The 54088-nt window shown below is 39.1% G+C and overlaps 3 protein-coding genes across 6 annotated transcripts; 2 read left to right on the top strand and 1 right to left on the bottom strand.

Annotated features, from left to right (window-relative positions):
- The first annotated feature begins 16802 nt into the window (after nt 1-16802).
- On the top strand, nt 16803-18239 carry LOC116266041 (protein ELF4-LIKE 2-like). The gene has a single exon (XM_031647109.1). It carries the CDS (start codon nt 16845-16847, stop codon nt 17385-17387), a length of 543 nt encoding a protein of 180 aa, XP_031502969.1. The 5' UTR covers nt 16803-16844; the 3' UTR covers nt 17388-18239.
- A 6708-nt stretch (nt 18240-24947) lies between these two features.
- On the top strand, nt 24948-37213 carry LOC116265753 (uncharacterized). 3 transcript variants are annotated; one of them, XM_031646618.2, is made up of 11 exons: nt 24954-25454; nt 25749-26069; nt 26165-26273; nt 26360-26453; nt 28159-28243; nt 28335-28418; nt 35639-35735; nt 35842-35929; nt 36087-36192; nt 36261-36353; nt 36776-37213. In XM_031646618.2, the coding sequence occupies exons 1-11, from the start codon at nt 25311-25313 to the stop codon at nt 37121-37123; spliced, it is 1569 nt and encodes a 522-aa protein (XP_031502478.1). In that variant the 5' UTR covers nt 24954-25310; the 3' UTR covers nt 37124-37213. The 3 variants fall into 3 exon arrangements, with proteins under 3 accessions (XP_031502479.1, XP_031502478.1, XP_031502477.1); XM_031646617.2 differs by having other exon boundaries at nt 28156-28243; XM_031646619.2 differs by lacking the exon at nt 36261-36353 and having other exon boundaries at nt 24948-25454; nt 28156-28243; nt 36087-36260; nt 36776-36944.
- Nucleotides 37214-38002: 789 nt separating this feature from the next.
- On the bottom strand, nt 38003-53210 carry LOC116265907 (DNA polymerase II subunit B3-1). 2 transcript variants are annotated; one of them, XM_031646902.2, is made up of 4 exons: nt 52631-53205; nt 39774-39858; nt 38885-38926; nt 38003-38798 (listed from the first exon to the last, which is right to left on the bottom strand). In XM_031646902.2, the coding sequence occupies exons 1-4, from the start codon at nt 52931-52933 to the stop codon at nt 38734-38736; spliced, it is 495 nt and encodes a 164-aa protein (XP_031502762.1). In that variant the 5' UTR covers nt 52934-53205; the 3' UTR covers nt 38003-38733. The 2 variants fall into 2 exon arrangements, with proteins under 2 accessions (XP_031502762.1, XP_049936829.1); XM_050080872.1 differs by having other exon boundaries at nt 38003-38926; nt 52631-53210.
- Between the last annotated feature and the right edge of the window lie 878 nt (nt 53211-54088).

The following is a 54088-nucleotide window of genomic DNA, read 5'->3' as shown; positions in this document are numbered from 1 at the left end:
CCACCCGATCCTTCCCGCCACACGATATGATCCTCTCTCCCGCTTGGTCTTCCCTTTTAAGAGGAGAAACAGGAGAGCTCGCTCTGTCTTCCATGAGCTTCGTTCCCCCGCTTCCCTCTTCAAGACCTCATCTCTAGCTTGTCTCTGCATGTTCGTGTTTTCATAGTTTTTTTTTTTCTCTTTTTGTGCAGCAGAGAGATAGCAGAGAGATGTATGTGAATTTGACAATAATGCTATCGCTAGAGGGCCTATTGCTAAAAATGAAGCTCCTGCTCGAATTATTCCAATTGTTGTGTTAAACCCATGTCTGGGAAGATGGAAAGGTAAAGCAAGAGTCACATCAAAGGGTGATCTTTGGCCACACAACAATCCCACATGAAGTGGCAAACTTTTCTCGTTTGATTTGCTAGACTCTGATGGTGGGGACATTCGTGTTACTTGCTTCAATTTGGTGGTGGATCAGTTTTATGATAGGATCAATGTAGGTAAGGTGTACTTGATATCTAAGGAAAGTATAAAACCTACTCAAAAGAGCTTCAATTACTTATGGTAGGCTCAAGGACCGGGGCAAAGGAGGAACGGGGAAACAACTCACCCGCGAAGAGAGCATAGGGCGAGCTTGGGGTCAAGCTCGGTGTAAGGAGGGTGGACTGTTACGAACCATCCATGAACCCTGCCAAGACCCGCGAACAGATTAGGCAAGCGTGGTCGAGTGGGCCGAGGTGTTGGACAAGGCCAGAGAACAAGGTCACAACAGAAGCAGTAACCGAGGCGAGCCAGGCCGTGGTACAGCGGCCGAGCATGAGAGGCTAAGGCCGAAGGAGGCCGTGGCCGAGCGTGCGACTAAGGAACATCGCAAGCCAAAGAGAGAAGGCATGGACAAAGCTGACAGCGCCATGGTAGGTTTGGCCAAGCAAGGCCAAACCAGGGCAAAAGAAGTCGCCGCAGGACGAGCGGCCAGCCACGGACGACGGTTGAGGGAGTGCAGCACGCCAAGGCCGAGTCAAGGTGAGGAAGCTACGGTAAATTGCGCAGCTAACTATGGGCACCAGCCAATGAAGCTCCCCAGAACCTTGGCAGGCAGCACCGAAGGATAGTCGGCCAAGTGAGGTTGACCAATACAGGCCCTCAAAGTCAGAGGAGCTTGGTTTCGATAGCTGGAAGAAAGAAGGAAATCTCCCAAGGTTCACAAGGATGCGAGTGTCAACAACTGAATGTGAACCAAGGATAGGTTATCAAGGTATCGGGCGAACTTCAAAGGAGGGCAAGGGTGAAACAACCATAGCCTAGTGTAGACAGCGAGAGACTGGACTTCAGCATGAATCTGGCAAAGGCAAAACCAAACCCTAGTAGAGTCCAACCAAGTACAGCGTAGTCTCTTAGGATATGACTTAGGCTAGTTAGGACTTAGTGTATTTCCTAAATGCCAAGCTCGGGCGGTACCCAAACGAGTCATCACCTCGAGCTCACAAGGCCAAGAGCTTTTAGGTCTTTTGAGTCTACCCATCTCGAGTCAGTCTTGTAATCCGTCTCATTTCCCTTGAGCCATTATTGTATAACCGTCCCGGTTTAGGTTTATTGAACTGAGATGTGTGGGCTATATAAGCCCGTTTTGAGGTGTATTTTGGTTTTCATGTTTCGTGATTATGGAAATTAAGAGAGAGATTGTGTGTAGTCCATCCTGCGTGGGGGGTATCTTCTTCGACTCGTCCTAAACCACCAATGGCTGGATTTCTTGCTACTCATCCTCATTCAGCGGTGGCCGATATTTCTTTCAACTCGTCCTCAAATGGCAAGGTTGTCGGAACTCTTTTTCCCCGCCGTAGAGGTGGTGTATTCCTAACTCTTCAGCCCGTGGTTTTGGCCGAAGTAAAGAGAGGACCTCGTGACAGTGGTTGTGACTGAAAAACCACCATTGGTGATGATTTCTATGTGCAAATCCCCGACGAAAAGTTATCTCCTCTCAGTGCAATTGTCCTCGAACACGGAGGTCTTCTAGAGGCTGGAGGAGGTCACAGGTAGGCTTGGAGAAGAGTGGGCCGTGTTTCTACCCAGCTAGTACCTAAGCATTGACGACTCTAGTGGTGAAAGCAAGGTTGGTTTCGTGAATCTCCTACACGGTTCCTTCTCTTTCGCTGAATCCAAACTAGGCCGACGCCGCCCTTGTAGGCTAACTCTCTCCCCGGGCACATCCGGAAGGTGGGTAGTCGGAAAGGTAGGCCAAACCCCAGTCTTGTTAAGCTTGTAAAGCTCGACCCTAGTAGGCTGCACTCCCCCTATAAGATCCAGGGAGTGTGTGGATGGAGAGGTCGTGCTGAGCAAAAGCTTGGCCGTTTCCTTGCTAAGCAATACCATGAGGTGCTGGTGGTCACTGCCAGTAGACGACTAGTGGTGACAGTCACTATCTCTTGGTGGCATGAGGTAGAGACCCAGTGAGGCACCTGCAAGAAAAAAAATCATTTCTGCGGATGGTGTGCTAGGAGAAGGTCGAGGCAATTCCCCGGTACATCGCCCAGACGAGATTTGTGTGTAGGGCCAAGCCATTCCCAAGCCCAACCAAGGACAACGGCATTTCGCAAGATGTCGGAATCTTCCAATCAAGTGGCCAGAATTTCAGTCGTTCCACCAAAACTGGCGAGGCTTCGTGTTCCTTCAGCCAAAGGACGCAGTTACCCTTGCCATCAAGACCTCCTTAACCCGACGCCTAAGTCGAGAGAGGCAAATCATTTCCGGGTGAGGAGGCAACCAAATCCATCTTGGGAACAGAGAGCATTAACTCCGTGTGAGTCCCAAAGGCACACGGACCTCTAGCCTGCAACCTCCCCTCTCCGATCCTCCACGTGGCGGCATCTTAGGGCCCACGCCCTTCAAGCTCCTGAAGTGTAATCAAGGGGAGTTAATCCCTTTTCTCCTTGTCCTCCACGCGCAAGGCAGGAAGAACATTAACTTATCTCGCATCCCCACTCCCCTTTCTCGATCTCCCACCTCTTCTCTTCGTATACCTCGCCCATCATTAAGTCATCCCCTCGTAACCCCGCACCTCATCAAAGCTCCCTCGTAAACCCTCTAATCCTAATCATTCCTACCTCGTTTCCCCACAAGCCTCATTACTCCCCTTATAACCCCACATCCTCATCATTACTTCTCGTAACCCAGCTCATCCATCATTACCATCCTCAAACCCCCCTCAGCCTGAGTCCCAAGGTGCCATAACTCCCAAACGAGTAAATCCACTACCTTTCCTCCTCTTCCCGATGCATTATCCTCTCTTCCACCCACTCTGAGTCCCTCAACCCTGCTCGAGCTCATTTCTTCTCTTCCAAGTTCGGTTAGCCTTCTTTGGAGTCCAGTGGCTAGGATCTCCTCCATGGCCATCCGTGATTCCTCAGCTCCACTCCACTGGTGCCAACGATCGCTACCGGTTGTTGCTCATGCCGATCAACCATTGTCGCGCAAGAGCTGCTCATCGCCCGTCGGCATCGTGTCACCCCTTGGCCAGGCTGGCCATGCTCCATCCACCGAGGTGGCCGACATTCAGAGGTCAATAGCCTTGGTTCTTGTAGTACATTTGAGTAAAAACAATATCTCTTACAGTTGTATTAGCCACCCCTCTTAGTTCTTTGTAGTAGGTTTAAACTGTGGGTTCAAGGAAAACCTCACATGTACCCTTGTCATAGGGCAGTGTCAAGCCGGGGTTTCTGTCTGGTGGGTTGTATGAATTTTTATACTAGTTAGTCTTAGTCTGGTCTTAGGCTCGCTCGAGGGTCTTCGGTTAAAGATTCTACACTAGTGTCAGGTTTTTGTCGACGTCGGAGTAGGATTCTGGACAGTTGATGGGGAGAGGATTATATCCCTAATACTATGTGATGTGTCATAGTTAATCATGTTTTTAGGAATTTCTGGTGTCTATTATATGATCATACTGTAAAAAGAAAAATTTGTAAATCTCGATCGATGTGTACCATGCTCCATGAGATATGATAATATGTATGATCTCTATGGTTGTAGAAGATAGGATCTGTGAGGAATCTCTACGTTCCATTCTGTTGAATAGCAAAGTATGTAGAAAAATCTTTTATGTAAAAAGAATGAATGATTGGAGGAGGGAAAACGGTTACTGCTCATTTATGATGTTGCACATTCATGCTTAACAGTGAATGTAGGTCCTTTTTTATGAAAATATTGCCTCGTAAATGTGACAATGTAGTCCATCTTATGTCGAAGGAATCTAAGCATGTCAATGTATTTTTTTGGAGTCTACAACATGATCAAAGTATTAATAGATTTTATGAAAATATGGAAAGATGCAATCAGATAGATTAGGTTACAGAATTGGTTATAAGATTATGAAGGAAGAGTACCTAGAGTCCTGAAATTCATAGATGAGGAATCATGAGAATCCTGTGTAAATAGGAGCAGGAAGAAAGACAAACGAAGATCCGTAGAAAGGCATCATGGTAATAGAACCCAAGTATATTGCCCTGGTAAGATGAATGTCATACATAGCCTCTTACAATTAAAAGTGTATACTTAGCAAATAGTTTGCAATCACACAATTGGTGGTTCATTTTCTTGTACACAACCAAACCCACACATCCAAGGATTCAAAAAGAATGATAATATCGATATGTTGGGAAGATAGTTGAAGAAAAGAGGCAAGACTTATGACAATTTAATCCTATTGAAACCAATAAGACTGAAATTAAGGGTTTTGATGCTATTTTCAGTATGAGGATGTGCTGACCTAGGTATAATACTTATAACTCATGCACATTGTGTCGTGGTTAGTATGTATGCATGTATGTATATGTATATATACATATATACCTATGAGTGTATAATAATAATAAGAACAGCTATTTCACAAACTGGTCGTGTGTAATTTGTAAACCAGCAACATAATAGTATCACAATGAGTATAACTATGATTACGTTCTTAGATATAGAATTAGTTATTAACAAAATAATGGACAGTACGTCAACTCTGTTATATATATATACACACACACACACACATATGTGTAAGTGCTAAACACTTAACGGTGAGTGTACAAGTATGTTCACTACAAATAATTGCACAATAAGAAATCAATAAAGAACATTCAACATTGTGTAAATATCTTCCCAAAGATCTTACTTAATAGATGACTTCTTTAACGTTTGATCCTAGTGCCCGTGTGAAAATAGGAGTAGTCAAACAAGGATGGTCTTGGGCGATGCGCCCAAGGTATTTGTCTATGATGGTTAATGTCATGACCAAAGTTTTTTACAACAATTTTTTTTTTATAATAACAGAAGTAAACATTAAGCCTTACTCTAAGCAAACTTGAGTATTGACCAAAACGTAACAAATCAAACACCAACAAAGCATCCAACACTGTTTTAAAAGACACCCATTTTGATCTCACACAAAGATACCTAGACTCAAACAACTAAAATATCTACAAAGCCCAGGCTCGATGTAGCGTCTAGATCGCCAATGCTGGTCCATCATAAAGAGTGAGGATGTCAATCCTATGATCTCTCAAGAACTACCTGTAGAAATAAATAGAATGGTCAGATTCCTCTAAGTATGGTAACATCTACCCATGAGTGGAACATGATCCGACGAAATAAGTACATAATTATGTCAAACAAATCCATATAAGGACTTTATGGTCAACATCCATAAGTCATGAATCCATAATGCACATTAATGTCATATCGAATTATCATGAGCGATGTATTGTTTACATGATTTCCATATGTTGCGAAGTTACAGCAGTGGTCCATTACCCTTGTGTCGCCCAATACCCTATGGGTCATCCAGTACAAACAGAGGAGTGTGCGACCACAGTAAACTCATGCGCACCACTACCTCCCGAGACGGAACCAACCACTGGACAAAAGCTCATACTCGCAACCATTATGGTTGTACACCCCTCTGTCTACACTGAACTGCCCACAAGGTATTGAGCGGCACAAGGGCTGGAGATTTTGTTATGCTTTCGTTGGAGGGTGTTTCATGGTCCCTCAACCCAGATGCCTAGAGGGGCCGGTTTACCACCCGGGTGATACTGATGGTGTGACCCTACTGCTGCAGCGGCAACCTGTGATATCTCAAGAGGCTTCGCTACAAGTAACCCTCGATCCGTATGGATCGCCTGGTGAAGACATGTTTTGATCAACCTATGTATTGTGTCCATAGGATTTCAGTTATGGCTCATCATGGTTATCGACCATCGTTGTAGCTTTGCAACACATGGAGATCATGTATACCTCATTTATAATAAATATGGCATAATTCTAAGGTGCATTATGAATCAAATGACTTGTGGATGTTGGCCATAAGTGCTCATATGAATTTGTTTGACATACCTATATGTTTATTTTGTTTGACTATGTTCCACTCATGGCTGAATGTTGCCATATTCAGATGAATCTGACCCTTCTTCCTATATTTATAGTAGTCCTTGAGAGATCGTGGGCTAAAGGATTGACATCCTTAGGTTTTGTGATGGACCGGCATTGGCGATCTAGATACTGCATCAAGTCTGGGCTTTGTAGATATTTTTGTTGTTTGATCCTAAGTGTCTCATTTTAGGATCTAAAGGACGTCTCTTAAAACAGTGCCTTGATGTTTTATTTGTATTTGATTTCATTGTGTTTTGGTCATTACTCAAGTTTGCTTTAGCATGGTAAGACTCAATGTTCACTTCAGGTATTATTAAAAGAAAAAAAAATGGTGTCAAAAACTTGGGTCATGACATGCTTAAAATCTTATTATATATATATATATATATATATATATATATATATATATATATATATATATATATATCCCTATAACCAGATTTTTTAAAAGCACGCTGTGCCCATACTTGTAAAACACCTGTATTCGTACTCATGTGATATAGGGTGCAACCCATCAATCTTTACAAAGGCAGTTGACACTTCTGCAACGTGAAGTCAATCAAGCTTCCTTGTCTCATCAGATGCTAGAGGGGAGAGAAAGAGAGAGAGAAGAGAGATCATGAATCAACAAAACCTCAAGTGTCAAGGAGTTATACAAAGATGTGGAAAAGTTTTACATAGAGAAAACATTAGTTTCCAGGTTCACAACTTCCTGTCAACTATAAGAATAGAAACTAGCAGATTATTGCCAAACTCTTTGAAGAGAGAGAGAGAATGCAAAAAGGATAGAAACTATTCCAAACAATAGACTTAATCACTAAATAGCAGCAAGGTACACCAAAAGGCAAAACAATTCAGTTTTGCTGGACTTTACCAAACAAGATAGCAAATATTGATCTTATGAGTTATGACTATTATGCTACTTAGGAAGTGCATGGAGATCATGTATACCTCATTTATAATAAATAAGGCATAATTCTGAGGTGCATTATGAATCAAATGACTTATGGATGTCGGCCATAAGTGCTCATATAGATTTGTTTGACATACCAATATGCTTATTTTGTTGGGCTATGTTCTACTCATGGCTGAATGTTGCCATATTCAGATGAATCTGACCCTTCTTCCTATCTTTATAGTAGTCCTTGAGAGATCATGGGCTAAAGGATTGACATCCTCAGGTTTTGTGATGGATCGGCATTGGCGATCTAGATACTGCATCAAGTCTACGCTTCGTAGATATTTTCGCTGTTTGAGCCTAAGTGTCTCATTTTAGGATCTAAAGGACGTCTTTTAAAATAGTGCTTTGATGTTTTATTTGTATTTGATTTTGTTGTGTTTTGGTCATTACTCAAGTTTGCTTTAGCATGGTAAGACTCAATGTTCACTTCAGATATCATTAAAAGAAAAAAAATGGTGTCAAAAACTTGGGTCATGACATGCTTAAACCCTAAACCCTAAACCCTAATCCTAAACCCTAAATCCTAACCCTAACCCTTAACCTTAAACCCTAAACCCTAAACCCTTAACCCTAACCCTAAACCCTAAACCCTAATCCTAAACCCTAAATCCTAACCCTAACCCTTAACCTTAAACCCTAAACCCTTAACCCTAACCCTAAACCCTAACCCTAAACCCTAAACCCTAAACCCTAACCCTAAACCCTAGTAGTAGTTGTTGTGTTGAGATTGGTTTCTTGTGTGTGTGAGAGAGAGAGAGAGAGAGAGAGAAAGAGATCAAAGAGATGCATGTAGTTTGCACCTTTTCATCGAAAGGTCTTCCATTTGGTAACCATTGTTTCTGATTGAAGGCACAAAGACCAATCTTGCCTTTTTTATGACGCTACTTTATGTTCATCAAACGATGCCCTCTCATATTCAGATTCACAGAGCAACCTTGTTTTGTTCTAAAAAATTTGTGATCTATTTCACTTAACAAACTTACCTTCTCATTAGTGATTTTTGCTAATGCAGCTTCGAGCAACCTTGTTAATCTGTCGACTTCCTCATTGCCTACTGCTTCACTGTTTTCATAATTTTTTTTTCCAACTCAATCTTAACCTTCAATCATCTGTCCCTAAGCTACAAATTCTCGATGATGACAAGCTCCAACAATTCCCTTACATAACTCACATCTTCCTATGCTGGTTTCAAAAATTCCATGTGTCTATGTTTCTCCTCTTTTGTTTCTCTTGCTTCTTCCTCTACTTTCCCTATAGAAGTCCTTAATTCACTGTTCACCTCTTCCTTGATCACAATCTCCTCTTTTGATGTCTTAATGCAATTAATAAACGTGGTTTCCTTCTCATTCCAAATGGAAGCAGCATCCTCTACATTTGAGTTAGCTATTTCAGTAGTCTCTTTTAATCGTTCAGTTTCCTTGCTTGCTTAAAGAACGTCTTCTGTGCTGCTAAACCTTTAAACCTTAAGTACCCTATGCCCCTAAAACCATACACCCTAATCCCTTAACTATAAAACCTCATAACCTAAGCCCCAAATCGTAAGTCCAGTAATGCAAAACTCATTAACATGGCTCTTTGACCCTAAATCCTAAATGATAAACTCTAAATTGGTAACCTAAACCTTTAAACCCTAACTACCCTAGACCCCTAAAATCTCGTACATTATGCCATGAAAGCAAAACCTTAAACTATAATCCCTTAGCCCAACTCCTAAAGCCCAATACCCTAGACATAAAACTCTTGACAGGAAAATCTAAACCCAAAACTTATTGCCCTATACCCTGTGCCACAAGATTTCGTTCTATCTTAAGTATCATTATTGCATTAATTGGTCATTTGTTGTTTTAAGGATGAGTTACATAACTCAAATAATCACCAACAAAAGTCATCATTCATGTACGAATGTCAATTTCTTAAAAAGAGGGGATGAAATGTCAATTTTGTTGGAGGCATTTCTCTCACCCATGGGGAGGGGTGTGTGTGTGTGTGTGAGAGAGAGAGTGAGAGAGAGAGAGAGACACTTGTGTAGGAGAAAGGAAAGTGCTCCTAATCACATCTTAAATCTACAAATTTAGCAAGGAATAGAATTTCTAATATGTGGTGGATCTAAAATGCAAAATTTTTAACCTCTAGATCTCACATGAAATTTAACCCAGCAATGAAGATATAAAGTTAAATGCCCCCTAAAAGCCAACTTTTTCAAAACCTTAGACTACACATTGAAAGCTTTAAGCCCTAACCTTGATGCTATACTCTAAATAATCAATTTAATTGATTGACAAATCTTAGGCTCTAACCTTGTGCGTACCTAAACCATAATCCCAAAACTATAAATTCTTAAACATCCACAACAAAATGCACAGGAAGAAAGAGGCTCCATCTAGCCACTTTCAATTGAGCATTTTGGGGAAATATTTGTCCCCTCGTGAGTGTGCCAAGGCGCCGCCGCGTGGTCGGCGTTTATCCCCCACTGCGTGATTGGCCGTGACAGAAAAACAACAGCCTGAAGTCATCGTCTCTCACACTCTTGGCGTCTGTCCCTCCGTTCATTTCATCTTCCCCCGCCGCGTGGTCGGCGTTTATCCCCCGCCGCTTGATTGGCCGTGACAGAAAAACAACTGCCTGAAGTCATTACCTTTCACACTCTCTGGCCTCTGTCCTCCGTTCATTTCATCTCTTTCTTTCTGTGCTCAACATCCACCGGCCACTGGAACTGCTGACGGCCACGTGCAGCGCTGGTGACAGGTGAAACCTCCTTCTCTCCCTCTCTCATCTCTCTTTCCTCTTGTTAGCTCTGTCAATCTTGATCTATTGTTTCTTTTGTTCTTCTCGCTGACTCACCCAAGATATCCCGTTCTCTCGTTTTCTCCTCGTTGACCACTTGCAGCCGAATGTATCAGCAGCCACCCACATCTCTCACCGCCTGAACGCACCGGCGCATCTCTGAGGTTACCCAGTCTCGCTTTTTCTATGTCTCCTTCTCTATCGATGTGACTCATCGACGGCAGCTGCAACCCAAACCCTTTCTTCGAGCCATCCCCATCGCCATCTTTTGAAGCCCTCATTCAATCCCTATTATTTTTCCCTAATTGAGCACCGTCCCAAACCGAAGGGACCTAAGTAAAAAGAAAACAACGAAATGGTAGTTATTGAGTAGTGGTATACTGCTATGATGCTTTCCCGGAACACGTGAAGCGTCTCCCCACCATAATTTGTTTTGCAGTCCATTGATCGAACATGGAGCACAAAAAAGTTAGCAGAACATGCTTTTCATTTCCCTTCTCTTTGTTGTAATGTATACAGCAGTTGGAATGTTTTTTTGAATGATATTATTGCCTCCATCAAGAGCATCATGTCTCTATTTTAGCTATTGATTCATTTTCTGCACAATCATCTATATACATCTTTTCAGTTTCTTGTTTTATGCTATACACAGCTCTGATATCGTTTGTTATTTTGTTGTTAACTTTGTTAAGAAGCACATTCAAACATGTGATGCTCTTGTTAAAATTGAAGACAGATGAAGGTGATTTGTTATGTTGTTGTGCAAACACACTGCAAAGTACAAAGTTAGTCATCTGTTGTTATTCAGCAGCGGCACTTTGTTGATGAAACATTAGTTGCGATGATTTGCATTCTTTATCTATCTTCAGTTAGTAGTAATTATTAAATCATTTTAGGATCAGCCCTTATTAGTCTACCATTGCACTTCCTAAGTAGCATTGTTTGGAACAGTTTCTATCTTTTTTGCATTCTCTCTCTCTCTCTCTTTAAAAATTTTGGCAATAATCTGCTAGTTTCTATTCTTATAGTTGACAGGAAGTAGTGAACCTGGAAACTAATGTTTTCTCTATGTAAACTTTTTCACATCTTTGTCTAACTCCTTGACACTTGAGGTTTTGGTGATTCATGATCTCTCTTCTCTCTCTCTTTCTCTCCCCTCTAGCATCTGATGCAACAAGGAAGCTTGATTGACTTCACGTTGCAGAAGTGTCAATTGCCTTTGTAAAGATTGATGGGTTGCGCGCTATATCACATGAGTATGAATACAGGTGTTTTTACAAGTATGGGCACAAAGTGCTTTTAAAAAATTTGGTTATAGGGACACAACCGTGTGTGTGTGTGTGTGTGTGTGTATATATATATATATATATATATATATATATATATATATATAAGATTTTAAGCATGTCATGACCCAAGTTTTTGACACCATTTTTTTTTCTTTTAATAATACCTGAAGTGAACATTGAGTCTTACCATGCTAAAGCAAACTTGAGTAATGACCAAAACACAACGAAATCAAATACAAATAAAACATCAAGGCACTGTTTTAAGAGACGTCCTTTAGATCCTAAAATGAGACACTTAGGCTCAAACAATGAAAATATCTACAAAGCCCAAACTTGATGCAGTATCTAGGTCGCCAATGCCGGTCCATCACAAAACCTGAGGATGTCAATCCTTTAGCCCACGATCTCTCAATGACTACTATAAAGATAGGAAGAAGGGTCAAACAAAATAAACATATAGATATGTCAAACAAATCCATATGAGCACTTATGGCCGACATCCACAAGTCATTTGATTCATAATGCACCTTAGAATTATGCCTTATTTATTATAAATGAGGTATACATGATCTCCATGTGTTGCAAAGCTACAACGATGGTCGATAACCATGACGAGCCATCAACTGAAATCCTATGGACACAATACATAGGTTGATCAAAACATGTCTTCACCAGGCGATCCATACGGGTCGAGGGTTACTTGCAGCAAAGCCTCTTGAGATATCCCAGGTCACCGCTGCAGCAGTAGGGTCACACCATCAGTATCACCCGGGTGGTAAACTGGCCCCTCTAGGCATCTGAGTTGAGGGACCATGAAACACCTTCCGACGAAAGCATAACAAAATCTCCAGCCCTTGTGCCGCTCAATACCTTGTGGGCAGTTCAGTGTAGACAGAGGGGTGTACAACCATAATGGTTGTGAGTATGAGCTTTTGTCCAATGGTTGGTTCCGTCTCGGGAGGTAGTGGTGCGCATGAGTTTACTGTGGTCGCACACTCCTCCGTTTGTACTGGATGACCCATAGGGTATTGGGCGGCACAAGAGCCCGAGGTCTTTCACAGGTAGCTTGTTTTTTGTTTTTGGGTCTGTTTTATTTTGTATGTTTTTGCTAGAAAAGGGTTTCTTGAAGCCGTTCTTTTTCGTAGATCTTATATGTGATATGCATGGGTGCTGCTGTAGTTGGACTCATAGGTTACCCATAGGATGTTGTATAATGTTGGCAGATTGTAAAGGATGCAGTGTGATGGATGCACTCAAAATGCTTCGTAGTACAGCCTATGAAAGCTGAAAAATGGCCACCAACAGCCAAATTTATTTTTGCTGGGGAAATGTTTCAATCAACAAACAAAGGAAATTTCTGCTTGAAGTTTTTTCCTAGTCTAGGAAAAACCCTGGATTTGGAATTGGTGTAACCTTTTCCCACCGTACAAAGTTCCTGGATTGTTTTCCTCTATTTTTTTCCCTCAAAAATCTTTAGGGCCATCGAATATTACCTTAGAGAATTCAAGAAGTTGCAAGAGCATGTTGCTTCAATTCAAAAGAAAAGATTGAGTGTCAATGCTACAAATTTTTGTCTGTTTCTTAAGGTGTTGATAAGAAAGGAAAAACATGTCAAATATCATAGAGACGTCCTAAATTCCTAATGCTTGTGGAAAAGCAGAACTAGATAGAATGGTTGGTAGACTTTTTGTTTCCAGCTGCATTCATTTCAATGCAGCTAGAAATCCCTATTGGAAGAAGTTGCAGCAAATTGCCATTGAATGTGCCTCCAAGTTTATAGAGATTGCCCACGTCAATTTTTAAAGATGAGAAGGATGACGTTGAACAAAGTTTGGCTAGTAAAAATTGTAAATGGAACACAACTGGTGTACCAATTTGTTTATGATGGGTTGATAAACATTCAAAGGCACCCATTAATTAATTTTATTGCCATTGCATTTGATGAGCCAATATTTTTTAGGGTGATTGATGCTTCTAAAGAATATACAGATGTTGAATATTTGAACACTTATTTGTATGTGACATCAAAGAAGTTGGTCCTGATAAAGTAGTGCAACTCATTACAGATAATGTTTTTCTTTGCAAAAGTGGTGGAATTAATTTGAGAAGTGATTTTCCTCATGTCTTCTGAACTCCATGTGTTGGATATGTTTACACAAGTTAAGTAGGAAATCGTCAAGGCCATAAACTATTTTCAAGTGTTGCAGTTCTGGCAATGAATGCAAAAAATGTCAAAAATTTCATTGTGAATAGCCAAATCGTTGAAAGTTGTTGGGACATGATTTGCTTCTACTGTTGACAATTGACATGATTTGCTTTTTTATTGAGCTAGAAGGAGCTGTTGGACTTGTCCTTCCAAATCAAGGTTGTAAGATATCTTAAAACAGAATATCATGCGTGGAGAAACCATGCAATTCCTTATTGCTGGAAGAGACATTACTCATGGATATTCAAGGTTCTATTACAAGAAAATTTGATTTTCTAGATGCAGAGGTAGCAAGAGAAGATGGAAACATATGCCCTTGTGATTAGTGAGTGACTTATGAAGCAGAAGTGTTTGCACTCCAAAAACGTACATCCGAATACCATCATCAAAACAGTACCATTATTGATTGAATAGCACTGCAAAGCTCCCCCAACAATCATTTCAGCTCCATCCCAATATCGCAATTATGTTCCCTGTAACATTGTTATCCAGAATTTGCCAATCTTTTGTCAAAATTGAATGGAGCTATCGTCTCCCAACTTCCACTCAACTATTGATTCAATTCAAGACTGACCCATTCTTGGGCCTTCCCGTCCCCATGGTTCCTTCCCAAGCTTCCTTATTGTCAATAGACTTTGAGAATAGGGCGTTTGAAGCTTTGATAAGTATGCTCCAGGAAGAATCCTGGGCCAAAACTAGATGGAATGGCCCTGGAGAGGGAGAGAGGTTGAAGGGAGAAAGAGAAGGGAATAGGTAAGAGGAAGAACAAGAATAAGAAGAGGGAGAAAGGGAGAGAAATAAGGGAGAGGACGACACATGAGAGGGGGAGAAAGGAGAAAGAGAGAGAAAGATAGAGGAGAAAGCAATTAGGGCTGAATAAGGTAAAACGGATTTTACCTCCATTCTTAACTTTTTTTTTAATCAGCAAGTTAGATAGTATTATTCATAGATTATGATAGAGGATTTCAATTTTTACAAAGCTAGATTAGGGATTGGAGGGTTTATGATTATTGTTGTTCTTTTTAATTTTAAAAGGCTTGAATGCTTAAAAAATTGGGGGTTAACTTGCTAGTTTTATGTGGATTAACTAGAAAAGAGAAATTGCTTGAATAGTGATTATGGAGTCTTGATTTCAGCATCTTTTCGTGGTATGGCTTTGTCATGTACATGAAGGGCTATGGGAGATTAAATCAGCCCTTTGGGAGTCTCAATTGGGACTGGTTTGCTTAACTGGGAACTAGGTTAACTTATGATGAAAAATCTGAATTTTAGCATGTTTAGAATGAAACATTTTCTTTTGTTCTTCAGTAGGGCTATTGATGTGTGTGTTTTACTTTGGAGATCCATAATTAGAATTGATTTTTCTTTTTATTTGCAGCAGATGAGATTTAATAGAATAATAATAGATTAAAATCCAGTTGAGCATGATGATGGAGTGAATAGGGCCATTCTAATTAAGATTTAGACTCTTGAAAATTGATGGACTTAGAATATTTGCAATGGACTAGAGGAGCTGAAAAAGAAATAGAACTGATGTATAATTTTTTGAACTTGGGATAGCTCTACATGTAAAACTTGTGTCTAAACTTACATTCCTCCACATGTATAGGCGTTTCAACATATGCAGATGCACGCAAAGACGTGCCCAGAAATTCAGCTGAATAGGAAGTTTATGTATTTTTGTGGTGAGGAGATTTTAGTGAAGTCTATTTATTGCATATTCTTGAATTATTAAAGTTACTAGAATACGGAATATGGTATTTGAAGTTATGAATAAATTTGGTTCAGTTAGTCTTGTTATAATTTCGAAGTCTTATATATGCATTATTAAAAGGATGTGATCTCAGAGGTTATAATAATTATGTGTGCTTGTTACACTTGCTTCTAATGTGTGATATTAATTAGGTTTTCAATAAGAGAATATTTCTGTTGCTTACAAGTTGTCATTGTCATGTGGAATGGGAGTTTACTGCTGAAAATACATAGTGTTAATTGAGTTATAGTACATGCCTAAATGAGCAGTTAGTATAACAATGAAGAAGTTGAGAGTTATTTATAATATCCTTCATCACGTTCCACATGGATGTTGTGGTGGTGACTAATCAGCGTATTATGCCTCTTGACACTCTCTCAGAGTCTTGAAATTAGAGGTGAGTGAAGTCTAAACCTCTTAACACTTTGTGGATGCATAGACCCGGCTTACTCTCACATCAGGCTTGGACCTTGGTCTGGCAGATCCCAACCCACTCCCTAGCAGCATTGGTTCTAGTCCGAAAAGACTAGGAACCAAGACAATCAACCACTTTAACAAATCCCTTTATAAGCCATTACATATCTCGCACAATTTTCAATACAAGATTAAACTTCTCAAAATGGGGCATTAACCCCTCTTAAGGCTCAAGTGTTTGTGTGTGTGTAACTCCAGGTCCGAGTGTTGAACCGTGCTTTGATACTACGGTAACCTAACCCATTCTCACTCCGGGTTGGAGCCCTTGGTTAAATGGATCCTGACATGCCTCCCAAGAGCTTTGGTTCCAACCCCAATAGGTTAGGAACTAGAACAACTAACCACTTTAATAACCCCTTTTATATGCCCTTAAAGATCTATCGCAATCTTCAATACAAGGCTAAACTTATCAAAGTGGAGCATTACATTGGAAGCTTAGAATGCTTCTGGCTACTTTCTTGGAGTATACGTGGTCATTAGCCACTGGTTTATCCAATGGGGTGAATCTCTCAAGGGTGAAAATTTCAATACAGTAAACAAGTTCTTTAGATGGTAGAACACGCTAAATGGAAGAAAAATCCAAGATAACTAGGCTTCAGTGGAAAAGGAATAGAAATTAAGTTACCAAGTCCTTTATGTGTTCCTCCTTTTATATGGAATGAGATGGTGCCAGAGTTGACCTAGAATAGATCAGCCATCTGATTTCCACTACCATAAGTTGTTAGATTATATATTTGTATTTTCATTTTGATTATGTTTTGCATGGCATGTAAAGGAACAAGTAAGTTGTTTCTATTAGAGAATGAACTAACTGTAATGCCTGTTTTGCTTAAATGAATGGAAATGACCATTACATTTTGGATTTTCTGTTCTTGTTACTGTTATAATTTGAATTTTGTTGCACTCATCGTTAGATGTTGAAATCTATAATGTCAATAACAGGTTTCTCCTCATTCCTTGGAGCAGGGGGTGACATTTTGTTTCATGACAAAAGGAGATAGAAGGAAAGCTGGAGTGGTGGAATCGGAGGCGTCCTCTACAATGGATACCACCTCCCCGCACTACGATGATGACGATGAAGAGGGAGAGGAAGAGAAAGGAGGGAAGCCCCGAGGCAATAATGAGAGAGGGGGAGGAGTAGTAGCGGTAGCATCAAGGGCAGAAGGGGCTTCAGCAGCAGAGGAGGAAGGGGGGGAGGAAGAAGCAAGACAAAGACAAGGGGAGATGGAAAGAGGGGGTGAGAAAATCTGGGAAGCTTTCAGGCAGAGATTCCTCCAGGTTCAGAGTGTGCTGGATCAGAACAGAGTGCTAATCTCTCAAGTAAATGAGAATCATCAGTCTAGGCTTCCTGACAACCTCTCCAAGAATGTTTCCCTCATTCGAGAGATCAACAGTAACATCTCCAAGGTTGTCAGTCTCTACGCTGATCTATCGAACAATTTCTCAAAGATGTATCAAGCACAACTCCAAAAGAACCCAAAGCCAAGCAGCAGCAGCAGCAATAACAACTGCCATAACCAACCTTGACATGATCAACCTTCAAAGACATCATGTGGTCTCCTGCTCAATTCTCCTACCTTTCCCCTCTCTTTGCAGTTGGATTTCTTTCCCTAGGGTTCTTGCCGATGCTTGGTTCTCTCTTTTATTTCAGTATTTCCTGTAATTTTATAGATGACAGTGATGCCGATGTTGGATTGCTGGATGCATGCGCGGATGCTGTTCCTCTTTCTTTCCTACTCTGGTGCCGTTCATTGGCTACATGGATGGGGTTTTTCTAGAGGTAGGTATTGAGTTCATTCTTTTACAGATCAGCTGAAGTTTCCAATTCTGTCCGCCATGTTGTGCTTTCATAATAGGATCCTGGTTAATGTCTTGCTCTAATTGAATCAGATAATGCATAAATAGGATGAACTTTTCATACTCTAGAAAGCCTGGTTATTTGCCATTCATGGCCATTTTTGCTCGGTGCTATTTGCAACTTCTGAAAGTACAGTAAAGTATATTTTCCAATTTCAAACATTTATCTATGGAGTACCAGAACTTCAGGTTTTGCTATTCTTCATTGTCCAGGCTGGTAACTGACAAGCTGTTATGACCTAGTGACAGATACTGTTGTTGAATATCAAATGATCAGCCAATCGAGAAGTACAAAGTTGTTGCTTGGTATAGTTTAACATTGTAAATTTAGCTACTTAGAAGCTTGTTTGTTAGACGGTTTGTAGTATTCAATAATTATGTGACCTTGTAAGAAATATGACAAGAAACTGATTTTTGATGAGCTTGTTGGATGCCAGGCATCTAAAATACAACCGAGTATGTGAAGGTATAACTACATATAATGGTGTATACTTGAATGGAATTCAAATTTTAATTGCTTCACGTTAGCAGGGCTATGTTAGATTATTGCCTAATGGGATTGAATGATGTTTTCTTGGCTTTCAGAAAATAGCAAGAACTCTTTCCTTCATTTTTCTGAAATGTATGTTTGGTTAGTTGCAATAGTTCATTAAATTTGAGTGCCCCAAAACTTTCGCACCATCTACTACAATGAGATTATAGATCTCGTTTCTTTTAATTGTGGATAAGTTCTTCCGGTGGAATGAACTTCCTGACTCCATACTAGGACGGACTTGACCAGTCCATGGCCCAACTTGGTCATAGCCTAAGTTGAACAGAGAAGCATTCATTTTGCTTACCATGAAATGTAATAAGGAGAAATAGGCTTGGTATTCGTAAGTGGTATTCGTAAATCTGCTAATATGAACAAAGCTTTGCTTGCCAAGTTAGGGTGGAAATTGGAAGATGGTGATGAAGGTCTATGGGCTCGAGTTTTGCGATCCAAGCATTTGAAACAATGTTCCTTTCTTCAAGCTCGTATACCGCATAATGCTTCTCACACGTGGCGGAGTATAATCTCAACCAAATCTCTTGTTCATCAATGTTGTGCTCGAATTGTAGGTGATGGATCAACAACCTTGTTTTGGAAAGATAAATGGCTTCGGGATAAGTCCTTACTTGAGCGCTGTAATGTTAATTTGTTTGAGGAGGAACATACTAAACATGTTAAGGACTATGTTTGTAACAACAATTAGAATGAGCAGTTGTTAGCGCTTTTGCCGATTGATATTAGGGAACAACTTTCATTTGTGCAACTGCAACAGGATGAGCAAGATAGGAATTTTTGGCAAGCTTCAATTGATGGCAACTTTTCTGTTTCTTCTGCTTATAAATTGCTTACTGTTGGTGTTCACACACATGGCATCTGGTCTAAACTGTGGAAACTAGATATTCTCCCTCGGGTTAAGTTTTTTATTTGGTTATTATTTCATAATCGTCTTCTTACTAGATCTGCTTGTGTACATCGAAATATTTTGACTACTGCAGTTTGTCCTCGGTGTGGTGCTCTTGAGGAAAATACTTTGCATGTCCTCCGAGATTGTAGTTCTTCTCAAGTTATATGGGTTGGTTATCTTCATGGGGTTAAATTGTTGGAGTTTAATACAGCTACTTTGGAGGTTTGGCTGAGGAATAATATTTCTAGGCATCGCTTTTTTGTTAACAATATGATTCCTTGGTCTATTTTCTTTTGCTTCGCTTGTTGGCATATTTGGTAGTGGCGAAATCGAGTTGTATTTGAAGAAGGTTTTTCTTGGCCTGATCATGTTTTATTTTGCATAGTTGCTTCTATTGGGGAGTTTAGAAACCATATGGCCCAACTTCGATTATCCCAACGAAAAGTTCAAACCTTCATTGCATGGATGTCACCTCCCTTGGGGTTTGTTAAGTTAAATGTTGATGCGGCTGCTAGAACAAATCCAGGAGACTTAGCGGCCGGTGGTTTATTTCGCAATGATAATGGTGAATGGTTATTTGGCTTCATTGTCGTGCGGGTTATGGTCATATAACTAAGGCAGAACTTATTGCTATTCTTCATGGTTTGAAATTGGCTTGAGAACGTGGCTTTCGTCAAGTTATTATTAAATCAAATTCCTTATTAGCTGTGAACAAGGTTCTAAAAGACCTGCAGCCTTGTGATCTTTTATTCCAGATAGTGAAACAGTGTCAAGAATTATTGAGACGTAATTGGGAGTGTGTTTTATGTCATACATACAGAGAAGCTAATATGTGTGCGGATTTTCTTGCCTCATTGGCTTTTCAAGGATCTTTTGGAGTGTCCATTCTTTCCAATCCATCTGATCATTTACATCGATTGATTGAGGAGGATCTGATTGGTGTAGCTCGACCTTGTGCTATAGTTAGTTAATGCGGTTCTAAACCGCTCCTATGTACAAAAAAAAAGAAAAAAAAAAAAGAACCAGTCACTTTAGTTTCAAAATGAGGTGAGTGTTAGGGCAAGGTTGACACCTCAATAATGCACTATTGGTTATCTTTCACCGAGGGACATCTAATTGCACTCAATCTATTTTGATATAACCTTCCCTAGATTTGAAATTATTAAACCTTCCTTTATGGTCTTGAATTAAATCATTTTTCAACTCCAGAGTAAAATGATGATTTCAATTGTTGACCTTGTACTTCAGATCTCTAATTTGATGAACCTGTGATTTTACAGTCACTTTATTTTCAAAATGAGGTGAGTGTTAGGGCAAGGTTGACACCTCAATAATGCACTATTGGTTATCTTTCACCAAGGGACATCTAATTGCACTCAATCTATTTTGATATAAGCTTCCCTATATTTGAAATTATTAAACCTTTCTTTTTGGTCTTGAATTAAATCATTTTTCAACTCCAGAGTAAAATGATGATTTCAATTGTTGACCTTGTACTTCAGATCTCTAATTTGATGAACTGTGATTTTAGTATGGATGTTTCGTTACATCAATAACAATATGCTACATTAGACTTAATGATCTAAAATTTGAAATAATAAAAATACCCCTTGAGGGTCTGACTCTTTTTCCAGATTTTAGTATAAAAAAAGTACCATGGTGAACTAAATTTTTTCTACCAAGTGTCTAATTTTCTTACATGAGGTAGCGTTTGAAATGGTGAAATTCCACTCCAATTCAAATTGAAAAAGAAAATCCTTCCACAACAACCGCGGAACTAGAATGCCGCTTTCCCTACTGAATTTCGCATCAAAATGCCAGAATCAAAGTCCCAAGCCCAAAGTTGCAGCTTTAATTTTTTTTTTTTTTCTGTAGTGATGGGGGGAGCCTGTGGTCAAACGTCTGCTTCTTCCTATCTAATTCCCCCTATACGGGCACACCCCAAAGTCTCTGAAGCCCCACGAGCACTCTTCAGCTTCATCGTCTACCTGCCCTGCTTCCGAGTCCCTTCTGTTGTAGCAATGAAGGCAAAATCAAGTGGTTTCAAGAGAACACAAGCTTCTCGCCTGGCAAATCTCTAGCTAGCGATGCCATCGGATGAAAACTGGAGCCGGTTTGCTTGGGAAGTTGTAGACATCCCTAGGTACATCCTACTCCACTTTTATGCCTACCTCCTCATAGGTTCCCAGAACTCACTACAGCAGACTGGTGCGTCAACGACATTACTTCACTGGCACGAACGAAGGAGCGCTAGTATGAACCCCGATCAATGGCATGGATCGCAACTGACACATATGACAATATGTTGGACCTTGGGTTTGGGTCCGCCCGTGATAGGTAGGGTCCAAACCATGTGCCAAGTGCGGTAATGCACGCAAGAATGGCAGTTGCCGTTTTCTCCATTATCGGAAACGTGAATATTGATGAGGAAAATGGAAGAGCGTGCGGTGATGATGGCAACCAATGTCTATGAAAACATATCCATGTTAAGAGCAAAAGGGAAGAGGTTGGTTGATTGCTGGTAGATTGCGATTAGGATTGTGGATATTGGCGTTCTCCAGACTTTGACTGCGTCGTCCTTGTCAAGGCTTGGAAGTTGGTCTTCATCCGCTGCATTTCTGAGGTAACCAAACTGATCTATGGTTAGACAGAGATAGTATCTTGTAATAATCCATTATTGGTATCAGAGCCATGTTACAGATCAACTCATGATCTCGTGGGAAATTTTATTTCTGAAATTGATAATCTGCTAGCATGTTGTTAGTATGATGTGTGTTTTCTTTGGTGAAGATGACTAGGTAAAATTTTGTGAATCTTAAATGTCATGTATGAAATGGTGACATTATGTACAAATTTTTAATTGCCTTGATTGGATCAAGATGAGGTCTTGCATTATAGAAATTAATGACCAACATGATTTCCAAAAATCATGTAGACCTGGTAGCAAGATCCGAGGGCTCAAATCATCTTAGTGGGATTAAGAGGAACATCTTTTGAGAACTAGAGTCAATTATGTGGATAGAATTGGACTTTTAGTGATCTACACGACAATGAAAGTTTCTTTCAATGCTTGCATACACTTGTTGAACATGAGTTGATCTGTCTTGAGTCTCAATAAATATACATCATATAAAAATAATGTATCTACTGCGATTGCTCTTATGGACTCTTGACTATGCTCATTAGTGTTGTTACTTTAGTATGTAGCCTAAGGCCATGAGAGATTCGGCTTAATGGAACGTATGTAGGAAAGCAATTGATTCAAAATTTGTTGATATACGTAGGAGAGGAAGATCAATTTATCACTACACCAGTGCTCGTATTTACTTCATGCAAAGTTGAAACACCAAAAGGAGAGGCTTGATTGAATAGTAAATATAAAGCACAGTATGAGGTCTCAGTCTTAACACATTTAGCATCATAAAGTGCTGAGGGAGGAAATTTTTATCTAGGGCACTGTGTTACTCTAATCGATGCACAGTTGGACAAGTTTACTATACTCACGGGGAATGTTGGACTTTGGGTCTGGGTCTGCCCGTGATAGGCAGGTTCCAAACCATGTGCCAAGTGCGGTAATGCATGCAAGAATGGCAGTTGCCGTTTTCTCCGTTATTGGAAACGTGCATATTGATGAGGAAAATGGAAGAGCGTGCGGTGACGATGGCAGGCAATCAATGTCTATGAAAATATATCCATGTTAAGAGCAAAAGGGAAGAGGTTGGTTGATTGCTGGTAGACTGTGATTAGGGTTGTATATATTGGCGTTCTCCAGACTGTGAGTGCGTCGTCCCTGTCAAGGTTTGGAAGTTGGTCTTCATCCGCTGCTATGTGGTAATTCAAACTGATCTATGGTTAGACTGAAACACCCCTTTGGCGCCGCGCCATCTCTCTTCTCCGTTCGCACGGGCCACGGCTTCAATTGGCAGTTCGAGCTCCTCCCTCTCCTGCTCGCTGGACGGAAGATTTCTCAGCCAGTATTCTCGCGAGTTGGTTGATTGCTGGTAGACTGTGATTAGGGTTGTATATATTGGCGTTCTCCAGACTGTGAGTGCGTCGTCCCTGTCAAGGTTTGGAAGTTGGTCTTCATCCGCTGCTATGTGGTAATTCAAACTGATCTATGGTTAGACTGAAACACCCCTTTGGCGCCGCGCCATCTCTCTTCTCCGTTCGCACGGGCCACGGCTTCAATTGGCAGTTCGAGCTCCTCCCTCTCCTGCTCGCTGGACGGAAGATTTCTCAGCCAGTATTCTCGCGAGTTGGTTAGCCGGCGCCGGTGTCTGTAGCAGAGATCATTAGGCATCAGGCATCGGCAAGGGGGGGGGGGGGGGGGCTTCTAAAAAAAATCCTGCCTCCACCCCTGAACATCGATTCTTTGGATCAAATGTGTCACTCTTCTGCTGCTACATTTACACTTACTTTCATAATAAGACAATATTTAGTTATTATGCTTTCATTAGAATCTATATCCATAAGTAAAATGAGTTGCTCGGCTCACAAGGAGACTCATCTTTGATTGAAGACATCTTGGAGTTTCCTTACACAGTATTTTATCAGATTGTCCATTAATAAGTTTGTCTGTTTTTAATTTTCTTATTTTTATCAGATTGACCATTAATAAGTTTCCTTGTTTTCAATTATCCCTTTCATCTCATTTTAAATCACGTGCACCGATAGCTTCTTTGTTTCAACTTTCAAGTATTTCTTCTAGTTGGCTTTTTTGGTGCAAACAAAAAATCACCAGAGATCTGGAGGAAATGCTTGCCATGGAAATGCAGTCTTAAACTTCCATTTTGAACCTCGTTCCTAACAAGCTTGCTGCTTAAAAAACGATTTTCATTCATTCTGCATGCAAATGAATATATCACAATTTATCTTCATTTGTTGTACAAAAAGAGTGCTACACAATACTTGCTAATTTGCATTTTAAAGTGCTCAGCGTGACACATGGGACATGTAACTGGCACTTCTCTCACGTTGCAACATATATATCGCTAGGTTGTTTTTGAGTGGTCTAAAGTCTAAACCACCATGTGTCCATGTGTCTTAGTAGGAACTTGTCTTACTTATTCTGGATTTTCAATCTCAATTGTTGTTTTTATAGATATGAACAATCAATAGCCAGATTTTTGAAAAAGGACTTGACCGCTAAAAATTTAGAAGAAAAAAGCAGCAAAAATGTAAAATTGTTGAACCTTAGACCGGCAGACACCACATGCCACACACGTCACCTCCAGTAGTTCGAAAGAGTCTGAATGTGCCTTATAATAGAAAATTTTCACAATGCACAATTTTTTTGTCTATCATGAGTTCGCTTCTCTTTTGGGCATGACCTTTTAAAGATAAAAGATAGGGAAAGAATACATAAATGGGATAAAAAAAATAGGTAACCGGTTTTCAAAACTATTTTTTTATTAACAGTAAAATAGTATTTTTAAACATAATTTGGCATTTTCCATTGAATATTTTATAAGCTTAATTCACTATTTAATAATTTGTTAATCTAAGACTAAGGTGCTTTCCATGTTATGGCTTTTACATGAGAAGATATGTTCCCATCTTCTACCAGAGATGTATTTTGATAAATTTATAGGATAAAATTTGTCCCATTTTCACTTTATCGAAAGTCCGCCATTTAATTATCAAGGGCGATTTTTTGTCCATAGTACGTGGTCATGTTTAGGCGCAAGCTGACGGTTATTTATGTATATGTCGAAAGTCGAACCGGTTATTTTGAAATTTAACTTGGTTCTTTCTCAATCGATGGCCGGGTCGGCGAGCGGACCCGACCGCGGGCGGAAAAGTCTCTGCCTTCCAAGAACTGAAAAATGAAAATCAACTCTCTCCTTCTCTCTCGTTTCTATTTTCCGGTTTTGGTCGTAATGGCATGTCCTGCCGGACCCATTGGTTTCGGGTGGCTAGACTGGTGCTTGTCCACCTTCTGACGGGGTCGGCGTATGGATGCGGCGCTAGTAAATGCCGTCTGAAAGTGATACCTCTTTCCGATGAATGATTTTCAGATCGATTGCGTCCGCGGTGGTGAATCAGACATCCAATTCGCGATCAAAAAGGAGGGTTCTGAAACGGATAGAATTTCACCTTCTGCGAAGGATCTCTCCTGAGGAAGTGGGAAAAGAAGGCGGTTTTGTTCGTTGGTTGGATGAACAGGATGTCTTCGAGCAACGCACAATCTTCAGGGCTGAAGACCTATTTCAAGACTCCGGAAGGGCGTTACAAGCTTCATTACGAGAAGACGCATCCAGCAGGGTTACTTCATTACACCCATGGAAAAGCGGTTGCGCAGGTCAGACGCACGATCAATCCGTCTCTCGCATGCCTTTTTCCTTTAAAGTTCTGGCTCCTCTTCTCGTGTCTCATTCTCTGCATATCTTTGAACATCGTCGATTCCTCTGACCCTGACCGCGCAATATACTGTACTCACATCACCCAACTCAATTGTAGATGTTACTCCCCTTCTTGGCGGCCTCTTCTCTTCTTCTTATTCTTCTTCTTTCGCTTTCCCTACTTGTTCTATTTCTCCCGGTTTCACATCTGCTTATGGATGAATTTTTCCTGTATGTCTGTTTCTACAACTCAGGTGACCATTGCTCATCTCAGGGATAAGCCTGCGGCTCCGCAGCCTGCAACATCCTCCAGCCTGACATCCAGCAGCGGCGTCAGGTTGGCAGCCAGGCTTTTAGGTGGTGGAAACGGAAGCCGCGGCTTGGGTTTCGTAGGCGGTAACGGAGCCAGTAAAACTGCTGCTGGGAATAGCAGGATCGGATCTTTGGTAGCTCATGGCGTCCCTGGGACGTCACCTACCGCTCCTGTCTGTTCAAATTACGATGGCAAAGGCACATACCTCATATTCAATGTTGGGGACACTCTTTTTATCAGCGATTACAATTCGCACGACAAGGTGAGTAACGTTTTTCCAGCTACTTCAAATCCGAATATTCAATCCAACAATGCAAGCACCACGGTGCAATATTGATACAATATGGTTCGTTGTAGGATCCTATTAAAGCCATTCATTTCGGCAATTCTAATCCAATATGCCATGCTTTTGACCCCGAAGCAAAGGACGGCCATGATCTCTTGGTTGGCCTGAACTCTGGAGATGGTAAGGCTTGTATGGTCTCTGTCTATGGGAATTTCAGATTGCATGTGCACTTCTTTTATCTAAAGTACTTTTTTGGTTTTCCCTAGTTTATTCAGTTTCTCTGAGGCAACAACTGCAAGACCCTGGCAAGAAGCTTGTTGGCGCACAACATTACAATAAAGATGGTACACTAAATAACAGGTCAGATTTTGTTTATATTTCTCCTTTTCAATCGTTGTCCTTTTGGGACTTCTCTTCTGGATACTTTGTTCCATGCAAGTTTCCGACGGTGTCCTGCTCATCCTTGCTTTTGAAACTACTCAAATGTAAACAGGTGGTATTGCATCAGAAACAGATCGATTTGAATCATATTAGTAAGTTATTCGAGACTAGTTTCCATTCATGTGTCTGTGCCTTACCTAAACCTGAATTCTTGAAACACAAACTGCAACTTAGTTTCACTTCTTATAGCAAGCTTGAAGCAAAAGGATTCTTGATATTCTAGTAAGTGAATGATTATCAAACAAAAGCTCACTGGAAGTGATTCATGAAACTAATTTGGACTACTGACAACCATCATATTTGAGATCCTCTGAACTATCTGCACAGCAGAATGGAGTCTCAAAATGTTTTCCCAGATACTTATTCCAGATAGTAGTCATGCATGAAGGAACCTTAGGCCTTCAGGACATTGGTTGCTCATGGGTATGAGTTTCACGAACTATATATATATCTACTTATATATGGATTGTGTGTGTGTATATACATGAAAGTGTATTATATCTTCCACTTTGAGTGCCCTTTGTTTTATGTGGGGGTGTGGCTGTGAGTCTCATAGATTGTTCAAAAAGGTAGGCACACAAATGGAAGAGTGTATGTGAGTGTCTGTTTATATGTATATATGTATGTATTTATATTTATATTTAGAAAGAGAGAGAGAGAGAGAGAATTTGATCCCAAAGACGGATTGCATATTGGTGTGTAGCATTTCCTTAATCTTGCTATGAAATTGATCTTTCTTTAACTCTTCCTCTCTTTTTTTCTTATGAATTTTGGATGGGTTTTGATCTAGATTAATTTATGACCAGCCCTTTATGCCTCATCCACAAAGCTAGTCTAGACCGGGGTGCACTAAGGCAAAGATTAAGAAATAGTGAGCAAGAAGGTTTACCTCGAATGGGCTCTTTATACCATAACACAGCCTTCAATTTGGTTGACTTGAACTGGTCGATGCTGCACAAACAGTGGTTTCTTTAAGCTGTCTAAAGTCTAAAATCTCTCCAAGCTTCGCTGGTACCTGGGAGAGGGCTCCCCTATGCTGCAGCATTTCTCCCTCAGCAAATATTCAAAGAAGACAGTGAGAAGCGACTCTCTTTATACATGCTTGCAAGGGGGAGTATTGATAGCCTTAAGTCACCTCAAGCCTGCATGGGGCTGGGTTTGCCAACTGACCAAGAACAAATTGGATAGCAACAAACCAGATGCACCATTATGCGTATACCCCAAGCCAAGCATGCATGAAAAGCATCAGGAGCACCTTTTGGCCCATTTGGGTTATTTTCAATTTTATTTTTCATTTAGTTTGATGTTCCTTTTCTCTTCCGACCTTGCCCATGCTGCAGCTTTTACTGGACAATTTTTGGTCGTCCTGGCCTTGACCCATCATTGGGCGGTGAGCTTAGATCAAATTTCAAATCTGATTGAAGATTTGAACCTGTTTTGCCTTCTTAGCCCTATTTAACTATGTTTAGGTCCAGTTTTGTCCAAATAAAACCTGTGTTAACCTTGACTATGCTTGTTTGCTTAATTGCTATATAATTAGGCCAAAAATATTAATTTGTTCATGCATAACTCCAAAGCAACATTACCATAATTTTGGGATTATTTTCTGTTCTTCCCACAGCAGATGCACTAGTATTACGTGGGTGCCTGAGGGAGACGGTCTCTTTGTTGTTGCTCATGCTGATGGAAACCTGTATGTGTACGACAAGGTAAACTTCCTGTGCAATCATCAGCTATTTTTACCTTGTTGCTTGATATATTGAAAACCAATATTTGGTCTTGTTTATCTATTTGCTTTAGAACAAAGACAACACAGGAGATTCTTCCTTCCCTGTTATTAAGGACCAAACACAGTTTTCTGTTGCACATGCAAAATCCAATAAGGTAAGTTTAAGAAGTTGTACTGGGTTCCCTTTAGTTTTCCTCATTGATGCTTCTGACTTATGAGGCCTCACCGTTAAATGTGTGTTAGCTGTCTTCTGTAGATACTAATATCATTTACCTTTTTTTTCTGATTAAATGTCATTTCTCTAGTTGGTGACTTGGTATGCATTTTAGATACTTTTCATTTGCCAATATCTACTGTTTTCATCACCTTAGCAGACATAAAAGTGCAAAATCAGTAATAGGCCTCATCAGTCATCACTATGAAAATCAAACTAGGTCTATGACTAAATATTGCAATTATAATTTAAACAGTGGATCTAAAAGGGTTTAGTGAGCTCAAACCAAGCTTATGTGGTATTCAAGCTCTAGTGGGTTAGTATATCAAAGCCTGGTTCAGTGTTTGGCTTCTATTGGCTTTTAAGTTCTCAACAAACTTGAACTTGATACCAAGCCTGGCATTGCCACAGCCCTATTTGTAGTTGTGTTTTCTAGTTGAAATATTTGTTTTTTTTTATATGCACATTACAGCTTTCTATTATATAGCTATTTTTTTTATCGCATGCAACTCTGAAAGACAAGATATTGTTGATCTTTTGTACATTATACTTACTTATCTTTTGATTTTGCTGAATCAAATTTTTAGAATCTTTGGTTACCAATCAGACCCAACCTACCAAATTGAGTCTCACCTTTATAGCATCCCTTGAAAACGATGACAATCTGATTCATGGGTTATTAGAAAGCACCCTGGTAGGGGATACTCAATGACAGAATGCAATCAAAGCTATGTAATGGATTGCACAACCTCCTGTTATTTTTGCTTCATGAAACCCAGAGATTAAGGATAATCAAGATTATGACAAAGAAAATTAATGGATCATCAGGAAAATCAGATAACAAAATAAATGGTCGCCCATAAGCTGGTTCCCAATGTAAAATGTCCAAAAGAATTAATTCACTTGCAAACTTGGATCTTACAATGCTTTCCTATCCATAGCTATTTAGGAATTTCATAAAGGAGAAGTTATACTAAAATCAGATTTATGAAAAATTTCCAAAAAGGTAAACAATAAATTAAGAAAAAAGAAGTTTACCCTTTTCCTCTTCTTCTTCTTCTCCTCATCTTCTCCCTCTCCTCCCCCTGATTCCACTTGAAATGAAGTGCAGTTGCTGACTCCCATTTTTTGCCCAAGAACTTATCACCTTTTTAAAATTTTCAAATAGCATCACTTCTTTGTCCTCTCCCAATACACAGTTTGAGAAGAACTAGGTGTTACAGTTCCACCCTCTCAAAAAAGAAAATCTTAAAATTTTACTAACTGATTCAAGAAAAGATGAAGTGTTTATTAACTCAGTGGTAGAGTGCGACCCTGATAATTGTGTCATTGTGCCTGGATCAATCCTATTGATGCGTGTCCTTTTAGGTTGTTTGTAATTGAAGCATGTAAGGCAAGTAGCTATCTGCATGTGGGAGTCAGGTCCATTAAGTGACATAGTCCTCAATAAGGCTTCCTTGCAAGTGGCAACTGATGTATGATCAAACAAATAAAGACAAGCTTGTCTATATATTGTAAATTCTACGTATCATCAGATAAAGTGAATTTTTAAGCAAATTTTAGATTGATGGTCACAACTTAGCACTAAGACAGATACTAATTGATGGTTTACATAACTTAGCACTAAAACATATACAAACATTAGTGTCAAGATGGACATAGTCTCTCTAGAGAATTGGTATATAAGAGATCAACATGCTATTGATGTATGTGATGAAAATAATCTTTGGAACAGGGAGGTTAATGGAGTGGGTATTTTATCCATAGTCACCAAAAACTTTCTCATGTTTTAAACGACGAGGTTTTTCTTGTGTGCAATACGGCGGGCTTGAAAAAACGAAAAAGCAAAAGCAAATATACGGTAAATTTTTTAAAATTAAAAGGATCTAAAAATTAGAAAAAAATAAAAAGTGAGAAACTAATAACACAAACATAAAAAAAAAAGGTAGATTTGCAACAAATAAAAATTAGAAAATGGAAACAAGCAGTTTTCCATTTAAAAACATGAAAAAATGAAAAAAGGAAGAATGCAAAAAAAGGTGAAAAAACAGTTCTTTTTCACAGTTTTCTCGGTTTGGCTTTCTTTTTTTTAGTTTAAATGGCTGACTTATTTATCGTGTCACATTTTTTCAAAAAAAAAAAACCTGTTTTTGCGACTATGATTTCATCTAAAGGTATATAACCAATTAATGCAGAAGTCACTAACTTATGATAGAAAACCTTGAACCAGGTGTAGCAACTCGAAAGCAAATTGGTGCAAATTTCACCTGCGTGGTTTTCCTTTTTTTCTTATTTTTTGCCCTTGCCTTTGGGTGGTGAGAACTGATTGCTCAAATCCAACTGATATAGGTATATCCACAACTTTTATGTGGTTGAGAGTTGAGACATGTTAGATAGGGTGGTCATGATACCAAATATGTTAAGCTGCCTGATGGCTATTGAATGAAAACCGCTCACTGCATGAATTATAAAAAGGTTACAGATACTCAGATAAAGCCAGTACAAATTTTAGCTTACTGTTATATAATTAGTCAGAATCAAAAGCGGAGCACAAGAATGTCAAGCCCCTAAACGTGACTAGTTAGTTTGGTCTCTAAAAATAAAATCAGTAAAAAATAAACACAATAATCAAAGTGCTAAAAGAACTAAAAGGCATAAGGTATACTATAGAATAAAACTGAAAAACATAACAATCCCAACTATGTTGCATAAAACAGAAAACAGAAAGATGCAAACAAAACAAAACAATGTAGGACTTCAATAAACAGAAAAACATGAAAATTAACTATGTTATAGTGTACATATTGCATTATATGGTGGTATGCAAGAGGCTAAGTGATGCTTTCCCAGTGTAGGGCCCACTTCCAGGACCTCAAGGTGATGCTAGGCCAAGGGTGGCAGGACTACACTGCAGCCATGGTTAGGTGCAGCTACACCCGGGAAAACAGCAACTTTGCTTAGCCACGCTTTTGGGGTTTGGAAGATCTTTTAATTATAAGCTCATTGCACAAATTTCAACATAGTTTGAGCACGAATGGGAGTTATGGGCCTCAGAAACTCGTAGATTGAGTGTCGAACAGTTGTTGTGCGCAGTGATAGGTTCTGTCTAGAATTTTGCTAATGTACAGTGAGCCAGATTAAAATGGGTGATATCCCTTTTGTTCGAACTCTGATCTAGGCGTGTACTTGTTGGGAAGATAATTTCAAGAGCTTTCCAACGAGTATAGGCATGCGATGATATGATGTCATTTGTCTGAGACGATTTGCCAACAAAGGTGACGCCTGAATTTCGAGAAAATGATTGCTAGCTAAATCGATGATAGCTTTTTCGTCTGAACTCCTATTGAGTTTCTAGAGCTTTCCAAAAAGTATAGTCATGTGAGGATCTGACGTCGTTTGCTTAGGGTGATCTGTCTAGATTGTGATGCCTGGATCCAGTTTTTTGCAGAACAAGATCTGCAGGTCCACTGATCAGTCAGATCTCGCATTAACGGAGATGATCAGCGCCTAGATCGCATGATCGTGCAGGAGAGCCCACCGTCTAGGGCCAGGTTGCCGATGAGGTGGTTGTGTTGCCTCCTTGCACACTGGAGTTGCGATGGTCATACCTTGTCTTGTGGATTGGAACTTGAGACATAGAGAGAAAACCACACCTTGGGGCTTGGACTGCAATAGTGGGCGTCCGACGGCGGCTGTAGGTCGGCAACAGTAGTGGCACTTAGGTAGGATGCGAGAAATGGAAGGAGAGGCGAGATAGAGAGAGAGAGAGAGAGAGAGAGAGAGAGAGAGAGGTCTAATTCTAAAATTCTAATCCTTCATTTACAATTTGCATAATCATAACAATGAACAAAAGCATGCTTAAATAGGTGCATGCTTACCTGGCCCTCTGTATGGAAATAATTCAAAAATAGAATTTTAATTTGAATTTCTCTCCTAAAGTGGTTTCCTAATCTTGACGGCTATAATCACGGAGGATTCCATATTTGGCATAGAGAGAGACTTGCCAAATGGGAGCCCGCCCAAGGAGGGCGCACTCTAGCTGGGTCTGCAATGGGTGAGGTGGGGTTTAGTGGCGTGCATGTGGCAGCTTGGAGGCTGAGATGGCCTGCCCAGAGAGGATACTGCGTCCCGAATGCATGTGGCCCCTGGATGGTTGGCGTGGGTCCTTGTGGCATGCTTGTGGTTCCCCTGTGCCGAGTGATGAAAGGGTGTGCAGGGTTGCCTCCCGCATGTGCACTGAGGATGGCACCCTTGCTGACTAGACACATCTGGATCTGGGACACGTTAGGATCAAACTCAGGTCGAGGGGGCTCGAGTTGAGGGCACGAACTTAGGTTTGGCTCAGCTGCTCCTGAATCAATTGTCGAGCTGGCAGAGGGCTGTCGGGTGCGGGCAAGCTGGCTTGGCTAGCCTCGGCAGGGTGCTGCTACTAGAATAACCTCCTCCTGAAGCTGAGGTACACATTGGAGATGTTAGAAGCGATAAGAGGTATGTGAAGGGCTTGGCGTCTTGTCGATGTCCCTATTGGATAGTCTCCATAAAATCATTGCATGTCATTTGATGGGTGGGGTCGATGGTGGCCGAGCCAAGGGGCAACAGATGAATGCAGCCTAAGGCAAGGTCAGATCATGAAGCCACCCAGGCCCCCATGGTCGATGGTTGCTTTGGGACATTTATGGTCCTATGATACACCCTTCAACACAAGTGTCGTGCATGCCACTGTTTGCAGTTTAGATGAGTAGCACCCACGAGAATCGAACTGAGAACGCATCGTCTGTGTGACCCTCAGGCCAATCGTCTATGCTACGCCCCTAGGGGCTCAACATATTTCATTAGATGTTACAAAGTATATTACATTGACAATGCACATTACGTTAGTATCCATGAGAATGTTATGTGTATTATGTTCAAATCACTAGAATACATGAGTCTTGCTTGATTATATCTCGTGATAGATGCAACATGTTAACCTGAAAGGGCAAAAGGAAACTTCAAAAAACTAAAGAGTAAGATGGAGAAAGAGAGCCTCATGCTACGTATGCTCTCCCCCATGGAAGAGTAAACCCCATTAGCCTACAGAGAGAGAGCAAGATTATAAGCATATTTTTAAAAAGAAAAAATGAAAAAACTTTAAAAATATAAAGAATGTCTAATCAACCAAGTTTATCAATTAGTCCATAATATCTGGCCCTACTGATTTTAACCCGGTAGACTAGCTGCCTGACTATGTAATGACCTAGGCCAGTTTGTAAAAAGTATGTCTTTCAGTGTAGAGGAATAATTTGTAAGACGCTAGTTTTTTGTATGTTTGTTCATGTGATCGACTTCATTTTCCTCTAGAACAAGGAGGTATAACATGCATAAAGCAGAAGAGGGTAGATATTTCAGGTAGAACCATAGAAAGCACAACTGCAGAAACTATTAGAGAGATGCAATTGACAATGTTGTATCTCGCTAAGCAATTTGAAGGCCAAAAGGTTTCAGCCTTGGCCATGTGGACATGTGTATCTTTCTTCCTTCTGGTGTTATCCTCACCAGAGTTTGGTTTGCAGGAAGCAAACTCACTGGTTAACCTGTCATTCAGTGAAAGTTTCTTTAGATAAGAAAATAAAATAAAATTCTAACGGAACTGATAAGAAAAAGTCAATCAGCACCTGTTGGTAAAGTACCAAGGTTGCTGATTTTGCAATAAACAAGAAATGGAGATTGTTGAGCTCTCAAAGCAGTACAACTTATCAAGGACTAAGGAAGAACAAAATTATGTGGTTATGTTACAGAAAAGAATGATGAGGCAATGACAATTCAAAATTGTTAAGTTGATATGGAACTAAGAATCAGCATCAAACATTTGATAAAGGGATAGGTTCATATTAAGAGATAAGTATTCTGAAGCGTAACACTTTTCTTGCTGAACCCCAAAAATAGTTGAATTTACTAAATCAAATTGAAAAAAGGAACAGGGATTATTTTAGCTATCAAGGATTAGGGAAGGATAAAATTATGTGATCATGCTAGACAGAAAACGATGATCAGTCAATGATAGTTCAAAATTATTAAGTTGATGTAATGCTAAGAATCATCATCATATAGTTGAATTGGGTGTGTCAAATCGAAAAAAGATTCAGATGGATAGAAGCCATAACAGACACACAAAATATGTAAATAAGAAATTATCATGCAATCAGTTAGATTGAAGGGAATACAAACCAAATTGTTGATCACATTTTAGTAAAGAGATATAGCTAAAATTTTATTACATCGAGTAATGGAGTAGATTTGAAATTTCACTATTTGGTTGCTCAGAAGAAATGCCCTCAAGAACGCTGTCAAGATGTGATAGAAGGAGATCTTAGGTGCTGTGGACATACTGAAATGGCTATTTGTGAACTTGCACTAATATTAGGATATTGAGTTGAGAGCTTTTAGCAAGTTCAGAAACATGGCTTCTGAGGTGTGCAATAGGTCGTTTGATATTTAATATAATCTCATTGAGTACATTGCAAGTACAGATAAATGGAAGAATAGTATCGCTGCAGACAGAGTTGTCAGATGATTAGGTCGTTTGATATTTAATATAATTCCAAATATTGTAATATGTGGTGATTTTTGCTTCTTCTTGAGTACATGCAAATGTAGGTTGATGGAAGAATAGTATCGCTGCAGATGGAGTTGTCAAATAACAAGTTCAAATAGACAACCTTGAGAAATGAATCTCTTTTTAGCATTGTGTGCACATTCCATGATAACTGTAAGTCAAAAATTAGGTAGTATGTCGATTTCTCATGTGAAGATCACATCAATACTGTAATTGTTTCTTTGGTAAGTTTTTGTTGCTTTGTCCGGAACTGAAGGAAAGATTAACATAGATTCTGAAATGATTTAGTTTGAGATAAGTGTTGTGTTGTTTCCTGCCCAAAGGACTTGATTGAACTTGGTTGACTCATTTAACTTGTTGAATCTGAAGTTTTAGTAATTTTGTAATTCTTCTATGGTTTTGGCCATTTGCTATATTTGTTTTTCTGCAAATAAACACAAATATGTTGTGACACCAATTAATCATCTACGATCAACATCTTCCTTTAATGCAATCTGTCAAATTGTTGCTGAAATTTGACATCTGGATGAAACTTTATGATTTCCCCTTGAATTTTGGATTTGCAGAGCAACCCAATTGCAAGATGGCATATCTGCCAGGGTTCTATCAACAGCATCTCCTTCTCAGCTGATGGATCATTCTTGGCTACCGTTGGTAGAGATGGTATGACTTTCCTAAGGATATGTTTAGAAGTGCTAGTCCCTTATGCTTCAACCAGCTGTATATAAAAGGTATTTCAAAGCGTTGATGAGAATGTTGTAAAATACAGGTTACTTAAGGGTTTTTGATTATGCAAATGAACAATTGATATGCGGAGGGAAAAGCTACTATGGTGCATCACTGTGTTGCGCTTGGAGGTAGGACACTATAACCAGGATTCAGATTGGTAATACTGTGCTGGCTAGTGGGATTTTAGGTGCAAAAGTTCAATGAGTGTCATTTTTTTTTTTACAATGCTGAGAACATGTTTGCGCTAAAGATACAAGTCAACAAACTGCTTTTTGACATCTGCAGTTCTGATAGCAAATACATATTAACTGGAGGAGAGGATGACTTAGTACAGGTTTGGAGTATGGAAGATCGCAAGGTAGTAGCTTGGGGTGAGGGCCACAACTCATGGGTGAGTTTTTATTCCCATGGAAGAATATCTTTACCCCGTGATGTATCTCAACAAAGCTCCCGTTGCAGGTCAGTGGAGTTGCTTTTGATTCATATTGGTCATCTCCCTCTTCAGATGGGACCAGTGAGAATGTCATGTATCGGTTTGGTTCTGTTGGCCAGGTATTGCATTTTTGTTTCCATGGAATAAGCTTGACGGTCTTATAAAGGAACTCATGTTATTGTAATTTATGTTTTTCCAAGATCTTCTATAAAAGTTCTGCAGTTCTAGTGCTTCTGAGGTATGCTAGCATGTACGGTTGGATTTCTCTATAGTGTGCATTGAATAGAGGAAGTAATGTGATAGACCTGATGGTCAGGGGATTTATGAAAATCAACCAAATTTTGCTGTATTTGCTGATTTTATTTTTGGACCGATTTTCTGAATTTCAGGAAAACTCTTCAATTCAAAAACTGTTTTCCCGATATTAACTTTTAGCTATATGAGGGATGACTTATAAGTCCTGACTTTGTGCCCTTTATGGATGTTTCCGGCGTCTTTTGCCAACCACTGGACGTTGCTTTAATGCTTGGTGTGTGTTCAGGACACTCAACTGCTTCTATGGGACTTGGTGATGGATGAGATCGTTGTGCCACTGCGTCGATGTCCACCTGGAGGTTCACCTACGTTTAGCAGTGGAAGCCAGTCGTCCCATTGGGACAGTCTTTCCCCCGTTGGCACTCTTCAGTCTGCTCCAAGCATGAGAGACGTGCCAAAGCTCTCTCCCGTTGTTGCTCATCGCGTGCACGCAGAACCCCTTTCCGGTCTGCTTTTTACTAGCGACTCTGTTATTACCGTCTGTCGCGAAGGACATCTGAAAATATGGATGAGACCTGGGAATGGCGACAGTTTGCCCGTCAATCAAGAAGCAACGAATTCCCTCAAAGGATAAATAGCAGCCATTTCTAGTAAAATTGGCCGTTATTTTTGTACAAACATTAAGAACCCTGAATGAAGTGTTTCATTTCATTTGCACCCTCCACATCATGCCATTTCAACTTCTAAATGATAATTTCTCCTAGTTTTCATGTAGCAGGCTCCCGTGGGTCCACGGCATTGTGTCATGGATGATGATCATCTCTATGGGTGGAGTGCTTGAGTTAGTAATAATTGCCTTTTCATACAATGAAGCAAGGTGCAGAGTGAAATTGGTCTGTATGGCTTCTCTGGCTTAAACCTAGATTATACAGCATACTTATTGCTTAAAGAGGATTCGGTTTTTTCTGTTAATTTATGCACCTTAGTAGGAAAAAAAACATCTATCAGCCGCCCTGTAATTTAGTCTTGGCCAGGTTGTCTTAACCTGGAATGGGCGAACATGAACACTATTACTACCTTTTTAACATCTCAGCTACCACTTTAGACAGAAATGACTTCGTATAAGGGCTTGAATATTGAAGAATGCTTTCTCGTTCAGTGCTACACAGGGATTTCACCGGGGCTTGTCACATCCAAACGCGGTCATTAAGGTACATAAGAATAAGACGTCATTATAAGAATAACAATTACAAATATTCATATCGAATGTCTGGCAGCAGGGTCTGTACCTAACGCTTGAAAAGGTTCTTAGAAAGAATCAGGAGGTTCAATTGTCACCACTGCCTTGGGCTGCTCAACCGTACTTGGACTAACAAAATTAGAAGCAACTTAGAATGTTTAAATCCGTACGATAAGATTGACTGTAACATTAAAAAAAAATACACGTGAAAGAGATGTACGCCTTGTAGATTGTGTAACTACCTACAGGACAAAAAATGCTGTTACTAGAAACTTGAACAAATTACCGTTTCTTTTGAATCTGGAAAAGGAGAAACGAATCCATGTTACACGCTACCCACATAAGTTCGTCACAAGGCTTGCTTGGCCGAGACCAAACTTAATCGATCTCAGTCTATTGCTAATTTTATCTACAACGTTCTTGACCTGGGCCATACATCTGGACGATAGATCACTAAAAAGTCGCTTGCATAACCGACAAGCCCAATTCTTTCCTTAGAGAACACAGACGGATAAATGGCTCATACAAATAACCCCTGGATTCCTTCAGATTTAGCGAGGGAGTTCAGGCGGGCCGAAAAGCAGACTAGATGCCAAGAAAACAAAATCTTCCCAACGACCCAACGCACTGCAAAGTTTCCCGAGGAGTATATCCTCCCCATTTAGATAAGATCGAAATCAAAGCCTGTATAGCACGCACTGATATGGAAGATCCTGGCTTCTGGGCCGGCGTAGTCCAAAATGGTAGGCTCGCTCATAAACATGGACTTCTTTCTAACTGACAAAATTAGAGACTTTGCTCCATATATAGCAGAAGATCAATGAAATAATAACTCGTCCACTATTGTAAGAGACGCAGTGGATATTTGAGGACCATTCGAGATCATGCTGTAAAAGTTGCAGCTTTTTCCATTATCCGGTCTAGATGCTTATAAGTTTGATAATATATACTTGTGTTTCTCTGTTCCTGCAGACATTATCACAAATATGAACCGCTTCCAGCAATCAAGTAATAGACTGTTCCTGCTGTGACAACGCCACCTCTGCTCGCAGTTTCTCCGGCACAGAATCTGGACAAAATAGGTTCTAAAATTTCCATCATAATAATTTTCAATTACATGACTGCCAACCAATATAAAAGATGTCAAACGAGTACCTATTAGGAACTCGTATTTCTTCTTCCTACGAACGACCAAAGCTGCAACAAGAAAACAAAAATGTTTGTGCAATGAACACATAGGCCAATAATATCCGGTCACCATGCACACATTTTCAAGTTGTACCACATCGACAGATGTATATGCATGTAGACGGTCACTAGATGATTACCAAGGGCATCTCAAGGAACAAGTACTTAATTTAACTCTCAAGTATAAGTCTGACCATAATACCCCACCAGCATGCCCATATTGACAACACTGATCTTATTTAATCCGAGACGAGTTTCCAGGAACTTAGAACCAACAATAATTTTCATACTTAGTATCCACGAACATAGATCATGATATATCTTCTAATCTCAATAGTTGAGTAGCCCCTATGGTATTGCAGATAAAATTATCGATGTTGTGCCTTTACCTATCACCATCTACCATGTGCATCTTTAGAGGATATGCACCAGATTGTCTGCTCATTATTGCTGATGAAGTAATTATCCTCGACATCTCCAAAAGGCAACAAACGTTCTTGAATAGCATGTCAAGAGGGAAAAACCTAACCTGTTTTTCCTTGTCAATGCTTATTCTTCTACTATGTCAGTTTTACACATTAGATAAAACTCAATCTTGATCCATAAATCAATAGGAACCCATACAAGCTGGAGATAAGCTAGTTTTAGTGCTTATATATGATAAAGGAAATTTTAAGTCATTTGCATCTCTTTTCTCTAGTATGTTCTTTTCCCCTACTACTAGTGATGTTTGTCCACCAGGAGTCTGAAAGTAGTTTCAATTTCTCGTAACCCACCAAGGAAATAATTCTACAGCTTGTTTTTCCTTCCTAAACAGGTTAACTTATTTGAAACAGTAAGATATTCAGAAACTTACATAAATGTTTGTAACTTATAGAACTCTTTTTCTCCTGTACTGCAGAGACGTATGAATCTTCAGCTAGTAGCTTGATAAATTGCTCCTACAGAAAAATGAAATGAGATAATCAACCGGAAGTGCAAGAGCAAAGATAAAAGAATAGCAGATCAACAACAAGAGAAATTAATCTATCTGCATCTGGCATAGGTTGTTTTCTCAAGCTGTCACAGCCCCTCTACCCCACCGCCAAACAGAAAAGAGAAACAATCAAGCTAGACATGTGAAAGGATTGACAAGACATTGTAGGTATCACTATTACCACATATAGCACATCTGTACATTAGGCTCCAGATCATAATTGGCAATTCTTTCTATCCAAATTAATCTTCATCTGTACATTAAGCTTCGGATCGTTCAAATGGCAATTCTTTCTATCCAAGTTAACCCATTAAATGTAGCCGCTCTTAGCTCAGGGCATAGGCCTAATTGTGTTATCTCTGTTAAGAAATAGGATATCATAGTTAGGTTTCAGCTTAGTTAGGTTTTATATTTTATTTTTCTTTTTATTCTTTATTTATTATTTCTTTTTTCTCTTTTGTTCTAGCCATTGGCTAGTCCCAATGGCTCTTTTATGAGCCATTCGAACTAGCCCAACGGCTAGCTCAGCCCCTTCTTCCCTCTCCTTTCTTGTATAAATATGTAACATGTTCCTTGTACAAACAAGGTGTGAAATTTGATGTTCATCTTGAATAAAGATTATACTTTTCACTTGGCCTTAGTGCCTATTTCTGCTGCACGTTCATTTAGTGACTGTTACAGTCACATTTTCATGGTATCAAAGCCACGTTTGGGCTGGTATTTTTATTGAAATTCTGAAGCTGGGTCACTGTACTATCTTTGGAGACTGAATCACTTAAAGTCTACCTGTTTGTTGATACCATCACCTCCTGTTTATGGAATTGTCTCAAAGACTGTCTAAAGCTAAGTGACCCTCCATTTCTTCTTGTTGTATTTCTGAAGAAGGGTATTTATCATAAAACAATACCTCAATATTGTGTTGTTTTAATCTTGGTTCACTGCTGCACTACGGATTATCATCCACCAATTGTTCGGTGAAACGTCCAAAATTATCTCTTAGTCTTCTAGAGCAGATTTCATGGAGGGAGGAAGCTATCATTATGTCCCATACAAGCTTGATGGAACCAACTATACGCTATTGGCTAAATGTTTGGAGATGCATATCAAAGAAAAATACTTATGGAGTTTCATAAGAGGTACGTCCATTCCTCCTTCTCTCAAGGTAACTAAAATAGAAAATGGGATTGTGAAAGAATTAGATAGGGAAAAAAGACAAAATGCTATTAATGAATATTATAAGAAACTAGATGATTGGGAAGCCAGGAATGCAAGGATTAAAGAATGGATGTATAGAACTATCGAACCTAAAATTGTTCAAAACCTCATGTACTATGAGAAAGCAAGTGAGGCATGGGTATATCTCAAAGGGATGTCCTGAAAAGATCTACCGATTCAAAAAGCCCAAAATATCAAACAATGAGAGAAAAATGTAGGAGATTATTTTATGGAAATCTCTAATGTTTGGAATGTATTAGATCAACTTAGTCCTAAACTAGGAATGAATTGTAAATGTCACCAGATTGAGAGAGATGAAGTTGATGAATTTAGATTTTTTCAATTTCTTCAAGGGATAAGACTCGAATTTGAACAAATAAGGTCAGCTCTTTTATCCTTACCTTCTCCTCCACTTATTTATGAGCTTCTTACGAAACTAAGTGGAAAAGAAAATAAAATGAATTTAACCAAAGAAATGGATAGTGTCCTCATTTCCAAACAAGAAGAAGAAAAGGTTTTAGCCACTTCTAGACCCGGAAACAACATTAGATCTTTTAGACCTCCTCATTTTAAAAATCAAAATAATAGGAATATAAGGTTGTTTGTCACTTTTGTCATGAACCAGGTCACATAAGACCTACTTGTTCAAAGTTGAGGGGAAACAACAATAAAGGACAATCACGAAATTATGGAGGGAACTTTCTCAAAGGAGGAGCTTCATATTCTCAAGGCGAGAAACACAACCCTAGACAATTTGATCAAAGAAAGGTTGTAAATGTTCAAAACGAAAGATGTGATCTTGCGTCAATCTCCACAACATTAAACTAAATCATGTCGACTCTTCAACCCATAATGAAAGAGTCAAATTCTGGAGCGCTAGCAACAACGACATCCACCTCCAATACTCCCGCTATGATTCCTTGGCTTCTAGATTCTGGTGCATCATTTCACATGACACCTAATATATCATCTTTGACCAAGTTTGAATAAGCAAGAAAAGAGACAAATGTACTTAACGCTGATGGAACATCTATGAGTGTTAGAGGAGTTGGAAATTTTGAAAAAAAAATTGGAGAAAAACAAAAATTTGTTGTACCCAAAGTTAGTTATGTCCCTAGACTTATCTTAACTTACTTTTTGTATCTCAAATTTTCATATATTGGTTTTGATATAGTTTTCTCATCAAATAAATATTTGGGGCAGGATCACCAAACCGAGAGATTGATTGAGGAAGGTTTTAGAAAGGAAGACCTTTACTACATGAACAACTTATGTATCCAGAAAAAAAAATGTGTTACTATGTCAAAAATGTGGACATCAATATTTAGCATCAAAGATTAGGTCATCCAAAAATTAGAAAATTATCTATGATGACTCCTATCAAAGATATTTGTATTGAGAACTTTAAATGTAATGTAATGATTGCATACATGGAAAGATAAAATCTTTATCTTTTGGACAAAAAAAACTTATTTCCTTCTACGCCGTTTGAGCTTGTTCATTCCGATGTATGGGGACCCTCTCTTATCATGTCAAAATGAGAGCTATCTTATTATGTGATATTTGTTGATGATTTACTAGATATTATTGGATATATTTTCTAAGATTTAAATTTGAAGTCTTTAAGTGTTCAAAAATTTTTACAACTTGGTAAAAACATAGTTTGATGCTAAACTAAAAATACTAAGGATTGATTCCGGAAGTGAATATATTTCAAATGAATTCAAAAGATATTTGGAAAATTATGTCCAAGAACACCTCAACAAAATGGGATTTCTGAAAGAAAACATAGACACATAGTAGAAACAACAAGAACTCTTCTTATTGCAAAAAATATACCTAAAAATTTTGGGCTGAAATAGTCGTTGCTTTCGTTTATCTCATAAATAGGGTACCTTCAAAAGTTTTAAATAATACAACTCCTTTTGAAAAGTTATTCAAATATGAACTTCATTTTAATAGACTTCGAATTTTTGGATGCAAATGCTTTGTTGTAAATGACAAGGCTGACAAACTAAGTTCAAAGGTTATTGAATGTGCTTTCATTGGTTATTCTGAGACACAAAAAGACTACAAATGTTATAACCGAGTCAAAGACAAGATCATAGTTTCAAGGAATGTAAATTTTAATGAAGAAGAAAATGGATTCGAAAATTGGGGAAAATCACAAGACAACAATGATTATTCTTTTCTTTTCAAGTATCTTTCCCAATGTGATGATGAAATGTATGATATTTGTAAGAAATTCAAGCACCAATATCTGAGTTTTGAAATCAGCATTCACGCAGGAATATAGAGAGAGAAAGAGTGAACAAGCAGAAGATGAGGAGAAGAAGCCATGACCAAAGTGGTTTGCACAGCCTCTATTTATAATCTTATTTCCAAAATTCTAAGAGTCTCTAATCGTAGAATCCTAGGAGATTTCATAAGCTACAAGGGCATTAATTACATCATAGAATCCTAGGAGACTTGACATATTACAAGGATAATAACTACAACATAGAATCCTAGGAGACTTCACATATTACATGGATATTAACTACAACATAGAATCATATGAAACTCTTCACATGTTATAAAAACATTAAATATCTTAACACATTTTACAAGGATGTGGAATCCTAACAGACTCATCTTTAATGTGCTGGTGAAGGATTTATAGTTTAACACCCTCCCTCAAGTTGTGCATGGTTTTGCACTATGTACAACTTGCCTTTGAGAAACCAGAATCGTTGCTTCGTTAATCCTTTTGTAAATAAGTCTGCAACTTGTTCATCTGTACGAACATAAATAGGTTGAATCTCCTTGTCTTCCACCTTTTGTCTAACAAAGTGTTGATCAATCTCAATGTGCTTTGTTCGACCATGTTGTATGGGATTAAAGGCAATGTTAATAGCGCTTTGATTATCACACATTAACATTGACGTTTTAATCTTTTCTCCAATGTCTTCTAGCAAATGTCTAACCCATGTAACTTCAGCAGCACCTGCAGCCATGCATCTGTATTTAGCTTCAGTGCTGGATCTTGCTACTGCCTTTTGCTTTCGACAACTCCAAGGCACAAGATTACATCCAATGAAAATACAAAAACCAGAAACGGACTTTCTTTGATTGGGATCTCCAGCCCAATCTGCATCTGTGAATGTCATAAGTTGATGTCCAGCAATTATATTTTCACTCTTACCATAAACTAAGCCATCTCCTGTTGTCCCTTTAAGATATCTTAATATTCTTTTGACAACATCCATGTGAGTATCTCTAGATGCATGCATAAATTGAGATACTTGATTCACAGCATATATAATATCTGGTCTAGTAAATGTAAGATATTGAAGTGCCCCAACAATACTTCGATATTACGTAGGATCATCATATAACTCCTCATCCTGAACACTTAGTCTTTGATTTAGAACACTAGGAGTTCCAACAGGCTTATAATCAGACATACCTGACTTTTTCAGCAGATCCAACGTATATTTCTGTTGTGTCAATGTGAGGCGATTATTGTGCCTATCAATCTCCACTCCAAGAAAGAATCGTAAATCACCAAGCTCTTTCATTTTGAAGTTTTGCATCATCAAAACTTTAGCTTCTTCTATGTGTTTTTCTCTGTGATAACAATATCATCAACATATATAAGAAGTAAAGTAAATATGTTTTCCTTTCGATAAATGAAAAGAGAGTGATCTAGAGGACATCTCTGAAAACCACATTATTGAATCTTGTAGGAGAAACTGTCAAACCACGAGCGTAAGGCCTGTTTAAGTCCATAAATAGATTTTTTTAGTTTACAAACTCATGCATGAGAGTCTCCTTTCGTATATCCTGGAGGTTGTTCCATATATACTTCCTCCCTCAAATCACTATGAAGAAAAGCATTCTTCACGTCCATTTGATGTAGCCTCCATCCATATTCAACTGCCAATGATATAATCACGCGAATTGTTCCCATTTTGATCACAATGCTGAATGTCTCGGCATAATCTTCTCCATATTGTTGTGTAAACCCTTTTGCTACTAACCTTGCTTTGTGTCTTTCTATGTTGCCGTCAGGTTTGTATTTGATTTTGTATACCCATTTGGAGCCCACTACGTTCTTTCCGTGTGGCCTTGGAACGATCTCCCATGTACCACATTCATGCAAGGCATCCATTTCTTCTTTCGTAGCCTTTCTCCAATTATGTGATTTTGATGTTTGATCAAATGAAGTAGGTTCTTCCTCCTTGCCAACTTTTGCCATGAATAACTGAAAATCAAGTGATAAAGAATCATAGCTAACCCACCTGTGAATGGGATGACGAATGCGTTGGGATCTTCTAAGGTGGGGCATGTTGTCTTCTTCACTGTGAGCATCTATGTCCCTTAGTCATCGACTGTAGATAAGACTCGAATACCGATGTGAATCGTTGCTCTGTTCTTCATTATTCCTTTCGTGATGACTTGATGACTGTGTTGGATCTTCTTGATTTTCACTTTGAACCATATCTGACGGTTGTATTGCTCTCTCTGGATCTTCACCTTGAGGCACATTATTTTCTATAACAGGATCTGCATTAAATAACTGTGTACTGGTCCAGGGATCATAAGATTCAATGGTCATAGGCATTTCATTTGTATCATCAAAACTATGTTCATCAAAAACGACATTCTTGAAGTTTTGATACGTTTAGTTGTTGGATCATAGCATCGAAAACCTTTATATTCATCAGCATATCCAATGAATCTACAATGAATAGCTTTGTCTTGAAACTTGTTCCTCAATGCAGCATCAACGTGAACATAGCATACACAACCAAAAAACCTTCAAGTTCTTGTAATCAGGTTGTTTGCCTAAGAGTGTAAAATATGGCGTTTAGACATCAAGAGTGTCATAGGCAAACAATTTATTATGTATACAGCAGTATGGAAGGCTTCAGTCCACAAGGAAATGGGCACATTAGTATCATGCAGCATGCTCATGGCGCTTTCAACTATATGCCGATGTTTCTGCTCAACTACACCATTTTGTTGTGGTGTGTAAGGGCAGGAGATTTGTCTAGTTATCCCTTTTTCACGTAGAAATTCAATAAAATCAAGCGAAGAATATTCTCCCCTTCCATCACATTGAAAATGCACCACATTGGATGAAAATTTGGTTTGAATCATGGCATAGAAGTTTCGAAATATGTGGGGTACTTCTGATTTGTGTTTCATAAAATAAATCCAGGTAAAACATGAGAAAGAGTCAATGAATAAAACATAATATCTTGATTCAAACATTGAATCAATAAGGGCTGACCCCCATACATCAGAAAAAATAGTTTCAAAAGGTTTGGAAGTCCTTTGATTTATATTATGGAAAGGTAAAACATGACTCTTACAAAGTCCACAACTTGAACATTTTTTGACACTTGAAGTAAGAGGTAAGCTTGATCTTGGAATGAAACTATCTGTGATAAGTTTTTCAACGAAATGTCGACCACAGTGTCTCAGTCGACTATGCCACAGATCAGATTCCAAACATTGGTTAGGGCCCCTTACTTTTGATTGAGAATGGCAAGAATTTGGCACTGATGACGCATTATGAGAAAGAGAAAATGTCTTCAATCCTATATCAAAAGTGGATGAATCCTTGGGTAGACATTCCTTGAGGACATACATATTCCCTTGACGCTCCGCTCTAGCGAACATTTTCTTCGTTTGGAGGTCCTTGACATAGACAGAAGAATGTGTGAATTCAACAGAAGAGTTTGTATCATCAATGAGTTTGGAAATGGATATGATGTTCTTTTTGATATTGGGAGCAAGAACAACATTAGACAGTGATAGAGACGAGGATGACAATGGAATATGTGCATTTCCAATATGTGTAATGGGATAAAATTTTCCATCACCTGTTATAATGCAACTTCTGCCATAATGAGGGGATAAGTTAGTCAATTTACCTGTATTTCCTGTCACATGGGTAGCTGCACCTGAATCCAAGAACCATTCTCCCTGCTCATTTTGCTTTATAGCCATCTTTGAGAATGCGGTCATCAATAGTTGCTGCATATCTTCAGCGGTAGATCTAGAACTTTGTCCTCCTTGTTTATAATCATGTCTTACCCCTTTGTTTTTATTTTGATGATTAAACCAGCACTGTGCCTTCATGTGCCCTTTCTTGTTACACTGAAAACAAATTGGTATTTTTCTTGAAGTATCCAAAGGAGACATACCTTGGTTATGTGGTGTTGGTAGAATGCCACGACCACCATGATTGGAGTTCCCATGACTCTTACCAAACTTTACATTCATGGCCAACACATTTTGAGAGTTCCCTTGATCAGTCCTTTCAATGACTCTTTTCATATTCATTTCGTGTTGGAGAAGTTTACCTTGTAGTTCATTGAAGGAAGGCAGAACAGGAAGGACTTCAAGAGCTGTAATAAAAGCATGATAATCATGCCCAAGTCCATTCAAGGTTTGCTGCACCTTCTCCTTATCAGAAATGTTATTTCTTGAGGCAGCAAGTTGGTCTGCGACGGCCTTAATACGCCCCAAATAATCCATGATAGACGTTGAACCTTTGCTTAAATTCTGAAATTCTTTCTTTAAGTACATAATTCGAGCTTCTGATATTTGGGAAAAGGTATCAGCAAGGGTTTCCCATAATTCTTATGCAGTACAGTCATCAGAAAAACTGAAAGTAACACTTGTTAAGATAGAGTAGCCAAAATATACGCAACCAGACTTTGGTCACGTCTCATCCATACAGCATGTTCAGGGTTGTTGTCTTCATGAACAACAATAACTTCTCCTGCCTCATTTTTTCTTTCCTGCAAAACGGATATTGGTGGAGCCTTTGTTGAACCATCGAGATGTCCAAAGAGGCCTTGACTTCTTATGAAAGGCATGATTTGCCTTTTCCAGATCAGATAATTCTCATGGTTGAGTTTTTCGGTAATAAGGTGAGGAAGAAAACTTGAGGACATGCCAGAATGCGAAAGATTTTCCATAACAGCAGAAAGGAAGGGTATATAGGTAAAAGATGAGAGGGAAAGAAGACATGATATAGCAAGATGTATCCTTTGGTAAGTACGAAGAAAAGGAACAAGAAGTACGCTAAAGAAAAGTAAATTCAGGATAGAAACAAGATGAGAAAAGAGTTCTAACCAGATCAGACCTGTTTGGACATTTTGCTAGGTAGAGATAACGTAACCTGGCTCTGATACCATGTAAGAAATTCAAGCACCAATGTCTGAGTTCTGAAATCAGCATTCACGCAGGAATATAGAGAGAGAAAGAGTGAACAAGAAGAAGATGAGGAGAAGAAGCCATGACCAAAGTTGTTTGCACGGCCTCTATTTATAATCTCATTTCCAGAATTCTAAGAGTCTCCAATCGTAGAATCCTAAGAGATTTCACAAGCTACAAGGGCATTAATTACATCATAAAATCCTATGAGACTTCACATATTACAAGGATAATAACTACAACATAGAATCCTAGGAGACTTCACATATTACAAGGATATTAACTACAACATAGAATCCTATGAGACTCTTCACATATTACAAGAACATTAAATATCTTAACACATTTTACAAGGATGTGGAATCCTAAGAGACTCATCTTCAATGTGCTGGTGAAGGATTTATAGTTTAACAATATTGATAGTAACATTAATGACAAGGATGACGGTGGAGTACCCAAAGACATAATCACATCACAGAAGGAACCGACAACAAAACATTGGTGAAGAAGAACACCATGAAACTATTGATCTTCAATCAAACTTTAAATGAAGACAACCTTAGAAGATCCACTAGAAACGTAAGGCAACCCAATAAGTTTGTGTTATATGAAACATTCACCTCAACACATAGAGCTAGAATCAATGTCATCTACTCTCACTTTGAACCATCTATATTTAATGAAGTCTCAAAATATATTGAGTGAAAGAGTGCTATGTTAGAATAATTGAGTGTCTTGAGAAAAGCTCAAACATGGGAAGTACAAGACCTACCTATAGGGAAAAAGACTATTGGATGCAAATGGGTTTACAAGGTGAAAACGAAAAGTGATGGATCTCTAGAAAGATATAAAGTCAAGCTTGTTGCTAAAGGTTATACTCAAAAATGTGGAATTGACTATGAGGAAACATTTGCTCCTGTAGTTAAAATGACTACTATGATGACTCTTAGTGTTTTAGCATCCATTAAAAACTAGAATATCAATCAAATGGATGTTAAAAATGTTTTCTTAAATAGAGATCTTATAGAAGAAGTTCACATGAAAGTACCAACAGGTTTGTCACTTCCACAATGAAAAGTTCTTAGACTTAAGAAGGCTCTATATGACCTCAAACAAGCACTAAAGTTTGGTTTGATTGTTTTAACTCTGTTATCTCTAACTACGGATTTCACTCATGTTTGACTGACACGGATTTCACTCATGTTTGACTGACACTGCTTTGTTTGTCAGAATAGTACTGCAGATATCATAATCCTCTTACTATATGTTGATGACATGATCATTACAGATAGTGACAAAGAAAGTATTAAAGAGTGTAAGAATCTACTGCAAAAAAACCTGTGAAATGAAAGATTTCAGTTTTCTCTAACGTACTTCTTGGGTATTGAGGTTGCATACTCTACTAGACGCTATTTTCTATCACAAACTAAGTTTGTTGCAGAGATTATTGCTAAGTCAGATATAACAGAAGATAAGATCACGGACTTATCACGGAAACTCCTGAAGCAGTAGGAAGCAAAATGAAGATTGATAATAGAGTTCCTCTTACCAATCTCACTCCCTACCGACATCTTGTGAGATCTTTAATGTATCTTAGTATCACTTACCCTGATATTACTCATGCAGTTCATACAGTAATTCAATTTCAGCATGCTCCATCAAGCATTCATATAGGAGTTGTTTTTTGTATCATTAGATACATCAAAGGAACAATAAATAAGAGAGTATTTATGGCTTCTTCTTCCTCTCTAAACTTGATTGCTTATACTGATGCTGATTGAGGAGGAGATCCAAATGATAGACACTCAACTACTGGTTTTGCGTTTTTTTTTAGGGAAATCACTCATTTCATGGAAGTGCAAAAAGCAACAAAAAGTCTCTTTTCTTCTACCGAAGTTGAATATCGAGCCATGGCTTGTACAACTATGAAAATTGTCTGGTTTTGTCAAATGCTCCTTGATATGGGAATAAGAATATAAGAACCCACTGTTTAGTGTTGCGACAACAAGAGTTCATCTACATTGCCAAGAATCAAACATTCTATGAACGAACTAAGCATATAAAAATGAATTGTCACTATGTTCATGAAGAATTTTTGAAGAAAACTATCAAGCTTTCATATGTCTTCTCAGAATTCCAGCTGGCTGATTTCTTCACGAAGCCTTTATGTTCTCCCATATTCAATTTTCTTTTAAATAAACTTTCGGTGATAGCACCATAAGTTTAAGAGGGAGGAGGGGGGTGTTAAGAAATAGGATATCGTAGTTAGGTTTTAGCTTAGTTAGGTTTTACATTTTATTTTTCTTTTATTCTTTATTTATCTTTTTATTCTTTATTTATTATTTCCTTTTTCTCCTTTGTTCTAACCGTTGGCTAGTCTCAACGGCTCTTTTCTGAGCCACTGGAACTAGCCCAACGGCTAGTTCAGCCCCTTCTTCCCTCCCCTTTCTTGTATAAATATGTAACATGTTCCTTGTACAAACAAGCAATGATTTACAGCAATTTGATGTTCATCTTGAATAAAGATTATACTTTTTCACTTGGCCTTACCGCTTATTTCTGCTGCATGTTCATTTAGTGACTGTTACAGTCACATTTTCAATCTTGGCTCCAGAAAATTAAATGATGTGCAAGACTTGGAAAAGAAAGTTCCAAGGATGGAGACTCCACATTGGAGACACTCAGTCCTGTTAATTCACCATTCATAGTCTCAAGACTCTCAATCACTTTGATCTTGCTAGCTACTAGTTAAGCCCGGCTAACTAAATAGGGAACACATGGAATTAAATCTCTACTGTTGAAAGAACTTATTCCATCCCTTCCATAGTCATGAAAAATTGTTCTCACATTGTCAACCCAATGCAATATACCACAAAATTTTGCATTTTAACTTAATTAACATAACACAATTTTATCCAAGTAATGACCTACAGCACCACTTTATCAGCAAAACTCTATTGAAGAAGTGATTGGAGTCTTGGAGGAGTCACTCTTCCAATCAAACCAATGAACTGCTCTTGTTCAGCATTTACTTTTTTGCGCTCTCCTCACCTTCCATAGTATGTCAAAGAGGGATAAAAGGTACATCGGAATGCTCATGCCCAATCGATCTGATTTTCCAGTCGTACCATGCACTTTTCATTGTTATTTCATGCTTTCAGTCATATCTCATCAACTGCTCAGAGTATGTTGAAAATCAGAATGCCTACACATGTTCAAGGTAAGGAGGATTTCCAATTCTAAGATGCCTTAGATTTAATGAATCCCCAAAGGCAATAACAGGATCGATTCATTGATGAGTCCTTGATGTCCAGTTTGGAGGCGATTAAGAGACAATGAATTGTTAATAGTGATGCCAATAGTCGTTGCTCACCTAATTTCGGCAGAAAGCTATCTCACAGATAGATGCACAATTGCACATCTGATGAAGTATGTCTGGACATTCCTTTCAGAATTGAAGCCTTCCTTCTTGATAAGACCTTCATTGAGAACATCTAATGGCAGAGAGGAAATTGGATGATCGAGCCTCAGTTCCCCTTTTAGTTTGCTTTCATGAATGAAGGCATGTTGACTAGGTTAACTCAAGTCAGCTAAATGAATTTAGGCTTTAGCGCTCTAAAACTATTTTCCATTTCAAACGTAAAATAAGTTTATTTGAACATCGCTTGTGTTCTTTTGTCATATGAACTCCTATATTTGACGTCAATGTCAAGAAGGATCTACCTAGACCCACAGGTGTTGACATGGCAGCTGTCAGCCTCGGCTGTTAGGTGGGAATCATGCTTCAAATCCCATGGATCACTTCTTGCATAAGCCGATATTCTAGATGTACAACTCGGCGTCCAGAGGTATAGGGGTTTTACTGCTGCTACCAAGAACGTTCATGCTTGGATTCCCGTTGAATTTGCATGAGAAAAAGAAAAGGAAAGATCTAACCTGGAAATTCAAGATACTACAAAACAACCCCAAGAGATCAGCTTCTTCGAGCGCCCTCGATCCTGGGGTATAAGCCTACACTGTCCTCGACAGCCCCATCGTCCGTCAGTCTTTCCTACCCAATTACCATAACTTTGTTATTTCAAATAGTCTGAACGATAGTTGATAGGTTCTTCTCTGGCGAGTGATTTCTTTCTCGGAATAAGTAACCCAGAGCAGGGGAACGGAACGCGAGCAAGGCCCTTTTCTTTCCCTCCTTGAACCTATGCCTCATCCCGCTATATACACCACATTATGCATAAAGAAGATTACATCAAGCATAGATGAACAGGTAAATACGTAAGCACAGCACAAGCAGAGAGAAGCCTCACAAGTGCGTTGTTGATGAGGAAGACAGCGTCCTGGGTGGTACGAATCTCTCCTTCGCTGCGGATGAGGCGTCTTATTCTACTCATGGGAAACGGGGGAATCACCGTCGAGCGGACGTCGTCGTCACCATCATCATCAGCCAAAGGAGATGGACCTCTCTGAATATGATGGGTCTTCCTCAGTGTTCCTGGACAACCGTTGCTGCTAGCATCTGCGGAGACGCCCTCAGGGCCTCGCCCTCCTCTCTCCGAACCGGAAGACGACGATGACACGAAAACTAGGTTCCCAGAGACGTGAGTTCCCATCCCTGTGGGTGTGCAGGCGGCAAGGGACGAAGGACGTCTTGGTATTACCAAAGCCTCAACTCGGACCTTTCCCGTGCAGCCGTGCTACAGCCTACAGAGTACAGGAAGAAGCTGCTGCCTTCTTCAGTTGGGAAATGAAGGACAGAGGGAGGAGCCCTTTTGTGTTTCGCAAAGGTAGTCATGGATTCAAACACGACAGCCCCTTTTTGTAACACCGAGCCATTCCTTCCTGAGTTCCTGGTTTTCGATCAGGTGAGGTACTGTAAAGTCTAAGGTTCCTTGTATACCATTTTGAACGATGACACGATCCTTCGGTATCAGATATTTTAGTTCCATGTTTGTATGTGCATGAAAGTTTTTTTTTTTGGTACAAATGAGGCTAAAAAGCTTGGGTGAAACTTTATGTCCAGTACAAACGTTTGAGAAGTTGTTAAAAAGTCTCGGCACATTTATTTCAAGTTTGTCTTTTGCTGGAACGTTTCATAGAATTTGAATTAAAGTTCTACCTTTAGGCTGCGCTTGATGGCAAGGAAGTTGTTTGGGTGGTAAAGTTTCGTACGAAAAAAATCTAGAAAAGTGTACGGTAAATGCATTAGTTTTTTTTTTAAATCCAAGCCATGTTTGATGGCCTGGAAGTTTTTTGCATAGGAAAATTTTGCCATAGATAACATTTTTATCCGTTGTAATACATGCAGCTCAGGTTCACGTCCATCCACCTAAAAAACCGATCAATAAGCCAAGTTGGTGAGTCGGCCCTTTAACCGCAAAATCAGTAACTAAGCATTACAAATAATTTAAATGTTAATTTTTAAATGTACGGGTTTCATGTTCTAAAGGGACGAATACCATTACCAAAATAGATCAACCATTTGTTGTCCTCAAGAACTGGACCTAACGGTCGCGTTTGGAAAAACCATACATATTTGGAACTTTTCACCCGATGCACAGTAAAATTGCATCAAATGCAGCCTTATAGTGTAATACCACATTTCAAACGACGACTGAAAATTTTCAGTAATTTTAAAAATTTGGGAAAAATGTCTATTGCTGACTTTTTCTGGGGCGCATCAAAGACCTCCATATGTTTAACTAAATCATGTTTGCTAATTTACACTTTATACATTTTAATATTTCATATTTGTGTTTGTGATGTTT

The sequence above is a fragment of the Nymphaea colorata genome, chromosome 12 (genome assembly GCF_008831285.2).
Source record: "Nymphaea colorata isolate Beijing-Zhang1983 chromosome 12, ASM883128v2, whole genome shotgun sequence".
In the NCBI taxonomy this organism is placed as follows: domain Eukaryota; kingdom Viridiplantae; phylum Streptophyta; class Magnoliopsida; order Nymphaeales; family Nymphaeaceae; genus Nymphaea; species Nymphaea colorata.
The sequence above is the reverse complement of the archived record's forward strand: the minus strand, read 5'-3'. Positions and strand labels throughout refer to the sequence as shown.

What these genes read in the sequence shown, in the direction of transcription:
- LOC116266041 (XM_031647109.1), top strand. Translation starts at nt 16,845, where the DNA reads ATGACAAAAGGAGATAGAAGGAAAGCTGGAGTGGTGGAATCGGAGGCG.
- LOC116265753 (XM_031646617.2), top strand. Translation starts at nt 25,311, where the DNA reads ATGAACAGGATGTCTTCGAGCAACGCACAATCTTCAGGGCTGAAGACC. An exon ending in ACCTGTATGTGTACGACAAG is followed by an intron (nt 28,244 to 28,334) that starts GTAAACTTCCTG and finishes TATTTGCTTTAG; the next exon opens with AACAAAGACAACACAGGAGA. An exon ending in GGTTTGGTTCTGTTGGCCAG is followed by an intron (nt 36,354 to 36,775) that starts GTATTGCATTTT and finishes GTGTGTGTTCAG; the next exon opens with GACACTCAACTGCTTCTATG.
- LOC116265907 (XM_050080872.1), bottom strand. Translation starts at nt 52,933, where the DNA reads ATGGGAACTCACGTCTCTGGGAACCTAGTTTTCGTGTCATCGTCGTCT. An exon ending in TCCTCATCAACAACGCACTT is followed by an intron (nt 39,859 to 52,630) that starts GTGAGGCTTCTC and finishes ATTTTTCTGTAG; the next exon opens with GAGCAATTTATCAAGCTACT. An exon ending in TATAAGTTACAAACATTTAT is followed by an intron (nt 38,927 to 39,773) that starts GTAAGTTTCTGA and finishes TTCTTGTTGCAG; the next exon opens with CTTTGGTCGTTCGTAGGAAG.